This window comes from Pseudorasbora parva, chromosome 15, assembly GCF_024679245.1.
Source record: "Pseudorasbora parva isolate DD20220531a chromosome 15, ASM2467924v1, whole genome shotgun sequence".
NCBI lineage: Eukaryota > Metazoa > Chordata > Actinopteri > Cypriniformes > Gobionidae > Pseudorasbora > Pseudorasbora parva.
Genome location: NC_090186.1, coordinates 21,298,457 through 21,370,545, shown reverse-complemented (window position 1 = coordinate 21,370,545; position 72,089 = coordinate 21,298,457). Strand labels below are relative to the sequence as shown.

The 72,089-nt window shown below is 41.9% G+C and overlaps 1 protein-coding gene and 1 long non-coding RNA gene across 2 annotated transcripts; both read left to right on the top strand.

Annotated features, from left to right (window-relative positions):
- Positions 1–30,427: 30,427 nt before the first annotated feature.
- Positions 30,428–34,385, top strand: LOC137041889 (uncharacterized). Its single transcript, XR_010898171.1, has 6 exons — positions 30,428–30,483; positions 31,349–31,402; positions 31,642–31,720; positions 31,836–31,991; positions 33,628–33,739; positions 33,862–34,385. It is a non-coding gene; the product is annotated as an uncharacterized lncRNA (long non-coding RNA).
- A 27,797-nt stretch (positions 34,386–62,182) lies between these two features.
- On the top strand, positions 62,183–66,521 carry LOC137041888 (zinc finger protein with KRAB and SCAN domains 7-like). Its single transcript, XM_067418562.1, has 2 exons — positions 62,183–63,087; positions 66,342–66,521. Exons 1-2 carry the CDS (start codon positions 62,206–62,208, stop codon positions 66,342–66,344), a joined length of 885 nt encoding a protein of 294 aa, XP_067274663.1. The 5' UTR covers positions 62,183–62,205; the 3' UTR covers positions 66,345–66,521.
- Positions 66,522–72,089: the final 5,568 nt, after the last annotated feature.

Below are 72,089 nucleotides of genomic sequence, written 5' to 3'. Positions count from 1 at the left end.
CTCTATTATGGCCAAAATGGGTGATAGCAAACCCTGATATAGTAAACAACATCCGGCATGATACATTATAAGGTTTATTTTCCAGACAGCACTTCAGCTATCCATCGAAGGTTATTGAATTTCAATTATTTGACAAAAGACAGAATCTCCAATTTGGTTATTTGTTGCCATAGAATGGCGAGATTGTGCTCTTATGAATGTTTTGTTTTAATGCCTAAAATTAGAATTGAATAAATAAAAAATAAATAATTAATTAAATAAATAAATAAATAATATTCTTAAAAGTACATTATTTTGTATACATTTATGGGTCCAAATGTGTGTGTAAAGTAATGCAAGGCATGATGTATGTTACATGTTAAATATTTTTAGAACAATGATGACACACATAAACAGCTGATCTTAGCGGAATGGTTTATGTGCTTGGGGTTAGTAAAAGACCTTCCTCTGTACTCCACCCTCTTCATGTATTCTCTTCCTTGCTTTGATGTGGAACCTCAAAGAGGGACTTCAAAGCCTCTTCAAGAAGGAGAGGGAAGAATGTTTATGTGAAGAAAATGTCAATACATGGAGTCTATCAGGATAATCAAATCACTTATCACAGCTAATAAGCTTATGGAGAAAGCAGCGCCAGCATTTCATCAGCAGGATGATATGATCTTTGTTGCACTTGCTGATCAGGAATGTTGTTTGCCAAGGATCAGATGTAAGCTGTGGGTTGTGCTGGAGTGTTCTAGGTAGGCAAATGAATTAGAAATGGAGAGAGACAGAGATATAGCTCAGAGAGAGTGTGTTGGTTATACTTTTTATTGACCAGCACCTACCCAAGGATGTAATAAATCAAGTTTACCTATACAACTTAACATAATAATAAAATTACTATCCCATTTTTTTACATTTATTTTTTAAATACAGCCATCCACCTGTCATGACTAATTTGCTCTGACTTCCATTCTGCTGATTTATGCTCGCCTGCAATGCACCTGGCTCCAGCACGTTTTTTGCGACCTGTCACCTTCTTGTCACTCAACTGTGAAACCCACAGAAACCAAAATAATGTGGCCCAGAGTCAGGCGGGCTTGGTCTCCCTCCAAAGAACTGGCTCTTCTTTTTCAATCTGTCAGAAAGAGCTTGTTAAGTCTCCTTATGTCCTCCTCTCAGTCAAGTCCATGCCTCAAAAGACTGCACCCTTAATGGGTATTTCTGCACTCTCTTCACCAATGACAGTGGGGGATAAACTGTGAAAAGACCTGTTGCATTTGATCTCAACGCAGGTGGGTTAGTCTGTAGATCAGTTGATTATGGCCAAAATACAGACAGATGCTCTGTTCTAAAAGCAAATGTGTTTTACAATGGGATGTATGGTAATACTATATATGTAATACACAAATGATGGACCACAGATGCAGGACCACTTACTATACACATAAGTACTATGAAAATCTTTTATTACAACAAGTACAAAGTAGAGAGTAAAGAGTTTTAAAGCTTAGAACTCCATGAATTATGGACAATGCTGTCAGCTTTTCTCCATTGTAATGCTGTTGAGTTTATGATTGTACTAGTAGCTATTATAATAGTATTTTCATCTCTCTTTTTTCAGCCTGAAAGCCAAAAAAAGTCAGTGAAATATTATTATTATTATTATTATTATTATTATTATTATTATTATTATTATTATTATTATTGTTACTAGTTGTTACAAATTTAAGAAGAACAATTTGCAAAAGACAAATTACTCAAAATAACTGAAAAAAGGAAAAGACCACAAACCACTCAAACCTTCAATTATTGGTTTCAGTGATTGTATTTGGAGCACTGCTACAACCTGCCCAAGCGAGGGACAATTCACCACATTATTACCTGAGCAGTGATACATGAAAGAGGGTTACAGTATAAAGCAAAATAATAAAGCAAAACCCAGAAATCATACAAATGACCAAAAAAATAATAATTCTGCCCACTCAATCCCCGTAATAATAATCACCTGCACCTCATCACGGACACTACATAAGCACTCACTTCCTTCACCACAGTGTCTGCTCTTGTCATATGTACCTGTTACTCATTACCTGATTCATGATTCGGATCGCCAATGTCACGTGATTTCAGCAGTTTGGCAGTCTGACACGCGATCACAATCATGAATTAATACGCTGATTCATAACCATTTGAATCTTTATTTGAGGATTGAAAACAAACCGGGAAGAGAAGACAATGCTGAATAAAGTTGTAGTTTTTTGGTTTTTTTTGGACCAAAATGTATTTTCAATGCTTCAAGAGATTCTAATTAACTAACTGATGTCACATATGGACTTTTTTTTCCTTTCTGGACATGGACAGTATAGTGTGCATACAATGCACGACAATGGCAAGGCATGTCCAGACGCAGATCCCCCATCTGATCTGGATACGGCCCGGATCCAGCTGGCTGCAGTAAACCTCTGGATAAACAGAGAGACTATAGTGTAGATGCCATTCTCCTTATGATGTAGCGAGTACATTGCTGATTCCGGCTGACCTATTTAATGCAGCCTAACAATCAGTTAATTGATTTAAGTGACTGTTCAGAAGTGCTTGATCTGATACTCACCATTATTACATGTTCAACTATGGAGGACCAACCCTGCAGAAATTAAAAATGAATGAATAAGTAAGAAAGTAAGTAAGTAAGTATTAGAGGTGGGCTTTCAGAATGTGTGTGCTACCCAAATAATAGGTTGGTTTTCATGGAGCACTGTAATCGGTTTAAAAGTCCAGTCTGAATGAAAATGCTCCATATAAGCATCTCAGTCGGAATAAAAATGCCCAAACTGGATGAAATTGTAATCGGTTTGAGAGGGGTGGGATAAACTACTGTATAACGTTCACTTAAGGCATATTCAGACTGTCTGCTTGGATACTCATCATGATGGACATGTTGACATACTTTTTGTGTGAGTTTGTCCGTTGAAGCGCAAGACTTGAAAGAGAACTCAATATCTGCGCGCTGAGACATGTGCACACTCTTAGATGAGTGCACAGAGACAGATCTTCTCACAGCGCGTGCAAATTCTTATTCGTGTCTTCTGGCAATACACTCCCAGGTGATGACGACGGCGAAAATTTCTGCTCATATTCGGACATACGGCAGCACTTGCATGCATTGAACAGTTTACAAAGAGAGGCCGCTCTGCCCACATTTTTCTTTTATTATCGCTGTTGTATTGTATCACTAAGAAGCCAGCACATGTATCCATCAACAGAAACGTACATACAAGCATTATTTTCAAGTTACAACCCATTTTAAAAGATGCTTCATCAGATGTGATTTAAACCGCAGTGCAAGTGCATGCCGGCACGTTTTACACAGCACCACTGCTCACGTCAGACGGCAACCCGGTTGGGAAATTCTGATATAGTCCCAGCTCCCAACCCAACTTTGAGAATAGATTAATGGTGTTATTTTTAGAGTCTCACGTTAAAGCAGGACGTTAACACCTATAATGGCCCAACACTAATAAATATACACATATGTAAATGAATAAACATATAAATAGATACATAAATGTGATAATAGGAAAATACATAATAGAATAAACAACTTATTGCTTATATTTAAAAAAAAACGGCTCGGGTTATGTATATAACCCTTGTTCCCTGAGAGGGAACGAGCACTGCGTCGGAACGACGATTTGGGGATACTCCCTAAGAATGAACGCGTCTGAAGTATGAATGAAACTAGTCCAATCCTTATTGGTACTACGTCATATAGTAGTACCAATCTAGTACCCACTAGGCCACACCAAGGATACGCCTGCCCTATTGTGAGCTGGAGACCAGGCACAATCAGGACTGGAGTACCCTGCCACCGGGGGTCGCAGGGAGGTGTGGGCTGTAAAACCTTATGAATGTGTGCTGAGTAGCCCAGCCAGCCGCTTCACAAATGTCCTGCATAGGGACTCCGGACAGAAGGGCCACCGAAGAGGCCATGCCTCTAGTCGAGTGGGCTCTCAAGGCAATAGGTGAAGGCAGATTGCGCACCTGATATGCCAAGGCTATTGCCTGCACAATCCAATTACTAATAGTAGGGGTTGATGCAGGCAGCCCTTTCTTGGGTGAGCCAAAACACACTAACAGCTGGTCTGATTTCCTCCACTGAGCTGACCTTTCCAGATAGATCCTTAGGGCCCGAACTGGACACAAAAGGAATAATCTCCCTTCTTCCGCCGTCACGTGGGGCGGAGGATGAAATGCCTGAAGAACCAAAGACCTGACCGTACTGGACGGAACCTTCAGCACATACCCTGGCCTAGGGTGCAGTACGGCCTTTACTCCTCCCGGGGCAAACTCCAAGCAGGTTGGCATGATGGCCAAAGCTTGAAGATCTCCCACTCTCCTGAGAGAGGTAATAGCTAGGAGGAACGCCACTTTAAGCGTTAGATTCTTAGGTTCTGCTGCCTCCAGTGGTTCGAAGGGGGCCTCAGCCAGGCCTTCGAGAACCACTGCCAGATCCCAGGTTGGAACTCTGGTACGCACTACAGGTCTTAACCTACGCGCCCCACGAAGGAAGCGTACAACCAAATGATGCCTACCCAAAGGCCCATCACCTAACGGAGCGTGGACGGGGTAAGCCCTGCAGAGAAACGATCTTGGAGGAACTCCAGTACTGAAGCCACTGGGCAGTTAACTGGGTCCACCTCACGTTCTCTACACCAAGTGACGAAGACATTCCACTTGAGGCTGTACAATCTCCTAGTAGACGGGGCCCTAGAGCTAAGCAAGGTCTCTATAACGTCTGCCGGCAAGCCCTCCTCTCGGTACCTGGCCCCCTCAGGGGCCAGACCCAAAGGTTCCAGATTTCGGGGCGGGGGTGAAATATTGTGCCCCCTGCCTGTGATAGGAGGTCCCTCCTCAGAGGGACCTGCCACGGGTGACCCGCCAACAGCGCTATTATGTCTGAGAACCATACTCGAGTTGGCCAACAAGAAGCTACCAGAAGGAGACTGACTCCCTGTTGCCGAACCCTCTCCAGGACCCCTGGGAGCAGAGCGATGGGGGGAAATGCATAGAGACGCCGCCTCGGCCACGTCTGTACCATGGCGTCCAACCCCAGCGGGGCTGGGTGCGTGAGGGAGAACCACAGTGGACAATGGGACGTCTCTCGAGACGCAAACAGATCCACTTCCACTGGGCCGAACCTCCTGACAATCGCCTCCACCACCTCTGGGTGGAGCCGCCATTCCCCGGGCCTCAGCCCCTGCCTCGATAGTATATCTGCCCCCTGATTCTGTATCCCCGGGATATACATTGCCCTGAGGGATAACAGTTTGTCTTGTGACCAGCGAAGGATGAGATGCGCCAGTTTGCATAGCGGGCGCGACCTCAACCCCCCCTGGTGGTTCAAATATGCCACGACAGCCGTATTGTCTGTACGGACTAGAACGTGGTACCCGCGAAGCTCCGGGAGGAAACTCCTGAGAGCCCTGTAAACCGCCATCATTTCCAGGCAGTTTATGTGCCAGGTCGAATGATGGTCCTCCCATGGACCCCTCGCAAAGCGGCCTTCCATGACCGCGCCCCAACCAGTAAGGGAAGCATCTGTTGAAACGGTTTTCCGGCAACATGATGCTCCCAAGACTGGCCCTTGGGACAGAAACCAAGCTTTCTTCCATATACCTAGAGCCCGAAGGCATTTGTGCGTGACTCTGGTCATACGGAATGGGTTCCCTCTGGGGGAAAACCCCTTGGTTTTCAGCCACCACTGTAGAGCTCTCATGTGTAGCAGGCCGAACGGAATAATGTTGGACGCTGCCGCTAGATGCCCTAACACTATCTGAAAGTGTTTCACAGTGATACTCTGGCCTAGCTTTATTCTTGAGACTACCGCCAGAATGGTCTTGATTCGTGCGGGAGAGAGTTGCGCCCGCATCGAAACGAATCCCATAATACCCCCAGAAAACTCGTTTTCTGAGCTGGCGCCAACACGCTCTTTTTTTGTGTTGAGCCTCAACCCCAAGCATTGGATATGTGCTAGAACTACATCTCGATGTTGAACTGCCATCTCGAACGACTGGGCCAGTATAAGCCAGTCGTCGATGTAGTTTAGTACCCGGATGCCCTGAAGTCTCAATGGACCCAGAGCTGCATCCATACATTTGGTAAACGTGCGAGGGGAAAGAGCTAGACCGAAGGGAAGCACTCGATATTGATACGCTTCGCCCCCGAAAGCGAACCTCAGAAACTTCCTGTGGCATGGAAGGATGGAGACATGAAAATAGCCGTCTTTTAAATCTATCGTGACGAACCAGTCCTCGGGCTGGATCTGACTCACGATTGTGGGAATGGTCAACATCTTGAACCTGAATCTCCTCAGAGACCGGTTCAGATACCTCAGATCTAAAATCGGCCGAAGCCCTCCATCCTTTTTTGGAACTATAAAGTACCGGCTGTAGAACCCGGCCTCCCTCTCCGACGGCGGGACCCACTCTATGGCCCCCTTTGCCAGCAAGGATTTTACTTCTTGTTCCATTACCCGAACCCGCTCTGGCACCACTGCAGTCCATGTCACCCCATTGAACTTTGGCGGGGGGTGATCGAACTGCAGTCTGTACCCTATTTCTACAGTACGCAGGACCCATGTGGATATATTCGGAAGGCATTTCCATGCGCCGAGATAATCTACTAAGGGAATCAGCCTCTCGAGGCTGGTCTCGGGTGTTACTTGAGTCTCGTTTTTCTCGTTTTTCTCGGGTGTTACTTGAGCGGATGCCCGGCAGGGGACGAAATACGATTTTCGGTATTTGGACACTCGTCCCGCCCAGTCGCAGGTCTCACTCGAGGCGACTGGAACGAAACGTGTCCGAGGGAAAACGATGTGGCCCGAAGCGTCTGTGACGACGGGATTACCACATTGTTTTCCCCTCGAGAGCGTCACGCGAGAGACAACCTCGGTTGTTCCCGCGCGAAGGGGACCGCTCTCAGAAGCCCTACCGCAGCTAGGACTTCTTCCCAGCAGCCTTCTTAGCGAGAAGGACGTTCCTTAGATCGCCCTTCTGCACGGAAGCCTGCTGGTGAGAGCGCCGCCTCTGTTGCCAGGCTCCCGGAGGAGGGGCTCTAGAGGCGACGCTCTCCTTTTGCACCTGACGATGCGAGGAGCTGGCTGACGGCTGAGGCTGCCCACTAGTGGCAGCCTTCGCTGATTTTGGCTGACGAGGGAGAAACTGTCGGAAGGCCGCTGACTGTTTTCTCGCCTCCTGAAACCTGTCGACGACCGAATTAACGGCGTCGCCGAACAGGCCAGAAGGCGAGATCAGGGAGTCCAGGAGAAACGATTTATCTTTCTCCTTCATCCCCGACAGATTTAGCCACAGGTGTCTCTCCACCGTCACCATTGAGGCCATGGAGCGGCCGATGGCACGGGCCGTCTCCTTGGTGTCGCGGAGAGACAGATCAGTGGCCTTCCTCAGCTCTAAAATATCCTTCGGGGAGGGACCCTATCCCTCGTCCAGCTTTTTTAAAAGGTCGGCCTGGTACGCCTGCAAGATAGACAGCGTGTGCAGAGCGCTACCACCCCGACCCGCTGCCATATATGCCCTTCCCACCAAAGCCGATGTGTCCCTGCATGGCTTGGTGGGCAGTACCGGGGCTTTTAGGGATGATGCCAATTCGGGTGACAGATAGCTCGCGAGAGCATCTTCCACCCGCGGCATCGTCCCGTAGCCGGCCTCGCGCGCACCCATAACATTAGCATAATCTAATACCGGGGGGTTGGAAATGCGCGCGGAGTATGGTCTGTTTCAGGACCTACACAACTAGTTGTGCAGGTCCGGAAAAAACGGCAAGCCCCGGCGAGGCGACTGAGCCCGGCACGAGAGAAACCGATCGTCCAGCCTGCTGGATGGCTGGACTTCCTGTCTCTCTTGTGGCCAATCGATATTTAATTTGGCCACGGCACGAGTCAGCACCTCGATAAGCTCCTCCTGGGCGGGTGGGTGCGGTGGTGACATATATGCGGCCCCACCCGCCTCGATGTTGATATCTTCCGGATCCTCGGATCCGGAGAGAATCAACATCTGGTTCTCCACCCCGGGGGAAGAAGCCGCTTCGCGGGCTTCCACACGAGGTGGGAGAACCTCTGAACTATCAGAGGAAGATTGAGAAAGTGCCTCGGCAGTCTCAATCTCCGCTGATACGTCCAGCTGCGAGCCCCATGATCTGCGACGCCGCGACGCCTCGGCGGACGCAGGCCCAGAACCACGGGGCTCGCATGGTTGGCCGGCCTCATCGAAGACCGCCAACCGAGACCTTAGCACCCTGAGCGTCAGCAGCTTGCAGTGGCTGCAGGCGGCTCCCTCGAGAGCCGCCTGAGCATGCTGAACGCCCAGGCACTGAACACAAAGAGAGTGCGTGTCCGTTCCCGAGATGTAGCGGGGACACGGATGCACGCACCTCTTAAACTCTGTATTAGACATTTGGTCTCTTACTGATAATATATATATATATATATATATATATATATATATATATATTCTTTGGGACAGACAACAATAAACAGACAGACAATGTTCAAACACACACAGAGCGTTATGCTGAAGAGCGATAACTGACGCTTCTATGTGCCGGGCTCCCCTTTATAGCTTCCGGGTATGCCGTCACATCTACGTCATGACGTAGTACCAATAAGGATTGGACTAGTTTAATTCATACTTCAGATGCGTTCATGCTTAGGGAGTATCCCCAAATCGTCATTCCGACGCAGTGCGAAGTTCCCTCGATATAGGGAACTATATTGTTAATAATTTTTTATATTTATTTTAATACTTATTTTAATACTGATTTATTTATGCATTTTTTATTTATTTTACATTTATTTATTCCCACATGTATTTATTTTTACTAGGGCCGGGACTCGATTTAAAAAAAATTAATCTAATTAATTAGAGGCTTTGTAATTAATTAATCGAAATTAATCGCATTTTAATTGCATATAAATATTTGACCTGAGAACAATGAGAAGTAATTTTCCACATGTATTTTTAGTATACCATTGAATAATGACTGAATACATAAGCTTAATCAACAAAATATGGTTTATTTATTTCAGTCCAGCAGACCAGTGCAATGTTTGCCATTAAGTGCAGCAAAAGCATATTTGTGATATTTGAGGCTCGATGTGCTGCGGTGATACGCTAATTCCTTGTTATATAGCTTGCACACAACCATGCTCTTGACGACGCTTCCATTCTTTCGTTTTTTAAAACAAAATTTCCCATCCACGGGGTCAAGCAAAGCGGTCTCATCAGCTTCTTCGTTCATGTTCACTATGGTTTGTTGTTGTCGCGACTCCGGAGCGCTAGTTAGTGTTCCAGTATAATCGGTCCGTCGAAACTCATTTATTGAAAAACGTTCCACGTTGCAAAAATAAGTGCGGTTAAATTTTTTATTTTATTTTTGCGTAATTAATTAACGGGTTAAAGTCACGTAATTAATTAATCTTAATTAACGCGTTAAAGTCTCGGCCCTAATTTTTACATTTATTGATTTATTGATTGATTCATTTATTTTTACTTTTCCGTGTGCAACATGGAAATGAGGAGGCCGGACCTTGTGTAGCTTCGGCACATCATTGATTGAGAGCTCACGCACAGAATCGTCAGACTCATCTGAGCTAAGCGATAGAGGAGAGTTATCAATAAATGACGGCCATATACTGCCGTGCAAAGGCAAAAGACCTTAACTTCAATTTTGGTCAAAAATGAGTTATTGCCATTTTTGGACTAATGGACATCAGTTTTATCATGTGTAAAAATATCTCGAGTCAATTTTGTTCTTTTCAGCTAAAATTAGGATGTTGTTTTTGCCATAACTTCCAAAATCAGAGGGAAAGCAAAGGCAGAAAACCTTAACATCAGTTAGAGTCTTTTAGCTTTGTTCCGCTGCACTCTAGAACGCTGGAATTCAGTTACGCTTGAGTTAAGGCACTCTGCCTTTGTTTTACCAACGTTAAAATTTTGCCGCGCTGAAGTTACGGTGTTACTCTATATGTCATTGAAGCACTTTTGCCACACCCATTAACTTAAATAAAGTGAAAATAAAAAAATTGTTGCAGTGGTTGTTTTCTATCTAGCATAAAGAATGGCATATTCTCGTGGGAAAATGATGTTGGACATGGCTTTGAAACGCAAACACCAAGAAGATCAAGGTAAGGATGAAATGGATGTTGAAGAATTTTTTGTGTGATTTTTCTAATTTAGATTTTGTGAAATTCAGCTAGGACACTGATAGCCTATAGTTAAATAGCTAGCGATGCAAACTTGGGCCAAGCTAGCTATGCTATTTGACACACAAAACACAACTATTCCTACTCCACAAATAGACTATATGATAGATGGTGTGCCAGCTTTAAGACACCATAAATCAAAGCCTGGATACTATCCAGACAATCTGACAGAAAAAAACGCGAGTGGGTTGGGATGGGAACGCCTCACGACACACCTCCCCTGGCGAGGTGAAAACATTACACACAGACCAACCCGGCAGATATAACTTAGATCGCAGCTTACCTTTTTTTAAACATGATCAAAATCCATGGAAAACAACATCCACTGAGAAGACAAATCCATTGTTTAAATCCATCATGTGCTGGCGGGCTAGCATAATGTAATGTTATCAAAGTGCAAAGTTGTCCGGAGGTTGACATTCAATTTTTAGTGTCGCTGTGGGTAGGCTATAGGGTGACCAGACGTCCAACCACTATGAAATTGTCCCAGTTAAACAGTTAAAAAGCTGACAGCTAAACGGTGTAAATTGTGACTGTATTGTAGAGGATTCCAACAGCGGAATGTACAACAGTCTGCCGTTAAAGCTGTATGAGCTAAAAGACACAAACTAGCTAGCAATTGGTCACGGACTGGCACTGCTGTTGTCGATAAAAACAACACGGACGTGAATAAAGGTTGCGTTTACTTAAAACTGTTAAAAGTCGTGGTGCATTTATAATTGTTGTAAAATACCCCTTTTTGTCATTTCACATATTATATATATATATATATATATATATATATATATATATATATATATATATATATATATATATATATATATATATATATATAAATAGTAAGAATTATTGAATATTATTTTGAATAATTATTGTTTTATAAATCAAACTAACATTTTAATGTACAAAGTGCACCGGTATTAAATGTTATTAAAAATAAGACAATGAACAGGAATTACAAATTGTTTCGTTAACTTTACAATAAGGTTCATTAGTTAATGTATTAACTAACATGAAGTAACCATGAGCAATATATTTGTTACTGTATTTGTTAATCTTTGTTAACGTTAGTTAATAATAATAATAATAAAGCTGTTCATTGTTAGTTCAAGTGCATTTACTAATGCTAATAATATTTTATTAAAGTATTAGTAAATGTTGAAATTAACATTAACAAAGATGAATAAATGCTGCATGTGCAGTTCATTGTTCATGATATTGTTTTTATTTATTTATTTTCGAACATGAGAATAAAAAATAAAATAATGTTCTGACGTTTAAAAAAATTGAATAATACAGTAGAAAAACACAGCAAAGTATCTCACTTTCCTGTAAAAACATGCTTCTATCTCATGTACGAAAGAGGAGTAGTAAGAAGTAAAACTTATATACTCCTACCCCTTTAATTTTTATTTTCCTTTAAATAACATATATGCCTATGCATACACATATACACATCTACATATATACATATATACACATGTACACATTTGTATATACACATACATACACCCATACACATATACCCTATATACACACATGCATACCCCCACATATTGTATACATACATAATTCAAAAGTAACCACTAACAAGTATTAAAAATCATAACAAAGGAGCGCTCCCATTTTCCTACAGTACTTCTTAATACTTCTTAAGAATCTTTTCTCTATAATTTTTTTTTTTTACATTTGTTAACTAATGAAGTCAACTAATGTTAACTAACGAACCTTATTGTAAAATGTTACTAATGTAAAGACACCATCTTGTCTATAATGATATTCATTAGCTGCATGAATTAATTTTCTTTTCTACATTTCAGTTTCTTCAGAGTCTATTCCTGGGGTTAATGCACAAAATGCAGAGAACATGCCCCCCGCGAAACTAGAAGCAAAAGAATGGACAATTCTTCATAGTTATCTTGACATCAGTGGATTCAGCGAGGATCTGTTTTATGAAGCAGATGAGCTATTCACCACGAGCACACCAGAACCCACTCCTCTGTCACTAATAACACCAGAGCCTGTGATTGCCCATGTCACGGCCCCAGACCCAGTTCTTCCACCAGTCACACCAACCTCAGCCTCAGCTCCAGAGAACCCACCACTGTCTGTCCTTGTTTCAAACAGTCAAGCTCACTCCCCTGCACCTTCATCAGAGCTCACAAATAGACCACCAATGAGGGCACCATGTGGAGCTAAATGCCGACGGCAGTGCTCTGGAAAGTTTTCAGAAGACAGGCGGCTGGAAATCTGGTCTGAGTATGTTAATATGAGGTATGCACAGAAACGGGCCTTTATCTTTGCCTCAGTCAGCCAGGTTCCTGCAGAAAAGGTCTCTGCCAATCCTGGTCGTCAGCGGAACAGGTCATTTGTATACAGGCTGCAGGATACCCACAAGACCCCGCAGCAGGTGTGCAAGCTATTTTATCTTTCCACGCTAGGCTATCATCCCACCAATAATAGCCTAGTTCTCTCAGTCATGGGCAAAGTAATAACAACTGCTCTTGCTCCACCCAACGACATGAGAGGAAGACACGAGCCTGCCAACAAGCTGGACTTGCAACCACTGCTTGACCACATCGAATCATTCCACCCGTCAGTCAGCCACTACCGGAGGGAGCATGCACCATTCAGGCGTTATCTTCCGAGTGATATCACGGTCAAGCTCATGTTTGCCGACTTCGTTGAAAAAGGGAACCGCTGCTCTTATGAGACCTACCGTAAAACAGTGAAGTCGAAGAACATAAGCTTTACCAAGCTTGGAGAAGAGGAGTGCGAGTGCTGTTTGCTCCAGGACCAGCATGTAAGGGCTGATCACCAGGAGGAGGCTGCAGAAAATTGCCCTCAGTGCGAGAGGTGGCATAAACACCAAACCGAAGCAGCTGAGACCCGCCTGCACTACAGGTCGGATGCAGATAAGGACTGGCCTGGCGACACATCTGTCAGAAGCGTTGACCTGCAGAAAGTCATCATGCTCCCACGTATGCCAGGTGTGAAGTCGGCAGTGTTCACCCGACGAATATCCACATACCATGAGACCTTTGCATCAGTGGGCAAAAAACAAAACAAAAGAAAAACCATCTCTGTTGTCTGGCATGAGGGAATTGCAGGGCGGAATGCCAAAGAAATCACATCGGCATATGCAGCAGCACTAGAAAAAGAGCGGGACATCAGGCATGTTATATACTGGGTGGATAATTGTAGTGCCCAAAATAAAAACTGGTGTCTGTTTTCTTCACTGCTGACATTGGTAAATTCTGAAACAATATCAGCAGAAGATGTCACTTTGAAGTTTTTCGAGCCGGGGCACACCTTTATGAGTGCCGACAGCTTCCATCATGGTGTGGAACAAGAAATGAGGCGCAGACCTGGAGGAGTCGTTTTCGATTTTGATGACTTTTTGTCAGTGGTGGCCAATTCCAACTCTAGGAAAGTGGAGGTGGTGGAGTTGAAGAATGATAACATCAGGGCATGGATGGATGGCCATTCTGCAGTCAAGACAAAAAAAATGCCCAGGCTGGCTGAACTCAAAGTGGTGCAACTGCGACGTGGGTCAAGGTCCATGTTTGTGAAGAAATCCCATGGGGAGGAGGACTTCATAGAGCTGGACTTCCTGCAGAAGAAGTTCAATCCCTGTATACCAACCACCTTGAGGCCGCAAGACTGGGGTGTGGAGGAGGCCAAGAAGACAGAGATCCTAAAGAATCTTGTTCCCCTCATGCCTCCTACCAGGAGGCTTTTCTGGAGCTCCTTTGTGGTCAGAAACCCCAATGAGGGTGAAGAATAGGGATAAATTAAGCTTCTCTGTGGACGGATTTCCAGATACTTGTGATTCTCTACCTGTCTCACACACACGCACACACACATCTGTGCAGGCAGACACACACAACAAAAATACATCAACATTTTTTTATTTTATTCACCTCTTAACATTCTCTTTTCATGTTCTTGTTAATTTAATAAATTTCTTAAAATCAGTTTGTTGTTAGACTCCCTTCTTTGTAAACTGTCATAAACTGACTATATCAAGGCAATCAAGCCTAATCAAATCAAATTTGTGAGCGAGAACTAGTCTGTACATGCATGTTTTACTAAATACGTTTTCCATTCTGTCCAGGCAAATGTATTAATACAGTTTTTTTATTAATTCTGGAAAACATACACACAGTGTCATCAGATATAAGCATATTCCTATACATTTTGTTAGAAAAGGGTGAATGGTATTTGAGAAAGGACATCTACATAATACTGGCATAGCCAAATCAAACCTTTCAAATGTAAGAAATATTTGTGTAAGGTTACTTGATAACCTCTTAAAGTGTTATTTTACTTAAATTAAGTACAATGATAAAGTTTTAAAATTATCCAGTACAGTTGTAGCCTTCTCATTATTTTTTATTTTGTAATATTCTATTGATGTAATATTAAGCTTTAATAGACAGAACTCACTAAATGTTATTTTAAGGCTATCATTGTGATCATATAAATGTTTGTATAGAGTGATAAAGTCAAAATGATCCATAAATTAGAAGTTAAGGTGTTTTGCCTTTGTATGACCCATTATAGTTTTGCAGATAATGCAAAGGCAGAATACAGTAACTTCCAAATAAGGGTCAAAGGTCAAGTTTAAGCTCTTTTTTTATGTAGATAAATATATTAATTATGACAACTACTTGGCAAATTTTCAGTGTCCTACCCGTCATACAATTGGCTGGACAACAAAAAAACTTTAAAGTCATTTTTCTCAGTTTCACACTCGGGTGAGTTAAGGTCTTTTGCCTTTGTAGGGCAGTATAGTTCTTTCACAGACACCAAAAAATGCATTAGTGTTTCCAGAAGTTTGACTCATTGAGAGATAAGTTTCAATGGTACTTAACGGAAGAAAGTATGATGGTCGTCCCACTTTAGTACTATCTGAATCGCAAATATTTCTGTGCTCTGACATATTTTGCACTCTCTATCAATTATTGCGGAAACATTTCAGTCTATACTTTCACATTCATATCGGAATATAACCCTCCTAAAACATCGATAAGCACATCTAATTTTAACAACAGTAATTTGATGCAATGTTTTCAACTTAATTCGCTAGCAGTGCAACTCTCTAACGTTAGCTATTTGTGAAGCGCTCGCCATAGCATACACATGCAAGAGCTGTTACAACCTGTCGAGTACTCTTCTCTCAATGGGTCAAACTGCTGGAAACATTGATAAGATGTTTGCTGTCTGTGAAAGAACTATCCGACCATAATTTACTGATAACTCTCCTCTATCGCTTAGCTCAGACGGTCTGCCATTCTGTGCATGAGCTCTCAACCAATGATGTGCTGAAGCGACACAAGGACCGCCCTCCTCATTTCTATGTTGCACACATAAAAATAAATGAATCAATCGATCAATAAATGTAAAAATAAATACATGTGGGAATAAATAAATAAATAAATTAATTAATAAATAAAAAAAATTAATGTAAAAATACATTTTAAAATGAATTTAAAAATAAATAAAAGTTAAAATATATATATTTTTTTTATAAAAGTAGAAATAATAAATCAAGGGAAAGATAATACAACATTTATTTGATTAAAAATTAATAATATTTATTTTATCAAGTCATTTATTCTGTTATTTATTTTCCTATTATCACATTTATTTATTTATATATCTGTTTATTAATTTACAAATGTGTATATTTGTTTATTTATTTATTCATTTATTTACTCATTCATTAATTCATTCATTTTTAATTTCTGCAGGTTCGGTCCTCCATATTCAACCTGGGTTTGTGTTTCTGTTAAATAAATATCACTTTGAGGTCAATTCATCCTCTGTCTCTGGCCAAATACCTGACACCACCCTGAGTCAGTAGTTCTTAATGGAGCAGAGCCACATCTCACAGTTCACTCAAAAGTATCACTCACAGTAACATAATTACCAGGGCAGTAAAAAAAAAAATACAATTTACCGTAGTTGGATAAAGGAAAATATAATTCAAATACATATGTAAAAAAAAAGAACAAAGAAGAAGAAGGCTGCAACCAAAAATAGCAAAGAAACCAAAACAGGCAAAACACAGTAAAACAAATGAAAAACAATATAAAAACGAAGAAAGCACAAGAAGCAAAGAGCAGTAAACTAAATATTAGTATTGCAAATTCAAACACTATCAATTGCATGCAAACTAATTAAATAAATTAACTAAATAAACTTAAAAGAAAAACATAAAGCTCAAGCATGCACTATTGTAGACACATGCACATAGACATGCTGAGCAAACAACAAAAAACAGATCCCAACATTTAAGTAAGAACAAAATAGCAGCAATGAATATCTTACGCCAGGCAGAACAGTCTACAAATGTTAGACTGATCACCCTAGACTACACTAGACTGTCTACCTATGGCTGTATATTGGAAACTTAGGGTGCTTTCACACCTACCTTGTTTGGTCCGGATTTTCGGACTTTTCAGTTTGGTACGAACCAAAATTACAGGTGTGAAACCTCCCTCGGACCATGGTCCGGACCAAACAGACGAAATTTGGTCCGACGTCAAGAGGTAGTCTCGGTCCGGACCAAACAGAACAAAGGTTCGGTTCGTTTCTTGTGTGAAAGCATTTTCTATATAGTTCGGACTTTCAGACCATTTACAGGAAGTTCTGGTGTAGGATTAGTGAAAAAACACAGATTAAACTCACAGCACATGTGAGCAGCAGTGATGGAGCGCGCAGCATTTTATCCAGAACCGCTTGTGTACTCATGTCAGCTCGCGTGAACAGAGTGCTCGACTATATGAGTTTCGGTTTATTTATGAGACTGCTCCAGTTCATGTGCAACGCAAATGATCACTCCGTCACGGGATTTTATATTATTTATTTAAGCTTATTTATTAAATTCAGGCAAACGATGAAACATTTATTAAAATTAAGATATAAAATAAAGCTTTCTACAAAACAAATCTTAATGAAGTGGTAAAAATTATTTCTGACTCGATGTCTTTGACATATATTGCACATCTGTGCACGTTTCATAATCAATATAGCCTAGATGAAATTTAAAAATAACATTATAATATTTAAACATAACTATAAAATAAAATACATTGTTTGGCTAAAAAGCCTATCTTCTAGGAGCTTCTCCTTTCATGTCGGCGCCGATAAAATGTTTGCACAACGAGGACGTTCATTTGGTGAATTTGCCTCGAGTATAGTTGGTGCTGCAGATAGTAATGCCATAATATTAACAGTATTGGCAACGATGCGTCTGTTCATTCATTCTTGTCAAAGTTAGCCGCTGAATTGACAACACACTGACGTCAGACGCACGTCCGCTAACAAACCAATCAATGTTACGATGCAGCCCACATAGATGATGACGACAGGACGCCAGTGCGTCATGTAAAGTTCTTTGGTGCGCTGAGATAACTGCAATGTGAAAGCAAACCAAAAAGAACCAAATGTCCAAACACAAACTTTGGTTCGGACCTTGGTGCGGACTTTCAGGTGTGAAAACGCCCTTAGTCTGGATGATGCAGAACAGCGGTGATTTCAGAGCTGGAGGATGGGAAGGCCCCAGAGATGACACAGATGGGTCTGTCCAGCTTGGAGCCAATGCGGATCCTCGATCATACCTTGGGCTTCCCTGCAACCAGCTCGGTTTGAGGCCAAGTCCCCGGCTACACCTCAGACCTCCAGGACCATATCTCCACCCCGGCCTGTCAGCCCTTTGCCATTGCTTCAGCTCAATGCTCCCTTAATGCTCAGCTGGGCTCTATCGTCACTCCAGGTCAGCCTCCATCGGCTGAAACACAGCATACGCTACAGACTTAAGGGATTCATGCTGCACCCTCACCCTGCATCCCTACAGCGCCTGTGTGCTCCTCCCTTCCTCTGGTCCTCCCATTGGCCTTGCTCACCACATCGTCATCCGAGTCCCCATTGGCGCCTTAGTCCCATGAGCCAGCAGCTCAGCACCAGGCTTCCAGGCTTGTGATGTCACCCTGGTCCGTCAGCCGCTCAGTTCCACGGGTTACTCCTCTTGTCATGGTTCCGCCTCCACAGATTGGTCCCAGGGTTCCGTACGCCCCTGCAGTCAGGACTCTGCCCTGGATCCTCCCTCAATCAATGACACCATCTCTGCGTCCCAATTAGCATACTATCCATACTAAATAGTACTCGAAAATAGATTTAGTATGTCCCAAATCGTAGTATGTTGAAAATAGTATTCCAAAGATACCCAGATGGTTTACTATTTCCGGTCAGAATTCGAAGTACAGTTCAACGAACACTCTTAATGGCTGATATTGCCCACAACCCATTGAGAGTTGAACGAGGATTCGATTAGGACTACAAACGCAGCTAAAAAGCATAAAAAAACTACAGACTTGACGGATGTGTGAGTCTGATGTTTAAGTAGAGGGGTTTAGATAAAGGGGTTTGAGTGACCACTGACCAAATATCACTATTTAACCTGACAAAAAAATGTATTCAGTGTTAACATTATATTTCACCTGCAGCAGCATTGTGAGCTTTTGTAATGACATGTTTGGACATTAACTTTTAAATGCATCAGTATATTTAAACTGCAAACACAAAAGAAGAGTCTCAGCATTAAAGACCCACGAATGGCAATCAACGTGCTACTACATTTCTCTCAGATATGGTAGGAAATTACACGTAACCAAGCGACAGAGTCCGTTAAAGATGACAAAGTAATGTCCCTAAACTTGCATACTTTTCTGCTACACACTGAAAAGTATGTACTTTTTCTTCACAAAAAGAGTACATACTTTTAGGACGTAGTATAAATAGGCAAATTGGGACGCAACATATGATACTGGTGCCCATCTATCATCAGCTCCACGCCCGCAACGAAGCCTCCATCTCATGGCTACTTCCTGGACATTGTTTGTCATCATTACTCTTCTAAAGTCTGCATCTGTTCTCGTCAGTCCCTGAATAGTAAATCTTTCTCCACCTGTGGCTGTTTAGTTACCTCATTCACTTGAATTCAATGAGCTCCTGAGAGTGACCAATTTTTTCACAAATGTTTGTAGAAGCAGTCTGCCTAGGTGCTTGATTTTGTACATCTGTGGCTATGGAAGTGATTGGAACACCTAAATTGGGGTGTCATTATTTTTGTCAGTGTAGTGTATGTGTTTGTTAAGAAGCTGCATATACATTTCAACTTAAAATCAATGTTTTGTTGTCTTTGATATAAAACAGATGTAAGCAGTGACCATTTTGCTATTATTATGCCCTCCCAGCATATCTGACTAATACAGGTCATTCTAAATAGGTGTGACTTTAGCATGTTAAGATAACAACTAAATTATCAAATAAGCACAACACTCAGGGTGTTTTGCTTTCATAAAGCAAACATCGCTAGTGTTGTGGACATTAGAGTTCATAGTTAGTGATCAAGCACATTACAATAAAAATTATTGCTTTCCATTCTAAAACAAAACTGCATAATCCAGAATTTGAAATGAACTACATCAAGTTTTATTCACACCACTCACGGTAAGATATTTGAATGTAGAAATAGGAACATGCTGTTACAAGCATGCCCGGCTCCAACCTCTCCCAGACACAACGATCAAAGTCAACAGAGTACTGATTGCACGCACCTGCACATCATCACGGCAATCACCTCCTGCACTTAAGCCCCACAGATTCACTCAGTCACTGTACGGTCTCATTTGCACATGCTCACGTTAATGCTTGCTTCCACGGACTCCCCTGAATACTTACCTGCTTCTCCTTGTCTCCCAAGTTTCTCCTTGTCTTGTCTCCTGGTTCCCTGTATCCATCGCTCCAGTGTCCCGATCTTCTGAACTCCTGCAACAGAGACGTACAGTACTGTTCGGCGAGCTCTCCCCACCAGCGCACCTGCACCTTCACCTTCACCAGCGTGCACTTCTGGAAACAAAACTGCTTTTTCTTCACCGACGGAGTGCCCCAGTCACATGGCCAGACCGGCAGCCCTACTCTGGTTCGGCGGAGGATTGCAACAGGTTTCTGCTTCAATGCACGCTGGACTTGCAGATGCAGCCGCACTTGTACCCACATGATCGCGCCAAAGTGGCGTTCATCACTTCACAGCTACCTGGTAGAGTGCTCCGATGGGCGGAACTTTACCACTTAAAACAAGGTTCTCAGTCTGTAAATGAGAATGCTCTACATTTTCAAACACTCGTGGCTGAAATGAACAATCCCTGATAACGACCTACCGACAGGGTCTGGATCCTCGAGTGCAGCTGCATCTCGCTGCATATGAGTATACCATCTGGCTAGAACAGTTCATTCAGCTCTCCATCCGCTTCGCCACTCATGCAGTAGTGTATCGAAGAACACCAGGGCCAGCCGTCATTCTCTCCTTACCTCCGCCGACCAGATGGTGTCAGCTCTCCAAAACCAGCCAACGAGGCAATGCAACTGGACAATTCAAGGCTGAGAGAGGCAGAGGCGGCTGACCCAGGGTCTCTGGTTATACTGTGGTCTCCTGTAATGCCCCAGCCGTCCTCCACGTCCTATGGTGAGTGCGATCAGTCATTCATTCCCTTCAGAAAATGAAACTACTAACCACTACTGTAAACCTTACTGCTGCTGGTATTTCTCTTCAAGTTACTGCCCTCTTCGACTCTGGGTCAGCCGGGAACTTCATCTCAGGTACCCTCTAAACCAGCTCAAGCTCCGCACGAACACTACTCCGACTATCTACCAGATCCAATCGATAACCGGAAAACCCCTCAGTCGGAGGCAGGTCAGTCGCTCTGTGAGCCCTATCAGCATTGAAGTTGGAATCCTCCATATGGAACATTTACATCTGCTGGTTCTGGAGGAATCCACCACTGCACTGATATAATCTTAGGGTGCCCATGGTTAGTAGCCTGACAAGCCAGACCCACATCAAGATGTTTGGTCTGGAAACTCACCATTGACAGGGCTCAATCCAAGGGGTGGGAGGGGCGGGATAAACGGTTGTCTTTCAAACTCCCTCTGCACGGCATGCATGCAATTGGATAGCGCTACAACCAACCAGAGCTAGTTGAAAGATTAAACTTTCACCGCATCCGGTCGGTAAAACTCATAACACATCTTCCCTTCTTAAGAATGACTTCAGTGCCGTTCTTTGTTCTTTTCTCAGAGAAAAGCTTAACTCCAAGTCTTCCAGAGTCGCGGTAAAAGCTGATTCAAAAGACCGCCGTTCGACAGTTTTTGTGTTTACTAGAAGCATGCAAGCGCAACTCTGCCATCATTATGTTAAGCCCCGCCCACCGACTCGTGATTGGCCCGACCAGAGTTTGGCGTTTAAAGCTCAGAACTGTATTGAGAGTTGCTAGACGACACTCGCGGGCAGATTGGATTTGCTGCCGCTAGGGTGCGTCTAAATTTCTAGGCTACATGGTTAGATCAGCATAGCCCAGTCATCTCCTGAAAGACTGAAAGTCCTGAAGTGGGGAGACACCTGTTTCCCGACTGCTTTCCAACCGGTACGTCCCTCTCCTCGTTCCCAAGATCTCCCTGTCTGCACCACGTCCATCAAGAGTCCTTCTTGCTATGCCCCCTTCAGTGACGTCTACTGTCCCGAATGGGATTCCAAGCTGCCTCCCCATCGGCCATAGGACTGTGCCATTGATCTGCTGCCCAGTGAACCAGTACCCAAAGGAAATATCTATCCTCTCTACATCAAGGAAGCACTGGAGCAAGGCTACATTTGTCCATCCACTACCCCTGCTGCTTCGAGTTCCTTCTTTGTGGCAAAAAAGGACGGAGGCTTGCGGGCTCACCGTCAAATTCAGGTACCCCCTTCTTCTTGTCCCAGCTACCCTGGAACATCTCTGTGGTGCCACTGTGTTCACAAAGCTGGACCTCCGCAGTGCGTACAACCTCATCCGGATACGTGAGGGGGACAAGTGCAAGACCGCCATTGTCACACCCACTGGCCACTATGAATACATTTACATTTATGCATTTAGCAGACACATTTATCCAAAGCGACTTACAACTCAGGAGAACAGGAAGCGATCCATCAAGAAGAGGCAAAGTGCCCCAAATACCAAGATTTGTATTCTGCTCAGAGTAGCAAAAACCAGAAAGGGAAGAAGAAAGGAGAAATAGAGGAGAATTTTTTTTTTCTTTTTTTATGTAAGATTAAGTGCTCATGGAAGAGATGAGTTTTTACCTGTCTTTTGAATGAAGCGAATGGAGGACGGAAGATTGTTCCACAAACCAGGAACAATGAAAGAAAACGTTCTAGAGAGGGATTTCATGCCTCTCTGTGATGGTACCACAAGCCTTCGCTCATTAACTGAGGGAAGGCTTCTGGTGGGGGTGTAGACTCGTAGGAGTGAGTCGAAGTATGCAGGTGCTGAGCTTGTGGAAGATCCATAAGCAAGAGTCAGAGCTTTGAATTTGATCCGGGCAGCAAGTGGTAGCCAATGCAGAGAGATGAATAGAGGTGTGACATGTGCCATTTTGGGCTCATTGAATACAAGACGTGCCACAGCGTTCTGGATCATTTGCAGCAGTTTGATTGCACAAGATGGAAGTCCAGCCAGAAGCGCATTGCAATAGTCAAGTCTAGAAATGACCAGGGCTTGGACAAGAAGCTGTGTTGCATGCTCCGTAAGGAACGGTCTGATTTTCCTAATGTTGTGCAATGCAAACCTGCATGACCGAGCTGTCTTTGAGATGTGGTCTTTGAAGGACAGCTGGTCATCAAAGATTACTCCAAGATTTCTGACCGACCTTGAAGGAGTAATCAAAGATTAACCTAGCTGGATGGTAAAATCGTGTTGTATGGTGGGATTAGCAGGGAAAACAAGCAGCTCAGTCTTTGCTAGATTGAGCTGCAGGTGATGTTTTTTCATCCATGCCGAGATGTCTGCCAGACAGCTTGAGATTTGTGCAGCTACTGTGGGATCATCTGGTTGAGAGGTAGAGCTGTGGGTCATCAGCATAGCAATGAATACCTGGTCATGCCATATGGACTTGCCTAAGCCCCCTCCGTATTCAAGAATTTCATCCATGAGGCTTCATCCATGAAATCCTCTCATCGCTACGCCAACGCTTCTGGTGTGTGCCATGTGCCATGGCCAACAGTCCACACCACCTACCAGCTGGAAAACATCCTCTGCCCGTTCCCAACTGACCATGGTCACACCTAGGAGTGGATTTCATCACAGATCTCCCAGTCTCTGAGAACTGCACCTGTGTCCTTGTAGTTGTAGACCGTTTCTCCAAGTCCTGCTGCCTTATCCCACTAAGAGGTCTGCTCACTGCCCTGGAAATGGCTGAGTTAATGTTCAACCACATCTTCCAATTTAATGGCATCCCTGAAGACATTATGTTGGACAAGGGTCCACAGTTTATCTCCAAGGTTTAGAAAGCCTTCTTCTCCCTCCTAGGTGTGACCATCAGCCTGTCATCAGGATACCATCCCCAAACGAGGCAGACAGAACTGAACATTCAGGAGATTGGCCGTTTCCTCCATACCTTCTGTCATGGCCACCAGGACTCCTGGAACCAGTTCTTAGGATGGGCCAAGTACGCACAAAACTCTCTCCACCAGCCTGTCACCGGTCTCACCCCGTTTCATGTGATATTAACCACCACTCTTCCCATGGTCAGTGGAACCCTCCTGTAGCGACTCAGGCGAATCAAACACACAATCGCCAGTTACATTTAACAAATATGTTTTGAATGCTTTGTGCTTAGTACCAGACCTTCCCCCAACACAACAGAGAAAGATTCTTCGTTACCCTGGAAACCATCTGATAAGATGTTTTATGGCCCAAAAGAATTTGGCCACAGAAAAGTGCAGGAAGAGTGTCTTATTCACAAAGAGTTTACGACACGAAGCTTGTAACAAACCCGCTTTTACCTCAAATTATAGACAAACCATCTATAAATGAACATGCACCCCAGGACATTATATGTAAACACATAACTGTCTTGTAAAATGTTTCTTCTGTTTGGTATTTTGCATCTTTTTGTCTTTGTCTTAACAATTTACTAGTTCAGGTAACCTCATATATGCATGCTCCTTGACTCATGCCTACTCAATCATGGGGTAGAAACAATGTAAGTTTATTTTAAATGCTTATATTTCTGTATAAGAATGTATCTCTGCTTTAATATCTCCCAGCCATAAGGTGTTTGATATCTAAATATTCCTATTTCTTCGACTTACCCAACGATGCACCAAATGGGATTATGAAATGTATCATTAATATGTTTAGCAAACTTGGGAGTAAAACCATACAAAATCAACACCCCTTTACGACACCTCAGAAACATGCAAAGCAGGTCGTAAAACAAGACAAAGAGAACTTTTCCAGCACAGAATTCACCCTCTGGATTGGGTAGACTACCCAGAAGGGGGCGTGGATTAATTGTCTTAAAAGACCAGTGGAGATCACAATCGCTCTCTTCTGAAACTCTCTCTTACTTCTCCAACTTCGCTCCTCTTCTCTCCCTGGCGGACCCAACACCCACGGTGGCTGGCCCTTAAGCCAGGCCACCAATGCAGGCCCTCCAAGCAGGCCCCAGCTCCTCCTCTCTTCCCCTCTTCCCTGGTTCTCCTCGCTTCCCTACTGAGTCATCAACTTACTAGCCTCAAGGGCCTTCTTCAGGAGGAGAACACGAAGCACCGCTAGAGAAAAAGCTGCTTCCCTCCCGACCGCGGAAAGAACCACCGGACACGCAGGAACACACGCACACACGCGAGAAGCCAAAACGAAACCAAAACGAAAGCAAGTATTCTTAATTTTCCAAAATTCAAACTGCTGTTAAGAGGGTGTGTTATTTTCCTGTTGGGACAAGTTAACTCCGTGAAGGTTGTATTTGATGAACTAAAGGAAAGCTGCTTCTTATCCCTAATTCTTTGTCCCATCTCTCTCTCTCTTTTATCTCTCTCTAACTTCAGTCTATTCATTATTCTCTTTTCTGAATCTTTCGTTAATATCGATATTTCTACTCTCGTGATGCATATTTAGTGTGTACTTTCTGTGTGAATCGTAGTGTTATTTTTAGTCTGTGTTTATTAAACCTCCAAAAGACATTTAATGAGTTGAGTCTCTTGTTCTCCCACATACACAAAGTCAATGAAACGTACGATCTAACGTTACCTAACTGCTTATGCTACTATGTTAGTAAAGTAAACTGTATGACCATTTGAAATATTGATTTTGTCCTGATCAGTAAAGTTAATGTTTCTTATGTGCTCGTAAAGCAGTAATCCCTTATTGAGAATTGATTTGAAAAGTCTGTAACTAATTTGCAGGACAAACTTAGTAGGATAATTTCAAGCAATTCCGTAAAGGGTTACTTGTATTTAATTAAACAATTTTCCCTATCGGAAAATTTTAATACGTAATGAACGACTAGCAAATTATATTCATAAATTCATGAATATTGAATAGTAAATCCCTTTTGAGTTAATTATTCCCCGAGACATTAAACTCATAAGTCATTGTCGTTACACTCCGATGTCCCTGCTGTCGATTACTGGTTCTGAGAGAGTGAGAGGGTCTAGGACTCTGCACACCACCAACTTCAGAGGGCTCTCCGAAGATGCAGGATGACAGCCGACCTGCTCCGCTCAGAGGCCCCCAAGGCCGAGGCCACTATGGCCATCAGACTGCATCTGACCCCTTCACCATCCTCCAGCAGATCAATCCGGTAACCTAGTCTCCCAGACATAACAATCACAGTCACCAGAGTACTGATTACGTGCACCTGCACATCATCCATCACGGCAATCACCTCATGCACTTAAGCCCCACATATTCACTCAGTCACTGCCCTGAATACTTACTGGCTTCTCCGTGTCTTGTCTCCTGGTTCCCTGTATCCATTGTTCCAGTGTCCCGATCTTCTGAACTCTTGCAACAGAGACGTACACTATCACCCTTGTGTCATTCCCCTTGGATTCAACTCTGCCATCACTCACCTCTTCTGCTAATATCCTGGTTGTGTTCAATAAACTCTGTTTATCACTGTCTCCAGTTATCTGTGTCACCTCTGTTGGTAACACATGCATATTGCACTAACATCAATGTCTTCACATCAAAGACTGCTCATGCAGCACACATATTGTGATTTTCCTACATAATTTTACTCTTGTGATACATCTTCCCAATTAATCCACATGAAACAGACTACTCACGCCAGCAGTCATGTCATCCTGTAGCCCAAGACTGGTTTCCCACTGAAGTTAAGCAGGGCTGAGCCTGGTCAGTACCTGGATGGGAGACCAATTGGGAAAACCAGTTAGCTGTTAGAGGTGTTAGTGAGGCCAGCAGGGGGTTCTCACCCTGTGGTCTGTGTGGGTCCTAACGCCCCAGTATAGTGATGGGGAAACAATACTGTCAATGAGCACCGTCCTTCGGATGAGGCGTTAAACCGAGGTCCTGACTCTCTGTGGTCATTAAAAATCACAGGATTTCCTTCGATAAAGAGTAGGGGTGTAACCCCGGCATCCTAGCCAAATTTGCCCATTGGCCCCTGTCTATCATGGCCTCCTAATAATCCCCATATAATGATTGGCCTAATCACTGGATGCTGCACATTGGTGGTGGTTGAGGAGATTCCCCGCTTCTAAATGTAAAGCGCTTTGGGTGTCTAGAAAAAGCGCTATATAAATGTAATGAATTATTAATATCATTATTACTTGAACAAAACACAAAGAAAGTATAAACAAACTTTTTTTGTATAAGGGATAACAGATAACAGAAACTAAATCATTCTATTCTGAGAAAGAAATATTGTGCATAAGAAATCATTCTTAGAAGCAAAAAAAGGAAAATCGTTCTGTTAGTAAAAGTTTTCTCTCTGCTGCCTCAGGGCACACTATGAATTCTCTACCTCATCACTGCAAAAGAAATAGAGAGGCTACAGTGAGTAAACCTAATCAAGAGCACTCCCTCTTGCCTGTTACCAGAAATACTCCACTAATAAAACTAGAAGCATTAAAGTCAGTTAAGCAGAGATTACAAAGCTGACTCAATATTACTGGCAAATTGAAATGATTTTCCCTTTATATCCTATGAGACTGTAGCTCTGTTCCAAAACCTTGAAATCTGCCATCCTGGCAATATTTTATGTAATATCTGTTCCAAACAGTAGACAAAAAAATGCTGCTTTATTAAAGAAAAAAGAAAAAAACATGCTTACAAATGATTTTGTTTTGGCAAAAATATTAGGCAGAAATGATTGGATCCTTTCGTGAATAGAAGAACAGGATATAGTAGATACATAAAATGATATGTTGATTATACATATATTTGTTCTATATTTCATTCAATGCTTAAAGGATAAGAAAAATGGCTAAGTATAAGGAAACACTTTAGACTACTGTTCCATCATTAATGAATAACTACACAGGTACAAATGAGTAATGCACTATTAACAATGCAGTAACTGCTAACTGCTAAAAGATACTCTGATTAACTAATTTTATTAACGTTCAGCTGAATCTGGTAGTTCAATATTAGCTAATCAATAACTACTGTTTTTCATACCTCTCAGAGGACTACTAAGAGCTACTGTACAGATTCATATGAGTACTATACAGATTCATATGTTTATATTTTAATGTGAATAATGCATAATATTCTAAAGTAAAGATCATGGTAATCCACTAGAATACAAGTCCTTCTCAAAAAAATAGCATATTGTTATAAATTTCATTATTTTCCATAATGTAATGATAAAAATTTAACTTTCATATATTTTAGATTCATTACACACCAACTGAAATTGTTCAGGTCTTTTATTGTTTTAATACTGATGATTTTATTATACAGCTCATGAAAACCCCAAAAATTCAAAAATTCAAATTCAAAAATCTCAAAAAATTAGCATATCATGAAAAGTTTCTCTAAACGAGCTATTAACCTAATCATCTGAATCAACTAATTAACTCTAAACACCTGCAAAAGATTCCTGAGGCTTTTAAAATCTCCCAGCCTGGTTCATTACCCAAAACCACAATCATGGGTAAGACCTGACTGCTGTCCAGAAGGCCATCATTGACACTCTTAAGCAAGGCAAGGCAAGGCAAGTTTATTTATATAGCACATTTCATACACAATGGCAATTCAAAGTGCTTTACATAGAAAGGAATTAAAATAGGGATAAAAATGCATAAGAAAAAGAATACAATGTAAAGAGAATTAAAAATAATAAAATAATGATAACCAAAGAAAAAAAAAAAACAACGGTAAACTAAAACAGTTATAAAAAGAATTTAAAAAAAATTATGCATAGATAAGGTGCAATCATTCTACAGTGGCTCAGTGCTCATTCAGTAAATGCACAGCTAAACCGACGTGTTTTGAGTTTGGATTTGAATGTGGCTACTGTTGGAGCACATCTGATCTGTTTAGGAAGCTGTTTCCAACTACGGCTGGCATAATAGCTAAAAGCAGACTCTCCTTGCTTTGAGTGAACTCTTGGTATTTCTAACTGATTTGATCCTGCTGATCTGAGTGATCTGTTGGGTTTGTGTTTAATCAGCATATCTGCAATGTATTGAGGTCCTGGGTAATTGAGAGATTTATAAACAAATAGTAGTACTTTAAAATCGATCCTAGAAGTAACTGGAAGCCAGTATAAAGACCTGATGACTGGTGTGATGGTCATATTTTCTGGTTCTGCTCAGAATCCTGGCAGCAGCGTTCTGTATAAGCTGAAGCTGTCTAATGGTCTTTTTGGGAAGGCCGGTGAGAAGGCCATTACAATAGTCCACCCTACTGGTGATGAAAGCATGAACAAGTTTCTCTAAGTCTTGCCTGGAAACAAAACATCTAATTCTTGCAATATTTTTCAGATGATAGTATGCTGATTTAATTATTGCTTTGACATGACTACTGAAACTCAGGTCTGACTCCAAAATCACTCCAAGATTCCTGACTTGATTTTTTGTTATTAGACCTTTAGCCTCAAGATATGCGTTCACCTTGAGAATTTCATCTTTGTTTCCAAATGTAGTGATTTCAGTTTTGTCTTTGTTTAACTGAAGATAGTTTTGGCACATCCAGTTGTTAACTTCATCAATGTATTTGCACAGGGAGTCAATGGGGCTGTAGTCATTAGGTGATAGTGCTAAGTAGAGCTGGTTGTCGTCAGCATAGCTGTGGTAAGCAATATTGTTATTTTTCTTTTTTTGGCTCAGTGGCAGCATATACAGGTTAAACAGGAGTGGTGCAAGAATTGACCCTTGTGGAACTCCGCATGTCATGGATGTCCACTCAGACTTATGGTCTCCTATACTCACATAATAACCTCTCCCTTCTAAGTTTGACCTGAACCATTTGAGGACCATCCCAGAAAGCCCGACCCAGTTTCCCCGCCTGTATAGAAGTATGTTGTGGTCAGCAGTATCGAATGCTGCACTGAGGTCGAGTAGAACCAGAATTGATGTTTTGCCTGTATCAGTATTTAAGCGAATATCATTTATATTCTCTGTGCTGTGATGCGGTTGGAAACCAGATTGAAAATTGTCAAAGAATCCATTTGAGTTTAAGAATTTGTTTAGTTGATTGAAAACAACCATTTCAATGATTTTGCCTATGAAGGGGGGATTTGAGATTGGTCTGTAGTTGCTCAATATGGAGCTATCCAGATTTCTCTTTTTCTGAAGAGGCTTAACTATTGCAGTTTTAAGGGCGGTTGGAAAAGTCCCATAGAGAAGTGAGGAGTTCACCACTTCTAGGAGATCTGCTTCCAAACAGTTAAACACACTTTTGAAAAAAGAAGTGGGGAGTGCGTCAAGGGAGTACACTGTAAAAAGTGAACCTGGGTGAAAGTTGGATTACTACAACTATTTGAGTCTATTTACTTGGTATTTCTGCTTTCCTAATTGTAATGGATTATTGTACACTTTTTCAACTTAAACACATAGAAATTCAGATAGATTCAAAATCTCACTTTCACTCAAAGTATAATTGTACACTCTTTCAACTTGAACGCATAGAAATTCAGATAGATTCAAAATCTCACTTTCACCCAAAGTATGATTTCCCTTTAAAATGTCACTTTCACCCAAAGTATGATTTCCCTTTAAAATGTCACTTTCACCCAAAGTAAGATTTCCCTTTAAGGACACCCGCGTCAGACGTTTTTTTCTGACGTCATTACGCACGAGCCTGTCTGAAAATTGGAAAATGTTCTGTTCGGCGGCCATTTTTTTCTCTCTCGGGACTCGGATGAAAAAGGTAGGTTGGAAGTTTGTTTTAATTACTATACTCGAAAATGTACCTTGTGGACGTGTGTTTTAGTTGTTTTTGAGTTAATTGATGTTGTCTGTGAACATAAATTCTAATTAAATCTAAATTAACCGAACTTTTGAACGTACGTTTGCGATATAGCGTTTCTGAGTATGTTCTATGTAACAATATGTTGTAACTTAAGTTACTCGTTTGTCTTATATAAATGTGTTCAGTTTGGATCTTGGGAGTATGTGTATGAAATATATATTTTTTAATTGATGCCTCCTTAACCGTCTGTGCCGTCTGTGTAAGATAAAGTTAACGTTAGTGGAAATGCTGTGGGCAGGAAGTGCTCGCAGAGCGGGACAACATGCTCGAATTTGAATTCCTGCAGTATAATATTGAGTTTGCTTTTAAAGTAATGTTTGTCTGTTCTTTTATCTGTCTTTAAAACGTCACTTTTTCGGGCAAAATTATGATGTGAAGTCGGACATCCGTTTGTGACACCGGCTGTAACTTACACTGGTTATTGCGGTGCAATGTGGAATTAAATGAGTGCACTCAGTCAGTAACGTCCACTATGGTTTCGGACACCACTACAAAGGACTGTCATTTCAAATAATGCCCTATTTGAGGGTATAGGAGGCGATTTCTGATTCAGCCTGTGATGAACGTCATTGTGCCTAACACTAGCGCCGTTCATTTGCCTACCTCATGGTGTTACATCCAGACAAATTTTCAGGGTTTTTTAGTAGAAATATTAGTATTTCCACATCTAATTAATTAACTTCCTTGACCTGTAGCAAACCATTTTTTCACTTACAATCACTTACAAACTACAATTGTTGACAATTACTTTTTCTCCTCTTAGGACCGAAAGTCTTAATGTTTGACAACTGATAAAACTTTGCTATAATATTACATGGTAAGTAATTTATCATTTCTTATATAGTTGATGATATTAATTACTAATGTTGGATATGTATGAGTAAATTCCATCTTGTGTTATCTAACATTATTGACTATTGACAGGTGTGTGTAGAGGTGTCTGTTAACTTGCTGAAAGCTTAAGCAGCCACAGACTTGAACTTTTAACAGAGGCTGAAAAAAAAGGAAAAATTAAAAGGTTGTCATGAACAAAATGTCTCTTTCGTTTGCTCATAGATAGAAGGAGGTAGTGATGCAGGAGGCCAGTGTCAGGGATTTCAAGGCGAGGTGGCCTGTGCTTTTCAGACATTACAAGGTATTGAAAAAATAATTTAAAGTTCTGGTTTTACTGGCTAAATACCTTTTATGAATTGATATAATCAGTTTGACTGTTGTTGACTGGTTTTTTTTTTCTTTCTTTCTGATTTTAGATCAATTCAGAGTTCTATAGGCTTATGGCTGTTCCACTGGAAGACACGTTCCTGGCCCAGTTGGACGTGTACATGAATCAACTAATCAGAGTAATCCATTCAAAAGGAGGAGCAACCCGTGAGAAGACTGCTGCAATTTTTAAAATCTTATAACTGGTACGTCTGTGTGTTACATTAATATAAACTGCACAATCTTATTTTAGTCTCAGTAACATTTAATTGCTAAATACTTGTTTATAGCATAGAAATTTGAAATGTCATCACCACACAAACAAAACGGACAATTTAAAAGGGATAGTTCAGTCATAAAATAAAAAATGCTGTTAATTTACCCACCCTCAGCCTATCCAAAATATGTAGGTGACTTTTTTCTTTCTTTCAGTAGAACAGTAAATATGTTGTTGTTGTTTTTTAGCTGAAACTGTGGTCCATGTTGATATAATGCAAGTCAAAAAGAATTTAAAAAAAAAATGCATACAGGCAAACCAAAAATAATACCTGTGGGTCCTGGCGATTCTTTGAGGTTTTATAAAGCAAAATGATCGGCCTATGGAGGAAACTGAATCTATTATTACCTGTAAGCTTTGAGGAAGCAAACAGCCTCAGCAAACAGTCCTAAGTACGTTCATGGCAATGTTGCATGTTAATAATGCTCAGTTTCTTGCATAGACTGATCGTTTCACTTTATAAGACTCGATGTGATGTCAGTAGCCCCGGGTATTTTTTTTTTTTTTGTCTGCATGTTTTTTTTGTTTTTTTTCACATGTTTTTTTTATTTTGTTTTTACTCTCAAAGTGACGGTAGCCATTGACTTGCATTTATATGAATCACAGAGGAATGCGGTTTCAGCTAAAAAAATCTTTACTGATATACTGAAGAAAAAAGTCACCTTTTATGCATCTTGGATGGCCTGTAAATTTAACAAAACTATCCCTTTAATCAAGAATGATTAAATGTATTAGGGTATAAAGCTAATAAATGATTTGTTGACGCATGTTTTATTATCGGACTAAATTATAAATGCCAGCAATGACTGATTCAGATGCATTTTTAAAGAGTACACTTTAGAATTAATTTCTTGATAATTTACTCACCCCCATGTCGTCCAAGATCTTTATGTCTTTGTAACTTCAGCCGAAAGGAAATTAAAGTTTTTTTTTTAAAAGCATGCCAAATTTTTCTCCATATAGTGGACTTCACTGGGATCAACAGGTTGACGATCCAAACTGCAGTGTCAGTGCAGCTTCAAATGGCTCCCAGACAAGGAATAAGGGTCTTATCTAACGAAACAATCTGTCTTTTAAAGAAATTTGCGATGTTTTACCCTCTTTTTTTAGGTGACAGGGGATTTGACTTAGTCTTTGCACTACCGTTTCGCAAACACTGGATCGGTACTTCCACCTATGTCACGCATGACCTTTACAGTGCTATAACATAATGTGAGAAGACACAGAGTTAGTGCAAAACAAGCATTTGTGGTTAAAACGTATACCGATGGTTTGGCTCAATTAGACCTTTATTCCCCGTCAAGGATCGTGTAGAGCTCTTTGAAGCTGCACTGAAACTGCAATTTTGACCTTTAACCCATTGGTAACCATTGAAGTCCACTATATCGAAAAAAATCCTGGAATGTTTTCCTCAAAAACCTTAATTTCTTTTCGACAAAAAAAAAAAAAAAGACATGAACATCTTGGGGTGACTAAATTATCAGGAAATTGAATTCTGAAGTGAACTAAATGTTTATTTTAATAAAATAATGACTTTATTCAACAGTTTCTTTTCTTCTTTGCAGTCTCCTATGCTGTTCATGTAGTAAACTCAGCACAGAGCTTCCGGATTCCATGTCAGAACGCCGGCTCATCCTTTTCCTGGGGGGAAATCAAGACCTTATCAAGGAATACCTTGTGAGTTGAAAGGCCACATTCTATTTTGATTTATTTTTCAGAAAATTTTACATTTGTGGTAGCAAAATGTTTTTTTTTTTTTTAAATGTTTTTTAAATTTATTTTTATGTGCACTACTTTAGGATAACCTACGAGATGATTGCGAGGGTGAGCTGGGTGAGCTTATATTCACGGCATTCCAGAAAGTGCTCTTACAGCTTCATTAGCACAAGATGTCAAGCAGTCTTTTCAGTAGACTACAGTGAACTTGAAGTAATGTTTGAATGTGCTTATGTCTAGTTTGTGTTTGAAAGAATGTATCTAGTTTAGTTTAATTTGTTTTCTTATGTTTGTAAGATTATCCATTTGTTTCATATGTTTGTCTAGTATCTAGTTGTATGTTTGAATCTGTAGTTGATTGGTGAAAGGGTAATCACCCATTGCTGTTAAAGATTTTCCATGATCTGTTTATTTTTTAATTAGATTTTTTAACATGGTTTATAGCATTGCCTGTAAGCTATTCTAAAGCACTTATCACAATACACTCGGTAGAAATGGTTCCATAGAATATATTAAAGGGATATATTTCATCCAAAAATGGTTCATGTTGTTCCAAACATGTATGAGTTTCTTTCTTCTGCTGAACACAAAAGATGTGTTTAAGAATGTTGGTAACCAGACAGTTGACGGTACCCATTGACTTCCAGAGTATTTTTTTTTCCTGCTATGGAGGTCAATGGGTACCGTCAGCTGTCTGGTTACCAACATTCTTCAACACATCATCCTATGTGTTCAGCAGAAGGAAGAAACAAATACAGGTTTGGAACAACTTGAACCATTTGTTGGTGAACTTTCCCTTTTGTGAAGTATCCCTTTTTATTTATGTGGCTAATTTATTCGCATAACCACTGTTTATATTTATTTTTAAAGATAGATTAGTGGCTCAGTTTTTAGCATAATCCTGAAAGGCAATGACAACTTTTCAAAAAGACTGTTAATGAAATGGATGTTAAGTGTGTCAGGAAGTTTCATTTGCACAACAAATATGAACAGTTTGTAATGATTTCTCAAAGTTTGTAAAAAAGGGAAATTAAATTTAATAAAATGAATTGTTAATAAATATTTCTAAAGCTATTTGAGTCTTGTGTGATTGAAATTAAGTTGATAGAATGTAGTTATTTAAGTTGAGAAAACTTACTTTTTTTAAGGGTTACCAATTGAAGTATTTTTTTTAAGTTGATCCAACTGATCCAAAAACTAAAACATTTAAGTTGGAATGGAATGAAATTCAGTTAGACTAATGTAAATAATAGGGTTGAATGAACTCAATTAATATAAGTGTGATTGATAAAATGGGATAATTTAAGTTGAGAGAACTTAACGTGTTTAGGTGTTACCATTTGGAGTATTTTTTTAAAGTTTATCCAACTGTAGGAAAAACTAAAACATTTAAGTTGAAATTGAATGAAATTCAGTTAAACTACTGTAAAGGATAGGGTTGAATGAACTCAATTAATATAAGTGTGATTGATCAAATGTAGTAATTTAAGTTGAGAGAACTTAACATGTTTAGGTGTTACCAATTGAAGTCATTTTTTAAAGTTTATCCAACTGTAGGAAAAACTAAAACATTTAAGTTGGAATAGAATGAAATTCAGTTAGACTAATGTAAATGATAGGGTTGAATGAACTCAATTAATATAAGTGTGATTGATAAAATTGAATAATTTAAGTTGAGAGAACTTAACATGTTTAGGTGTTACCAATTGAAGTAATTTTTTAAAGTTTATCCAACTGTAGGAAAAACTAAAACATTTAAGTTGGAATGGAATGAAATTCAGTTAGACTAATGTAAATGATAGGGTTGAATGAACTCAATATAAGTGTGATTGATAAAATGGAATAATTTAAGTTGAGAGAACTTAACATGTTTAGGTGTTACCAATTGAAGTAATTTTTTTAAGTTGATCCAACTGTGGGAAAAACTAATACATTTAAGTAGGAATGAAATGAAATTACGTTGAATGAACTCAATTTTCTCAATTAACTCAATGAACTCAATTAATATAAGTGTGATTGACCCATTGAAAGTAAGTTGACAAAACGTAATTATTTAAGTTGAGAGAACTTAACATGTTTAGGTGTTACCAATTGAAGTAATTTTTTTAAGTTGATCCAACTGTTCACTTTTTACAGTGTAGGTTGATGTTTTAAGGTGCTGTACTGTGTCTTCTAAAATTTTACCGTCAATTTATTCGAAATCAGACATAGTAATTTTCTGAGGTTTTGGTCAGATTTTTCTGACCCCAGAGCAACTCAAGGATGTGCTGATTGCCTTTCTTATATTTTTGATTTTCACTGAGAAGAAGGAAGCAAACTCGCTGCATTTGCTGTCTGAGAGCATTTCTCTGGGAATGTGACTCGGGGGGTGTTGTTAGTCTGTCTACAGTAGCAAAAATGAGTGCGCGTGTTGTTTAAGTGTTTGTTTATAATATTTGAGAAGAAGGTCTGTCTAGCTTTGCCTAGTTCAACATTGAAAGCATGAAGGCTGTCTTTATAGATGTTATAATGGACTACATGTTTTGTCTTGCGCCACTTTCGTTCAGATTTTCTGCATTGTCTTTTCATTATTTGAACTGCTGTTGAGTTTCTCCATGGTGCCTTTTGTTTGCCACTTTTTTTCCTGACTTTCAGAGGAGCAATATCATCAATTACACTCTTAACTTTTGAGTTAAAGGAGTCAAGGAGAAAATCTACAGAGTCTGCAGATATGCTTGGTTTTAGAGATAAAGCCTTCATAAACAGCACATTAGTGTTCTCATTTAAGCATCTCTTTTTGACAGAGACAGATCTAGCTTCAATGGCAGGAGAGATTGTACAGAAATGATCAGACAGTGCCACATCCTTAATAACAATCAATGAAATGTTTAGACCCTTACTTATAAGTAAATCTAGAGTGTGTCCACGATTGTGTGTGGGTCCATCTACATGCTGTGTCAAATCAAAAGTGTTAAGAACAGTCACGAGCTCTTTTGATTGTACTGGATTCAATATTGTTTATGTGAATGTTAAAATCCCCAGCAATAGCAAAACATTCAAACTCTGAGGAAATTATTGATAACAGTTCTGTAAATTCCTCAATAAAGGCTGGGGAGTACATTGGAGGCCTGTAAACAATGATAAGCAGGATGCGTGGAGCACCTTTTAACACAATACCCAGATATTCTAGAGACAAATATTCACCAAATGACACTTGCTTACATTGAAAGACATCTTTAAAAAGAACAGCAACACCCCCACCTCTCCTAACTGCTCTGCAAACACTCATAAAAGTAAAGTTAGGAGGGACTGCTTCATTTAGGACTGTTGCAATACAGTTTTCTTCTAACCACGTTTCATTTAGATGCAAAAAATATAGGTTGTTTGTGGTTATTAAGTCGCTGACTAGAAATTATTTTTTGGGCAATTGTTCTTAAGTGAACAGATGTTTAAAAGTGCTAACTTAACAGTATTCATTTTTTCACCCACATTAGTCTTAGTTTTACAAGATTATATTGGTTTGTTAAACGGCCTGACAAGGCCTTAGACTTTCTTTCACGTAACAGAACAGAGATAGAGAAAGAGGCAGGCACACTGGGTTCCCACTTGTTTTGTAAACATTTGATAAAGTTACTGTTATCATAGCGTGGACCCAAAACACATCACTGAGAGCTGGAATCAGATGTTTTTGGTTCACCTACAACACATGGAGGATGGTGTGGGCCCTGGCGTTCTGTAATAAGCAATAAGCGAGAGGGTAAGACACTGAAAGAAATTTCTGAACGAATAGGCTGTTCCCAGAGTGTTGTATCAAGGCACCTCAGTGGGAAGTCTGTGGGAAGTAAAATGTGTGGCAAAAAAAGGTGCGCAACGAGAAGAGGTGACCTGACCCTGAGCAAGATTATGGAGAAAGACCGATTCCAGACCTTGGGGGACCTGCGGAAGCAGTGGACTGAGTCTGGAGTAGAAACATCCAGAGCCACCGTGCACAGGCGTGTGCAGGAAATGGGCTACAGGTGCCGCATTCCCCAGCTCAAGCCACTTTTGGGCTACAGAGAAGCAGCACTGGACTGTTGCTCAGTGGTCTAAAGTACTTTTTTCAGATGAAATCAATTTTTGCATGTCATTTGGAAATCAAGGTGCCAGAGTCTGGAGGAAGAGTGGGGAGAAGGAAATGCCAAAATGCCTGAAGTCCAGTTTCAAGTACCCACAGTCAGTGATGGTCTGGGGTGCCATTTCAGCTGCTAGTGTTGGTCCACTGTGTTTTATCAATGGCAGGGTCAATGCAGCTAGCTATCAGGAGATTTTGGAGCACTTCATGCTTTCATCTGCTGAAAAGCTTTATGGAGATTAAGTTTTCGTTTTTCAGCATGACCTGGCACCTGCTCACAGTGCCAAAACCACTGGTAAATGCTTTATTGACAATGGTAGTACTGTGCTCAATTGGCCTGCCAACTCTCCTGACCTGAACCCCATAGAGAATCTGTGGAATATTGTGAAGAGAAAGTTGAGAGACCAAGACCCAACACTCTGGATGAGCTTAAGGCTTTATCGAAGCATCCTGGGCCTCCATAACACCTCAGCAGTGCCACAGGCTGATTGCCTCCATGCCACGCCGCATTGAAGCAGTCATTTCTGCAAAAGGATCCCCGACCAAGTATTGAGTGCATAACTGAACATAATTATTTGAAGATTGACTTTTTTTGTATTAAAACCACTTTTCTTTTATTGTTCGGATGAAATATGCTATTTTTTTTTAGATTTGAGCTGTATGCCAAAATCATCAGTATTAAAACAAGAAAAGACCTGAAATATTTCAGTTGGTGTGCAATGAATCTAAAATATATGAAAGTTTAATTTTTATCATTTCATTATGGAAAATAATGAGCTTTATCACAATATGGTATTTTTTTGAGAAGGACCTGTAACTCAAGTATTACCAAATCTGACCAATCCTTCAGAAGTAATTACTTGTTATTTTGAACAATATTATGTAGTGAAAAGCATGATAACTGTTGTATTGACTAAAATCATTGTAAACTTTTGAGGGTTTTGAATCCACTGACTTATTCTCGCTCTTTGTGTGTGTCTGCACCGCCAGCTGCCACTTATTTCCTGTCTGTATATGCATTGTCATTCTTCTTGTGTTTGTTTCCACGTGCTTTTGTAAGGTTTTGGATAGTAATTGCTTCTGACAGATTTGGTAACACTTGAGTCATTACTGGTGGGTTACCAAGATCTTAATTTCGGAATTGATTATGCATTGTTCACATGAACTAAACCTCTATAAGTAGTCTGCAGGGGTATGAAAAAAAGGTAACACTTTAGTGTCCAATTCTCGTTATTAACTAGTTGTTTATTACTACATTTAAAGTACATATTAATGCCTTAGTCTGAATTGCCATTGCCTACATATTTCAAGCCTACCCAATACATAAACTTAACAACTACCATACTAACTATTAATAGCAGTTTTTAGGAGTTTACTGAGGCAAAAGTCACAATTAATAGTGATAATCGGAAAAAGGAAAAAACAGCTAATAGTGAACTACCTCATTCAACTGAGCGCTATTGCTTACTAATTTGTTAATCAGGGTTTCTTGCTAGTTAATAGTAATACTGGAATGTAATTATTGCATTACTTATGTGTTCATGTGTAGTCATTCATCAATGACTAAACAGTATTCTAAATTGATACTAGGGCTGAAGGATATTCTGTTTTAACATCGACATCGCAATGTGTGAGTGAGCGATCGCCGGAACATTCGATGTGAAGGGTAGTAGCCCATGGTGTATTAAGAGAACGGTAGCACACATAGATATGTATACATATCTTTGGTAGCACACAGTGAACACAAGTTTGTTGCTGGGGTGACATGCAGGTTCCACATTCCTGCACAGTGTTTGGTTCGCTCACCCCTCACGGCCAAACATTCCCTGCTAAAATGCGCAGCGAAGAGGATCGTGGCGAGAGGTTACCAAATACATTTTAAGCATAGACATTTGCTGTATGGTCCAGCTCTAGTATTATGTTCCAGAGTTAAAAGGCAAAGCAATACCTAAGGTGAATTGCTATCTTAACTGAAAGACATGAGCTGCTTTTTTAGGGAGAGAGGAAAATCATTTCACCATGTACTTTTATTGTTTGCAAATGGTTCAACCTTTGAGTTCAGGTGAGTGTATGATAATATTGACTTACCGTGAGGTGGGAAACTTTTAAGCCAGAAAGATGTCAGCAAACACTGGCCAATACTTAATCGTCACCAGGGCATAAAACAGGATCAGGACAGGATCAACATTGATCTGCAGCTTAAACGCAGTGCTCTGAGAGAAAGAGATTGTGTGTGTGTGTGTGTGTGTGTGTGTGTGTGTGTGTGGGTGCGTGGCCAAATGAATGCCCCATCAAATGTAAGTGGGTCACACACTCTTATTTGTCCTCACAAAACCATATACAACTCCTTGATGTAAACAGAAGCTCCAGTAACCCCCCATTTAAGTCACACATAAAAATAAAAATAAAAACATAGTGGTTTTTACACATGCCATTTCTGAATCACTCTCTGCCCTCTCTTATGTGATCATGTTTGCCTGCCAAACGACTAAAACACATAGGCCCTCATTTATCAACCGTGCGTATATGTTGCGTATATGTTGGCATAAGATTATGCTTATACTCCTCTTATTACCTGATTTATGAAGCTGTGCGTACCTCTGCAATCCAGGTGTACGCAATACTTGCCCTTGATAAATGCCGTGGCTGAAAACGATCGTCATTAGAATAATAATGAATAATAACCCCCCTATATATTCAAGTTTCCACCTCCTCCACACCCTCATTTTACGCCATGGACACACGGAAGACGGCAAAGAAGCGAAACTTCTCCGACGTGGAAATCGGGCGCGTCTCAATCATCTCACTAGTCCACTAGTCAGGGCACTGATTACGACATAAGTCAATGGGCTGACTCCCTGATCAGTGCCCTGACTAGTGGACTAGTAAGATGATTGAGACGAGCCCATCAAGACCATCACCAGGGAAGTAGAAAAAAAAAAAAAAAAAAAACGAAATTGTTTTATTTGGGAGTTTAAAGTGTGGGATTAAAGGCACCTACAAAAACAAACTATGGACCCAAATTACGAGTACTGTTAATAGTGTGGGGGTATTGGGGTACAATAGTGATGATGATGTGATGTGGAGTAGCCTACCACTCATTCACATTAATAATCAGCCTACATGACAATTTGTAAAATTCTTAGTATTATTATTATGATTTTTATTCTTAATGACGCTTGTTATTTAGAAGAAGAATGTCGTTTTTATTGATTTTATTATTATTTAAAAGAAGAAGGTCATTTTTATTTTGTCAGTCTGAATGATTTTAGTCCCAGTCCGTGCGAAGCTGCCAGGCCAGGCAGGCCTGAAAAGTCAGATAAAGCGCACAGGCTCGCGACTGGAGGAATACATATGCCTACAAATCAAACGCTTTGGTAAACTCACACAAATAAAACATTGATGTTCATGTTGCACAAAAATAAACACTGAATGTTGTTGTGGTATTTAACAGTGGGTCATATAGCATATCTTTGTCAGTGCGTTTTCTGGAGTTAGGAATTGTTTTTCTGCGCATTTTCACACTAACTCAAACATGCGTACACCATCTCCTGAGCTGGCGTAGGTTTTGAGCATGCCGTACACCAACATCTATATTGATAAATTTCAAAGTCACCATGGGTTTGGGTGCACGCAAGGTGTACGCTGGAAATTTGGTGTACGCACTTTTGATAAATGAGGGCCATAGTGACCTAAATTAATCATTTTAATTAAAAATTGTTTCAACTATTTATTCATGACATGAATATAGAAAAGATTCAGTCATGATGGAAAATGCATTTGCTCATTGTGGTGAGGTGGATAAGCGAGAGATGTAAGAGGAGCGAGTGAGACCAGTGTGTGATTGAGAATGAGAGTCACCTGCGAGGCACACCAGTCTCGAGTTCTCTCATTCGGGAGGTCGGCGGCATTGAAGCTGTGTTCGAATTCGCCCCCTATACCCTTAAATAGGGCACTATTTGAGGGGACAGCCATTTGTATTGGTGTCCGAAACCATAGTGGACGTTTTAGAGTGCACTCATTCAATCCCACAATGCACTTGCAGTAATGAGTGTACAGCCGATGTAGTACGAGAAAAGGCTGGAGAAGAGGCTTTGATGCACCAGTGCTGTGCAGACCGATAGGCTGATAAATACAGCGAGAGCGTTTCAAAAGCAAACAACTCCTTATGCTTTTGAATCGCTCTCACTCTCAACGCACTGTGAGTCGTGCGCTGAATGAATTACCGCTTGCCAATTCGCCCCATGTACACTCATTCCCCATTACTCCACTAGTTCACTTAATGGACTGAATGAAAACAAGTGAGCAAATTCTGACACAGAAGATGCCGGAGATGCCAACAACATAGACATTTGAAGCAGTTTTACTCACCGCCTGCTTCCAAAGCACGACCGTTTAGTTTTATCGTTGGGACCGCTCCGTCAAAAACACACTTCTTTGTTAAGTGTTGATTTCGTGATGTCCTGACAGCAGTGACCGTGGAGATCCACTTTTGCGACACGACTGAAGCGTGATGTTATGTGCTTCCCGTCATTTCTGCGTTCAAATCGGTTCAAAATGCAGCGCTGGCTTCCCGGAATACTGTGCTGAAGATTTGATGTCACCCATAGGAATAAAGTGGAGCGCGGCGCGACAGAAGTGTAGCACGGATCTGCACCTGAGAGCAGTGTTTAAGGACGTGCATTTGGTCTCTCGCTGTAGTCACACTCGCGCGCACCCTTCCGGGAGAAGAGCTCATATGGCCCATACAGGGACATTCTGCTCTGTTGACGTCAAGCAGACCCATACTCGGAAAAAAACTCTCCTACTCTCTTCTTGTGAGAAACCGGAAGGAGTACTTTTGACACAGAAATACTCCATCATATGTCCAACTTAGTTTTTGAAACTTTGTCTATTTGTCTATGTTTAGGATGGGAATCCAGGTCTTTAACAATGTAAAAAGCTAAGTATGCATGAAACAGCATTTCACCCCCCCCCCCCCAACGATAAGTGTTTGTAAGAAAAATAGCAATATTTTACATTTTTTTAACTGTAGACTATCGCATCCGACCAGCAGTCATCTGCGTGCATGCGAGGGTTGATTTCAAGCTTGACGTAACTTGAAACTCTGGTCATGTGGATGTCTGATGCTGTGTTTTTGTTTTGTTTTGTTTTTTTTTTTTTGGGGGGGGGGGGGTTATGCTCACAACAGTATATAAACAATAACATAATATATGATAATAGCAATTAGAAACAAACAAGAATTGAAGATATGAGGCGCCAGTTCTCGCGTGTGTTTCAGATGAAACGCGAATGAGAACGTCATGAAAGCTTGAAACGTCTCGTGCACGTAACAGCTGGTAACAGCTGATCAGAAACGAAACGATTACTAAATTATGACAGCATTGCTTGGTGTACTACTTTTTCTTTTAATACATAAAAATACAAAATTTCCAAAGACATGGGATTCCTCCTTACACATCAATGTAAATAACGAAAATGAAGAAAAGGAACAAGAAAAGAAAAGAAAGAGAAAGAGAAAGAGAAAGAGAAAGAGAAAGGGACAGTGCCTCTTTCTGTCAGGACGTTATCATTTGAAATGAAAAGTTTATAAATAAATAAAAAGATGAACTGTTATACATCTGTTTTGAATTAAGTTGTTTTTCAAATAAATATTTCTGAGTGATATTAGATTGATTGTGTATGTGTTTTTATTGTACCTACCCTATAACCACATGAACCAAGAGCGGAACAAGAGCCACTTTATTTACAGCCCGCAGATTCATACTTACCCTGTAACTACATGGATAATTACCCCTTAATTAAAAAATACTTACAGTATAATTACCCCTTAATTAAAAAATACTTACAGTATAAATTATTTGTTAATTTTCCTGAAAGTTACCCCTTTATTCTCCCATTATTACATATTGTTCCCATATACCCACATGTACTTACTTTATAGTTACACTATAATTACCGAAAGTTATGCTGTAAATTCACTTTTTATGCAGTTATGCAGTACTTTCCGGGCTGTGATCTAAAGCGTTACCGTCAATTCAACATTGAGCTTGCGTGTATATAATGTGTACGTCCGGGGTGTGATACCTGAGGCCCGGCACTGAGCTTCGTGTATGTTGTGCGTCCCCCTTCCATCAGAAATGTCGACACTGTCCTCTCCAGCAGCTGGAATGCATTCACGGATGCCATAGCAACTCTCAGCGGCCACCAGGACTTATACGGTTTTATAAAAGCTATTTATTTGTTGTAAAGTGTAATAATCATCCCTGAAAAATTAATTCCTCTGTCAGGCGCAGTTGAAGTAAAAAGTGCCTTGGACAAACGCTGTCAAGATAAGTGTAGACAGGCAGTGTGGTTATGGCAACATTACCTTCATAACATGTATAACTTAATAAAAGTTTAACATTACCCCTCAGAAAAATTTACTTTCCTCTCTTGTCAGCATTATAGCCTGGTGTGCATGAGCGTAGCACTTTCTCTTCAGTGATGGAGGTGCACGCTGTATACCACGTCATATAAGGATGCACACTTAAAAGTAATCAGGTCATGTCGTTTACATGGTGAAATTTTTCATTTGATCGGTTCATGAAAAGGTTTATCCCACCCCTCTCAAACCGATTACAATTTAGTTCGGTTTGGGCATTTTTATTCCGACTGAGGTGTCTATATGGAGCATTTTCATTTGGATTGTACTTTTAAACCAATTACAGTGCTCCATGTAAACGCACCTATTGACTAACGTTGATGTGTGTCATGTGAAACCATGTGAAACCGCCATCTTATCTGGATAAGGCCCGGATCAAGCTGACTGCAGTAAATCTTGGGATAAACAGAGGGACTAACATTAAAGTAGATGCAAGTGGCAAGCAGCGAGGCAAGGGACCGTGAGAGTGAGCCGGTGGCAAGTGATAATGAGCACAGCGGAGTGACGGGAGTATAAAAGGAGGAGTGAAGACAGTGGAAGACGAGAGAGGACCAGGCCTGGACTTTACGTTGAGTTATGTTTATGTTTTTTACGTGTGTGCGGGCAGTCGTCCGTGAGGGGCTGCCCGCGGTTTCCTTCCGTTTTGTTTGTTTATTTATTTACTTAATAAAAGTTGTTAAACGTTCGCCGGTTCCCGCCTCCTTCCTTCCTATCTACAAACTTTATTACAATCCATTCTTCTGATGAGGCAATGAGTCCATCAGGTGTTATGGGAAGTGTTCCTGGATCCGGCTAACATAGTTAATACAGCCTAACAATCTTTTAATTGAAAGAAAGTATTTTATGTGTATGCCATAATAGTAAGAATGATGCGTTTTTAGTTTGGATTTAAACTGACAGAGTGTGTCTGCTTCCCAAACAATGCTAGGAAGACTGTTTAGGTACTAAATAGGAAAAGGATCCACCGCCTGCAGTTGATTTCGATATTCTAGGTATTATCAACTGGACAGAATTTTGAGACTGCAATAGACGAAGATGAAGTATGTGTTACGAGCTCGCTCAAGTTCTAGGGAGCAAAACCATTTAGTGCTTTGTAAGTAATTAGTAAGATTTTAAAGGGAACCTGTGCAGTGTTGACAGAACCGGGCTATTCGCCTTATTCACCTGGCGGCCATTTTGAAAACTCTAACGCCGTTGTGGGGTACACAAACCCGGAAGTTGGACTCCAATACAGTACTAATCAGTAGCAGCATTCTGTGTCACTCACTTTCTGCCTGCTGTGTGTAACAAAATCATGTAATGCATCACTGATAATATGTTTATGTATATAGTTTTCATTTGTTAATGTTTTTTAATTTTCCTCCTAATGTAATTTCTAATGTTCTGCCCTTTTCTAGTACGTTTTTCCATACTTACAATATACAAGCAGGCCATTTGTATTCCTCCATACCAATAAATGTACATAGTTACTATTTACAAACCTAGACCAGTATGCCTATCAATGTTTTTGAATGACTTATTTCTTTCTGATGTTCTGACAAGTTGTAAAGTTATGAAAGACATCATCCATGTGTCATAAAATTGTACTTTATTCTTTAGATAAATGGACATTTTATTTTACATATATGAAGATCCAGTAGCTTATACATACACATATCTCCCACATGTAAATTAACTGTATCAACTATAATACTGATCTGCCCACGTTGACACTATATGATAGATTAAATTAAGCTTATAACATCACCGTTTCTCCAGAATGACTGCAACCGAATCAAATTTTGTTGCAATATTGTCCTGTTTACACCGTGAAGCTGCTTTGGAACAATCGGTATTGTAAAAGCGCTAAATAAAGCTGACTTGACATGTCCCAGTCTTGCTATTGCTCGAGTCTTTCGAGCTTCGTCTGTAGTAAAATGCAGAAATTACGACCAGGATCCCTTCTGATATTTTTTTAATCCACTCTCCATGTAATCCCTTATCCTCCGGAAAACGGTGAAAGGTTTGTCCTCTGTAGGATTTTATCCTGAGTGACGAAGTGCAGTGAAACAGCATGCGGCTACTGATTAGTACTGTATCGGAGTCCAGCTTCCGGGTTTGTGTACCCCACAACGGCGTTAGAGTTTTCAAAATGGCCGCCAGGTGAATAAGGCGAATTATGACCATACTTCCTGGTTTTAGTAAGAACTCAAGATGCTGCATTTTGGACCAGCTGGAGTTTGTTTATTAAGCAAGCAGAGCAACAACCCAATAGAGCATTACAGTAATCTAACTAAAGTGTAAACTCTGTAAACTAACTAAATTTAAAGTAACTAGACTGAACTAACTGTTCAGTATTTGTATTAAGCATGTGCTATAATTTAGATATATTTTTAAGATGGTATGCAGTTTTAAGAATGCAGTTTTACAGATGTTAGAAACATGGGTTTCAAATGAAAGATTGGTATGAAAGAGCACACCCAGGTTTATAACTGACGACGAGGAGTAGGTCTCGGTCGTACCCCCCCAGCCTGCGAGGGGCGACAGGGGCATGTGGCGAGGTGGACGAGAGAAGTGGGCCCATATGGAAAAGTTTCGCTAAAAACATGTGTGATTCTTATATGTTCCAACAGAAAACTGTAAGGATCATATATGCTGCAAAAACCACATATACAAATTGTACAATATTCAAGTTTTTTCATATCATATATGTCCTACACTGTAAAAAAATATATATATATGCTGGATTGTGTTAAATAAAAACCCCTGCAAATCAGTTAGATTTTACTTTAGTAAATTAATTAGCAAGTAAAACGAATAAAAATGGGTAACCCTAACGCAAAGAAAATATTTCCTTATATATGTGAATGATAAATATATTAAATGATTTAACTGCATATTAAAAATATTACAATATTTAATAGTGCATGAGGAATTACTTCTTTCAATTAGAAAAATATGTGACAATATATTTACTTGTATATCATAATTTATGTAATTTTATTTGATGTGCATGTGATGATATACCCACAAATATATTGAACAAAATAATATATATATATATATATATATATATATATATATATATATATATATATATATATATATATATATATATATATATATATATATATATATATATTGAACAAAATAATATATATATATATATATATATATATATATATATATATATATTGAACAAAATAATATATATATATATATATATATATATATATATATATATATATATATATATATATATATATATATATATATATATATATTACAAAATAAAAGGAACTGTAATCCTAGTTACTGAGAAAAAAAAGTGCTCACATAGAGTTAACAATAACACAAGTCAAGCACACTGGCATGTTCCTAAATATTTAGCAAAGAGCTATAACTGTACTGAAAAGTGCACAGACATTATTTTTAATAAAAGTAACAAAGTTTTATTGTTTTTTGACCAAACGTCAACCTCACTATCTCCACTATCTCAACCTATCTCCCTCTATTAAATTGAGCAAAAACACATGAAATAGCAACTAATTTTAACATTTAACCTCCTTTAAACCAGAAATAAAGCATAATAGGAAGTAGAAATTTGTTGTAACTCATTCTGTAAAAGTGTTGTGTGTGTACATGTATGCATTCACATTAATATGGGAAATTCAATATACAGTAAGGCTACACAATAAAGGATACAACTTAATGGAGGCTTCCGGCAAGATGGCGCTCTGAGCAGCAGCATTTTCCAGAGCTCTTCAATTTCAAAAAGCAAGCTAAGTCTCATTTGTTTTCTTTAAAATAAATATAGGAGTTTCAGAATAAATATAAACATTTATTTCCGTTTGATGAAAAATTGAGATCATAATTAAGCGACAAGCTTTTAAACATGAACAAACGAAGTGCCCCACCAGCTACGCCGGACAAACTACAAACCGGGGGAAAAAAACAGAGCAGTGGAAGAAAAAGAGCCTCCGGATGATATCGCTACCAATACAAAAATACTGGAAGTTGTTAACAAGCTGGCAGGACAGGTTTGACATTCAAGAGAGAAGGATGGAAGACCTCTCCCGTAAAATGGAGGAAAATCCCAGCCTGATTGCCGTGATGAGAGAACAGGTAACCGATTACAAAAACAAAACAGTGGAATTAGAACGGCAAGTCGGCAAACTGCATGACGAAATGAAGGCGCTGACTGAAAAATGTAAAGAGCAGGAAAGATACAAAAGGAGATGGAATTTACGTATCAAGGGCCTTAAGGAAAAGGAAAACTAAGATGTCAGGGCAACGGTGATTTCTCTCCTTTCAAAAATCACGCCGGGTGTTTTTTTTTTTTAAATTGAGGATAAAACTTTCACTTTAGAATAGAGGGTCAAATTGCCTTTATTAGTACTGTATTAATGGTAGTTAGGCTTAATTATTTAACCATTAACTATTTGTTAATTCTTCATTAATTATGAATGGGTTCCTTATGTTTTCACTTTAGAATACTGTTCCAGGTTCCAAGTAACTCCTTGAGAACTATTTGGAAATTCTTTTTTAATGACTCATAGGTTCCCTGTATTCTCATTTTCCCCTCAGTCATTGCCTTAAATACAGAAATCATTTGGTATCACATAAACATAAAACGCCTGAGCCATGTTGGCAAGGCACTTAGATTGGGGATGGGGTTCCGTCCTGAACTTCTGGTTGTAGACAATACTTACATAAAAAAAAAAAAAAAATCATCAACATCCTCATTAAGTAGTATTAATATTGTACCGCAAGAGCACATCGGTCATAAACACAACAGGGGACACACACAGACAGAAACATTAATCGGCACATTTGCGAGTGAATGTAAATGAATATTTACATATAGTAAACATAACATTAGTACATTTATCTAACAACATTAGTACTAAAGAAGAAGAAAGGGCCTCGATCTGATACTGTGCATCACTGTTAATTAGTAGTTACTTAATAGTTATTCCTTGTGAAGCTGAATTAGTAGTTACTTAATAGTAGTTCTTAAGGAGGCATGAGTGATTTGAATAGTTACTGATTAACTAATTAATACTTAACACAATTAAAAAATGCTATTACATATTGATTAGTTAACACGCATTCCTTAATAGTTAATATTAGTGCCTTGAGTGTTAATGAAGAATTATTCATTAGTACTGCAGTAACTCTTTATTAGTTATGCATTAAGTAAGAAACAGTATTCTAAAGTGTTACCCATTTATCTAACAACATTAGTACTAAAGAAGAAGAAAGGGCCTCTATCTGATACTGTGCATCACTGTTAATTAGTAGTTACTTAATAGTTATTCCTTGTGAAGCTGAATTAGTAGTTACTTAATAGTAGTTCTTAAGGAGGCATAACTTAATTGAATAGTTACTGATTAACTAATTAATACTTAACACAATTAAAAAATGCTATTACATATTGATTATTTAACACTCATTCCTTAGTAGTTAATATTAGTGACTTGAGTGTTAATGAAGAATTATTCATTAGTACTGCAGTAACTCTTTATTAGTTATGCATTAAGTAAGAAACAGTATTCTAAAATGTTACCGATTTTTGTGTTACTATTTCAGTAATACAAATTGTACAAACTTATGAAATATTATTTGTCCTGATCAAACAGATTAATATTTCTTTGAGTTTGTAAGATTGAAACTCGATGAAGAAATCCCATTTTCCACTCGCGAGACGAGAGGAAAATCTGGATGACAGAAATCGACTTTGATAATAACAGGATTAAAAGTCCCGTTATAAAATTAATAACTAATGTACAACCAGCAAGTCACATTATAGACTCATGAACACGAGTCCCATTTAAATAAATTATTCCCCAAGACTCGTTATTGTTACATCGCCCCGCACTTTCACAAAGTGCGTAGATGCTGGCTCCGTTGCGACTCCAGGGCATTTGCGTGCTCAATTACATCGCCGATTGGCTGGTGTTAGCGCAGTCGAAACAGTTGGCGGCTCAGCATCGAGATGCTGTTCTTGCCCACATGAGAGTTCTGGGGCTAAGGTTGAACGGAGGGAAAAGTGAAAAGTATTAATTTTCTGGGGGTAGTGTGGGACACAAAAACAATGTCAGCTCGGCTATCTCCTCCCGGGATAAAAACTATCCTGGATTCCGTGAACCAGATAAAGCTAGGTCAGTCATTCACTGTAAAACACTTCCAGAGAGTGTTAGGGCTGATGGCAGCAGCGTCCAACGTGGTACCTTTTGGCCTGCTGTACATGAGACCCTTACAGTGGTGGCTCAGGACCAAGGGGTTCTCCCCGAGGGGAAATCCCTTTCGCTTGATCAAGTTCACGCAACGCTGCCTACGTGCCTTGGTGAAGTGGAAGGATCCTTGATTCCTGTCCCAAGGTCCAGTTCTGGGGGTTCCTTGTTGTTGCGTAACGCTAACGACGGATGCCTCCCTAATTGTCTGGGGGGCGGTAATGAGTGGCCGCTCGACTCGTTGTCTGTGGAGCAGCCATCAGCTCTCCTGGCACATAAACCAGCTGGAGCTGATGGCCGTGTTCCTGTCACTCAGGCACTTGCTAGTTCGGTCGGACAACGCAGCGGTGATCTTATACATAAATCGCCAGGGGGGGCTAAGATCGCGCCGGTTGTGGAAGTTGGCACATCGAATGTTGATTTGGGCCAAGGGCAAAATGCTGTCATTCAGAGATATTTACATCCCGGGGAGCCTGGATGTAGTGCCAGACTCCCTGTCGAGGCAGGGAGTGGTGTCGGGGGAATGGAGACTCCACCCCGAGGTGGTGGAGGAACTCTGGATTCGCTTCGGCGAGCTCAGGTGGATCTGTTTGCGTCTCAAGAGACAACGCACTGTCCGTTATACTTTTCCCTCACGCATCCAGCCCCACTGGGGCTGGACGCAATGGTACAGACGTGGCTGAGGCTGTGTCTGTACGCCTTTCCCCCTCTGGCATTGCTCCCAGGAGTGCTGGAGAGAGTCCACCGGGATGGGGCCCAGCTTTTATTGATAGCCCCGTTCTGGCCGGGCCGAGTGTGGCTATCCGACATCATATCTCTCCTCGGGGGTCCCCCCCTGGAAATTCCAGTCAGGAGGGACCTTCTTTCGCAAGCGAGGGGTCAGTATTGCACCCCCATCCGGAGCTGTGGAAATCATTGGCTTGGCTTCTGAGGGGGCCCAGCTCATAGAAAGGGGTCTATCTACTGAGGTGATAGAAACCATGTTGCACTCCAGAGCACCATCCACAAGGAGACTTTATGCCCTCAAATGGAGAGTTTTCGTTGCCTGGTGTACAGGCCATGCCGTAGACCCTGTTAACTGCCCAGTTGGTTCAGTACTTGAGTTCTTGCAAGAAAAATTCTCTGCAGGGTTATCCCCTTCGTCTCTGAAGGTGTGTGTGGCGGCTATATCAGCCTACCACACGCCTTTAGACAGTGCATCAGTAGGGAAACATCCGTGGGTCATGCGTTTCCTTCGTGGCACTTTGAGGCTCAGACCTGCGGCACGCTCGAGGTTGCCTACCTGGGACCTGGCCATAGTATTGGAAGGCCTTATGTTAGCGCCGTATTTCTTCTGGCTATTTCATCCCTAAAGAGAGTAGGAGACCTACAGGCTCTATCAGTGGCACCTTCTTGCCTCGAGTTTGCACCTGGAATGGTGAAGGCATTTCTCTTCCCGAGGGAAGGGTTTTTGCCTAAGGTCCCGACTAATGTACCGGGACCAGTAATGCTGCAGGCTTTCTGTCCTCTTCTTTTTCTTGATCAAGACCAAGAGAAGCTGAATCTGCTGTGTCCGGTCAGGGCCTTAGACGCCTATGTCCACAGAGCTGCCCTGTGGCGAAAGTCAGAACAACTGTTTGTGTGTTTTGGGTCCCCGAGTAAGAAAAAACGGCTTCAAAGCAGACACTTAGTAAGTGGATAGTTGAGGCTATCTCACTCGCTTACGAGTCGGCCGGACAGCCTTCACCAATGAGGATCCGTGCTCACTCCACCAGGAGTATGGCTGCCTCTATGGCTCTTATATCAGGAGTTTCACTTTCAGAGGTGTGTGATGCGGCAGGGTGGTCCTCTCCGCATACGTTTGTGAGGTTCTACAATCTAGATGTGGCCTCTACCCCAGGGTCCCGGGTGTTTCTGGGTTGAGCAAAATTCACACATACAGACATTTGGGACTCTGGCGACGTGGGCATTAAGTTCCTCTAGCTTTTTGACGGAGCTCGAGTTCCCTCGATAAAGGGAACGTCTCAGGTTACGTATGTAACCATGGTTCCCTGAGGGGGAACAAGACGCTGCGTCGCTACACCATACTCCCGGAATGCCTGTGATCGATTTGTTCGGCTTTTTCAGAAGCTAGTGACTGTTTGGTCCGGGTATGCTTTATAGCTTCCTGGTCGATGACGTCACGCGCCTATGATGTATCTCCCCGCTATTGGACTGATTTCACGAGTGCTTCATGACGCATCACGCAGAGGCGTTCCCCTAGTGTTTTGACGCAGCATCTCGTTCCCTCTCAGGGAACCATGGTTACATACGTAACCTGAGACTTTATGTATGGTTTCAGTTATATATTTCCAGTTTATGTTTTCCCCCCCTCGTGGATTTTGTTTTGTGTTTGTGTTTTGTTTTATAAATAAATCATTAATTTCTGCACTTGAGTCCTCGCACCATTTCCTCTGTGTGTTCCCGACCATGACAGTCTGTGAGAGGCTCTCCACGTTACTTTTGTTTTGTTTGTTTTATTTGATTAAAGTCTTTACATTTTTGCCGGTTCCCGCTTCCTTCTTCCTTATTACGAATTTTGTTATACTCATCAACTTCATGTCCTTGAAAAACATGAACAACTACACAAAGCTTAAAATATGGTTTTTATACTGGTCAAAATAAATCACAACTTAATCGCATATTTTTATCAGTTACATTTTTTTTTTTTTAGTTTTTAATACTCTAGTCAATATGGGTATATGGCAGAGATAGGGATTCGAGTTTGAGACTCGGACTCGAGTGCGACTTAAGTCGCACACACAGTGACAGTTTTCTACACAGCCTGGATGGGTCACCATACATGATGCAACACTTAAGAGACTTATTATAATAAAGAGACTTGAGACTTAAATTGGACTCGAGCCCAGAGACTTGAGACTTGACTTCGACTCGAGCTCAGAGACTTGTGAGCATCTCTGGTATATGGACAAATATGCATGCTTTATGCAAATGTAAGTTTATTATTAGTGAAACAATACTCAGAGCATGAAAACTAGACATGTATCCAAGGACATAGATCTTTTTTCAAAGAACTTAAAATAAGTCATTTAAGCCTAAGCTTAAAAATGTAGAATATGCAGTGACTCATTTTAAGAATATAAATAAAGAGAGTTTTTACACTGGTAGTTTTTTTTTCAGAACGGGGCACGGTTCATGTAAAAATTAGTCATGTTAAAGCTGTCATGCGGACCGGGGAGCGTACCAGGGTACCAAACCCAAGACTACCTGCAGGAGGTGCTTTGAGTTTGGTTGCACTTGAACTCTGCCACTATTCATGTGAACAGTGTGAGAAAAACTCAGGAGTGAGAAAGACTCAGGAGCGCTCTTGTTAAGCGCATTCGTAACTGAAAGTAACTTGTGCATTCGTTAGCCAATTGTAATGTATAGTTCAATTAAATACATAATGGTGATGGTTTTAATGATTTACCTTGGATATGAGCAAGAGCGAACTTGCAGTGTATTCGTGCATCATGCATGCAATCTCCTCAGATTCACTTTACAAGCATGCCCCCTTCATCCAATATATTGACCCACATTCTTTTTTTCTATCATACCCTGTAGATGTTTGTGATTATGTAAGATGTATGCAAATGCACCAGGGGTTTAACAGAATCAAGTTGACCAGCACTGTGGGGGAAAAGAGAACTTTCACACTCAGACTTGGACTGCAACAAACGTGCTCAGTGTAAAAACACCGTTTCTTTTATTTCGACCTTGAGTCTAATAAAAGTTAAACAAAAAAAAAAAAAAAAAAAAAAAAACAGGGGAAACAAAACAGGGAAAGCTTAAAAAAAACGTCACTTGTTTCCTTAAAAACCTGTTAACCGTCACGAGGACGAGGACGTGCTGAAGCTCTGTTTGCTTAAATTAGCTCAAAATTACTATCAGGTGTAAGTAATTACCTTGACAAACTATACATCATTAAAAAGATCTAAGACTAAAGTTTAATTTTTTTACCTCTGTTTTATTCTCAAAGTCTTATAGTGACCGTAATGTGTTAATATGTGCCAGGAGTTATGAATATGATCTTGGGCGTCGCTACCTTTTGATTGTAATATGCGCGTCATTTGCTCCCATTCATAAAAAACTCCTCAGTGGTTGTCATGAAGACACTCCATAAAACAACTTCCCTCAGGGCTTTTACTTCAAATGTGTGCAGATGTGGAGAAATATTGATAGATTCTCACATGTTTGAGTCAAATTTCTATACAAAGTATTATTTATTCAATCTTTATCCAAAATCCGCGGATGTATCATTATGAGAGCAGTAGACTGTGATATGCTGTGTTTTCAATTCATTCTGGCAGCCGGAGGGCGCTGGAAAGCTGTACTACTGAAAATTCACCCCATATGGAACACATGAAGAACAGACACACCATGTGACATTCAGGAAGTATCTGACATTTCCAAAACAGCTTCCAAAGATCATCAGAAAGATCGCTATTTTATGCAGATAGACACGTTTTAAGGCCATAAACACACAATCGCGGCAATATATGGTTGGTCTGTGTTCTTTATGCCATGTTGGGTGGTTTCATAATAGATGATATTTATAATGCAATGCTATTCCACATAGCTTTTAGCATTGTATATTTTCTGTCAGATTTTTTGAACTGAAGCTATATGAGATCACATATTGTTATATAAAACACTCTACATATAAATTATAAAGTGATATGAAGCAAGTTTGGAATAAAACATGATTTTAATCGTATCAATTGTTGTTTTGCTGGTGTGCTAAGCTAACATGCTAGCTTGCCCTAGATGCATCTGCCACTGAGTAAATACTTATTTTTATGAACATTTTCTAAATGTAAAACTACTGAAATGCTTATTTGGACGAAATGCATTCGATAGAGTCTCAGTGAGGGTAAAGTGAGAGGTTTGATTTAGAAATGAGGTTTGAATAGAACAGTTTGAATAGAGAATCGTTAGTAATTATAATGCAGACAAAAGAATAAAAATTAGAGCCATAACCAGTCCACAGAAGTGTGAATGTGTGCCGGGGAGACAAACTGGACAGTTTGCATTTTCACACACTGTCTGATCAGTCACAATGGAGTCGGAAGAGGAGCAGCAGGAGCTACAGGTAGAGATTTAGCCAGAACAACTGAGCAGAATGCATGTAACTGCGGTTAGATTTTTGTATTATGCAGTTCCGGACTAATTTACACATACAAAACTATATATCTGCTTGTTAGTAATGCTGCTCTGGAAGCTTTTAAATGTTTTGTAATATCTTTAGATATCCATTAATAATGCAGACACCTCAATTTCCGTCAAATATATATATATATGTACTGGAAAATATAAATATAGCTTGCTACAAAGTACCATGTGCAAAATTACAAAGCATTAATGATTAGGCCTAATGATTTTCGACCGGACACGGCGAAAGTTTATTCTACACATGTTTACTAGCTTCAACTAGCTCCGCTTTACTCTGTTGGTTGTAGCGGTTGTAGCGCTATCCTATTGCATCTAGAGGGAGTTTAAAGGCCAACCGTTCATCCCGCCCTCAGATTGAGCCGTCAATGGTGAGTTTCCAGACCAAACATCTTGATGTGGGTCTGGCTTGTCAGGCTAGATCAGGCCTATAATTGTGTCAAAAATAGCAAGGAGACTTTTTCATTATTTATTAAAAAAACTAGTTTTCTGTGTCAGTGTCAAATATGCAAAAATGAAATTGAAGATGCCGAGTCATCATCTCCATGGTAAAAGTGCCAAGAGAGAAATGTACATTTCATACAGATTACAATACAGAATTAGAGAGTTGCCTATTTATTTTTGTTTTTAAAGGTTTAATACATTTAAAGCTTTCTATTAACACATTTCTCATGTCTGTGAGGCAAGTATAGCCTATATAGCCTACGCTGAGTTTCAGTTCATTTCTGGGATGCGCACCAGTAAAGCACAATGCAAGTGATCTCCTCCTGCGCCTCCATATATTGTCCGATATAACCTATTTGCTTATTATTTATCAAATGCAAGAAATTGGTTGATGTAACATTGATTACAATTAAGATACAATTTATATTAAACAACAATGACTTTAAAAAAAGGCTTTAAAAGAAAAACGTAAAAAAAAGTCTCACTCCAGGTCTTCCGACATGACGTGTCCAATCTTCTTCATGCTGTTCACTTTTCATATTCAACATAGTTTAAATAAAAATACATAAAATTCAAACATAAATATGTAACTATATCCCTATAGTTCAGAGAAATTCGGGATTTGAGCAGGTGAGCGTGAGCGGTTCATGGGTGGATTTTACCGTCAATGCAGATGTAAGCCATACCCTTTTTATTTGAAATGTTTTGGTTTACATTTATACATTACTACTAGTACTACATAACTACTAATAGAACTGATCTCTGGGGACTCTAAAAGTGTGTTAGAATCATCCTAACTTAGCACCGCACCTGCCTGTTTAGTATGCAGGATTTGATGGCCGCATTCCTACACTTGAATCAAATTCCTACAAATGCAATTCAATGTGGAAGTAATCCAAGTATTCAGAATACGTTACTCCGATTGAGTAACGGAACGGAATATATTACAAAAAGCATTCTTGTGCATGTATTCTGTATTCTGTAATACAGTTTGAAAGTATCCTTCACAACACTGGTTGTTATTATTATAGAAGCTCGCCTGTCAGTTTCTGAGCAAGACATTTATTCAGTGGGAAATTGGCACAAAGTGATTCCTGAAAAAAATCACTGTCACTAACAGGGACAAAGATTGCTTCTACTGGTTGTCATTTGAAGGTCAGCTCTAATTTGAGCTCTTCTGATGTTGAGTGTGTGATGGACAGACTGAGGTGGAGGGAAAGTGTGAACAGGAGAGCAGAGTGATTGGAAAAGGCATGTAGAGGTACTGATAAAAGGATAGATTGTTTCTCTTCTCTCTGTTGTCTTTCATTAGTCCTGTCCTTTCATCACACCTCAACTCTGTTTTATGATATGCTGAAGATGAGGTATTTGGTTAACCACATGAGCAAACAGCATTTAACAAACCTGAACTCTGACATCAAACAGTATATTGAAGTTTTAACGGTTGGAGATAAGAGATTATTAGAGTACATTTTATGAGAGAATTTCAACTTTTCTGCTTTAAGTATTATTATTTTAAATCATTGTGTCAAATGACATTTGTTTGTAATTATTTGTGAAATTAGTTTAAAAATAAATCCTACCATCCTACAATTTTTTTTTTCAATGTAATACTTATGACGTCATACATTTAAAAATAAATATACTGATGTGAATCAGTGATTTCTACCACAGCGTTTTAGACAAGTTTTTGTTTTCTTAGAAATGGCATTAAAAAAACAAATTTTCTCCATTTAGTCTATAGCACATTTCTGAAGCTGCTCAGAGATCAAACCTTATAAATCCATGAGCTATCAAAGGCTGCTTATAGATATGCTATTTTTATTATGCAATTTAATTTTTAGAACGCATGCAAACCATAGCTTTGTTTATTCATGAACAGTATTAAAGGGTTATTTTACCCCAAAATTAAAATGCTGTCATTAATTGCCCTCATGTTGGTCAACACCCATAAGACCTTTGTTCATCTTCGAAATACAAATTAAGATATTTTTGTTGAACTCTGAAGGCTCAGTAGTTTAAAAGCAGAGGAAGACACGCTGTATCTAAGCTGTTGAATTCTACATCGATTGTGTTTTAGGTCTTGGCGTAGTGCTCAAAAGGATGCTAAAGTGTGCATTTCCTGGATGCAGAACTGCGAGAAAAGAATAAGTCCACGTAAAAGTGCCTTATCAAAGATGTGAAATTAAGGGCTAATGCGTCATGGTGCTTTGTGAACTTGTTGAATTATATTTTTATTTTTAGCACACAAAAACTATTCTCTAAAAAGGTCTTTAGATACTTTTATGGTTCTTGAGAGAGGAAATGTCATTGCTGCCAATGGAAGCCTTTCTGAGCCATCGTATTTTCGAAGATGTTCCGAAGATGAAAAATGGTCTTACAGGTGTCAAATAACATGAGGGTAAGTAATTAATGACAGAATTTTTAATTCTCAGACTTTAAAGGTGCCCTAGAATGAGTTGAAACAATATGTAAAAATGTCTCTGATATCTAAATAGAGGGTATGTGGCTTATTCAAGGGCAAACATTTTCCAGATAGTTTTACAGGTCCATTTACAAGAGAAAGAGTTTGCATGCTTGCGGTTGCCAGATTTCAGTAATTTAAATCCTACAAACAGAGCTTTTCTGTGAAAAAAACATGTATACTATCCGGTGTTTTACCTAAACAAGTCCAATCTGGCAACCATTTGCACACGAGCTAGCTCTCACGCGCGGATGATCTGAAAACACCAATAAACAAGTAAGCTGCATTTTAGCAATCTCCATTTGAGATGTTCTGCTTAAAGTTTCATTCAGTCTACATTTAAGACTTGTCTTTTTTCGTCAACGATATTGCATGTTTATATAAAGTTAGTCACAATGTAATCTATGCAGTGACTGTGATGCACTCTGAAATACAAGCATGCAAAAACACACTCAAAAACGTCAACTAGCCACTTGATTATCAAAATACAAATATGTCTGATTAATATGAATACAACGAGTTTGCTTCTGTTAAAGGATTCATTCTTGTTATTTGAAACTACATGATAAAATAATTCAATCAATTCAATCAATACTTGTTGATTCAATGAGAGTGAGGCGCTTCATATCAACAACTCTCTCTGGCACGCCACTGCACATGCTCAGAAGTGCGGCGGGAAGTTCGGAATCAAACGTTCGGTCCAGTCTCCAGACGGCTGGAGGTGGAGTTTTATGAGCGGTGGAGAGGTCTGCATCCTTGATATTGAGGGGGTAAGTGCTTGATATGTACTTGTTTGTAATTAGTACTGTGGTATTATAGATGAAATAATGGCACTGTGGCGATATTTCTATGCAAGTTTGTATTCCCAGACTCGAAGCACGTTTCACCTTCGTTTGTATATCCGCTACAATTGTATCACATTTCTGTCACAATTCAATGTTAGCTACCAATAACTATCAACTACACAATCTACGTTAAACTGGGGAAAACGGGAGATAGAGCGAATGCAGTCGAAACACACCATGCCCCCGTTTTTTCTGTTTGTATGTTAATGTTACTTTAGCTAGTTTAATGTGCCATTTTTACGATATACCCGGGGTGTTTACATAAATTGGCATATCGATTATATTCGTTTTTATTTTATATGTGGTTATGTTTAGTAACAACTGCCAGTAGTGTTATTTTTCTTCGTTTCAGTTTTTAGTCAGTCTTTGAAACTAGGAGAATGCTGCTTGTTGTGTTTTTTTTTTTTTTTTTTTTTTTTTTGTGTGTAATGGTCTTTGACATACACTAACTTTTTTACACTTACATTAACATTTATGCAATTGGCAGACACTTTTATCCAAAGCGACTTACATTGCATTCAAGGTACATATTTCACATTTTGTCAATTCTTGCATTCCCTGGGAATCAAACCCATGACCTTGGCGTTGCTAGCGCCATGCTCTACTGTTTGAGCTACTGGAAACACTTACACATTTTTTTTCTTCCACAGCAGAAATGTTTCTTTTCTAAGTAAAAACGAAGAAGTGCATCACAATAAAGCTGTCCCCATGCTTTTCTGGTGTGAACCTCACCTTAATGACATATTAAGTTTTTCTTAACACTCACATACAGTAACATAGCCTACATGTATCTATCCTTGATTACTGAACCTTCCTTTTCTTTCTCTTTCAGTGACATGTACATCCTCAAAGAGCCTGTGTTATCAAGTCTCTGTGCACCTAGTTAAATAAAGACCCTGAAAAACTGGTGAGTTGATGAGAAAATAGTTTCAAAAACCCATTGAATCTATACTTGGGCCATGTTTTCATACATGTGACATTAGAGGACTTTATTTGAAACTGATGTTACACCATGACAAAGTTCTTATGTAAATTGGTTGATGCACTAAACCAATTCATATTTTATTAATATCGGTTTGAGCTCTTAGTTGAACCCAAAGATTTAAATTAATGATAATTTAAATTAATGAAATGCCACAAAAAAAAAACTGCATCCGAAAACTATACACGCATGGTTTTGTTTTATTGTAGTGCATTATAGTCTAAGATGGTTTTAATGTTTTAGCCACCTCATTGATTTGAAATATGGGGGCTAAATAAATCAAAAAAATCTTATAATATAATGCAATGCAATAACACTCCAGCACCCACTATTACCTAATAATAATAAACATATAGTATAATAATCACCTCTCTGGCAGTTTCAACTTAAAAATTGAGAAATGATAACCTTGTAAATGTAGAATGCACAGCAGAGCTCCTGTATTAGTTTGAAGTTTACTTTACAGGATACCTATTCAAGTTTGCAATTCTTGTATTTAGGGCTGCAACAACTAACCAATAATAATTTATAATGAAAATCATCAACAATGATCGATTAGTCAGGTCTGCCCTCTGTGCACTTGAAACTTCCACCAGCTATGCCTGATTACAGAACTGAATAACACATTTTTATGAACAAAGCATCTAGAAATAGTGGCAAAAGAAAAATTTGCCCATGCTATACTTACCTTCAAGTCATTCTATGTGTGTATGAAATTCTTCTTCCGAAGGAATAAAATCAGAGTTATATTTAAAAAATGTCCTGGCTAATCCAAACATTATTATGGCTGTGATTGTTGCCCAACTTATGAAGTGCATCTAGCCATCATATAACTGCTCCACAGTTACGTGGGGTTAGTAAAGGCCTTCTGAAGTGAAGTGGTGAGTTTGTGTGAGAAAAATATTCTTATTTAAAACTGTATAGACTAAAATAACTTGTTTCTGGCGGTCAGCTGTGCACAAGTTGACGTGCATCAAAAGAGTGATCCCTGACAATACGTTTTGTTTTGGCTCTATCCTCTGCACTTCTGCATTCATCAATATGGATGCATCAAGGGTTTACAGCAATCCGATGGAAGTTGGTTATTTTAGTCTATAAAGTTTTTCTTACACAAATGTGCTACTTAGTGTGACAAGGGGGGCGTGGTTCAGCGAGGTCTGCAGCGGGAGAGAGAGCCGCGGGACGAGCGGTAAGTGAGTGGGTTGGACGCAGATTAATAACACCTGTCTCTTGTTCCAGTAATGAGCGCGGAGAGGGTATAAAACCTCGGTGGAACCAGAGACCAGGGAGAGAGAGAGACGGACGGTTGATGCACAAACCCCAGAGAGTAACCGGAACCCGGAAGTGCCGACCCGGAAGTGATCGTTGTGACATTGAGAAAGAGAAACTATACACCCCTGAGTGTGTTTTGACAGTAAATGAGAATAAATAAAGAAAGCATCAACCGTCTAGCCGACCCCCGTGTCCTCTTCCTTCCTCCTATTAACGAACTTTGCTACACTGGTGCCGAAACCCGGGAGGAAGTAGGACAGCGCCGCCGCCATGCAGACGCCCTCCGCCACGCCATTTGCGGACATTATCACATCCCTCGCGGTCCTCCATCAGGACCAACATCAAGCCATGCTGGACCTTCGGGCAGACCAGGAGCGCCGCTTCGAGGCCATTGTCCGAGGCCAGCAAGAGGGCCGCGAGAAGTTCCGGAGCTGGATCGACCGGGAGGTTCGCACCGAAGCCGCCGGGCTCGCCAGCGCACCGGTCCACGTGCCCCTGCACAAAATGGGGCCACAGGATGACCCGGAGGCATTTATTGACCTCTTCCAAAAGGCCGCGGAGGCCTGCGGGTGGCCCCGGGCACAGTGGCCGGTGCGCCTGATACCACTACTGACAGGAGAGGCCCAGGCGGCTGCACAACAGCTACCGGTGGCGAACCTCCTGGAGTACGAGGACCTAAAGAAGGCCATCCTCCAGCGGGTCGGCCGCTCCCCGGAGCAACACCGACAGAGATTCCGCTCCCTGGAGTGGGGGGAGGCCGGCCGACCCTTCGCGATGGCCCAACAGCTCCGGGACTCATGCCGCAGATGGCTCCTGGCCGGCGGAAGCGACGTGGACCACATCGTCGATCTGGTGGTACTGGAGCAGTTCATCGCTCGGCTCCCAAGGAAAACTGCCGAGTGGGTCCAGTGCCACCGGCCCACGTCGCTGGAGACGGCCATCCACCTGGCGGAGGACCACCTGGTGGCGTGCCCGGGGGTCGGCGCACCCCTTTTAACCTCTCGCTCTCTCTCTCCCCCCTCTGTGTCTCCCTCTCCTCCTATCCCTCTCCCTAGGTCCCGTCCTCCGGGCCCTCCTCGGATTCCCCCCAGAGGCCGGGGTGGGATGGGCCCTGGACCGCTCGGGAGTTCGCGGGCTCCGCCCAGGGGGGCGGGGCTGCTGGGGATGGGGGGTGATAGTGGCTCTGGTTCCGCGCCCTCCCCGCGCTCATTTTCCAACCCACTCCCCGCCGCAGGGGTGGCGGGTAAGCCTGGGCTGGCCTGCTGGCGGTGCGGTGATCCGGATCATTTTGTGGACCGATGTCCGAGGATGGACATCGGGACAATGATCCGGATCCCGGACGTCCAGCGGACCACCCCCGATCAAGCAGGAGAGTACCAAATTCCTGTAAGTATCAAGGGGGGTACATATCAGGCCTTGGTGGATTCAGGATGTAACCAAACCTCGATCCATCAAAGCCTGATGCAGCCTGGGGCATTGGATACAAGCCGCATGGTTAAGGTGCGGTGTGTGCACGGGGATGTGGTGGAATATCCGGTTGTCCCAGTCACGATACAGTTTAGAGGGAAAAAGCATAGTGTTGAGGTGGCGGTTAGTCCCCACCTCCGGCATCCGCTAATTCTGGGGACGAATTGGCCCGCCTTTTCGGCATTATTGGGGTCGTTATGCGCGGATGCCGCTTGGGAAAACAAGGCTAGGAACGGGGCGGTGCGAGTGCAGGTGGGCGAGACTGATACGGGACCCTTGGGAACAGCTTCAGAGGAACCGAGCGGGGTCGAGAGACTGATTCTCTCAGACCGCGATGACTTCCCTCTGGAGCAGTCTCAAGATGAGACCCTAAAACATGCATTTCAGCAGGTCCGCTCTATCGACGGTCAGTCTCTCCAACCCGCATTGCCCGTCACGTATCCTTATTTTTGCCATAATTAAGGATCGGTTGTATCGAGTGACCCAAGACACTCAGACAAAAGTGGATACAACCCAGTTATTAGTACCAAAGAGCCGCCGGGAAATGCTTTTCCAGGCGGCTCACTCGAACCCGATGGCGGGCCACCTGGGGCAGGCGGCCACACTGAATCGCTTAATGACCCGATTTTTTTGGCCAGGCATTCATGACAATGTGCGCAGGTGGTGCGCGTCTTGCCCTGAATGTCAGTTGGTGAATCCACTGGCCGCCCCAAAAGCGCCATTGCGCCCCCTTCCAATAATGCAGGTCCCCTTCGAGAGAATTGCGATGGACCTCATCGGGCCATTAGAGCGATCCGCACGCGGACATCGTTTTGCGTTAGTCATCGTGGACTACGCAACACGATATCCGGAGGCAGTGGCTCTCCGCAACATCTCCGCGAAGAGTGTTGCGGACGCACTGTTTCGTCTGATCTCCCGAGTGGGGATTCCGAAAGAAATCCTCACTGATCAAGGCACGGCGTTTATGTCACGCACGATGAGCGAACTCTACGGATTATTGGGCATTAAATCCATTCGAACAAGCGTCTATCACCCACAAACGGACGGCTTGGTCGAACGATTTAAAAGCACTCTTAAATCCATGATCCGTAAGTTCGTACAGGAAGACGCCAAAAATTGGGATCGGTGGTTAGAACCCCTCTTATTTGCCGTGCGGGAGGTTCCACAAGATACACACAACACGACAGCCACGGGGGGTGCTGGACGTCCTACGAGAAACTTGGGAGGAGGGACCTTCTTTGGCCAAAAACGAAATTCAGTACGTCATGGACTTGCGAACAAAACTTCACACCTTGGGGCGGCTATCTAGGGAGAATTTGTTGCAAGCCCAGGACTGCCAGAGCCGGTCATACCGGGAGAGAAAGTGCTCGTTCTACTCCCTACGTCGAGCTCAAAATTAATGTCAAAGTGGCAGGGGCCGTTTGAGGTCGCACGACAGATAGGAGAGCTCGATTATGAAGTGATACGATCCGATAGGAACGGGGCACGTCAAATATACCACCTCAACCTGCTAAAAAAATGGAATGAGGTGGAATCAGTGTTGTTGGCAACGGTGATCGGGGGAGAGGATGATCTCGGGCCAGAGGCGAGCATTAAAGCGCAATCAGTCGCGCTGGCCCCTGGGGGAGATCACCTCTCACCGTTACAACTCACTGATTTATCAAAATTGCAGGCGGAGTTCGCGGACGTGTTCTCGCCCCTACCGGGACGTACCGACTTGATTCAGCACCATATCGAGACCGAGCCGGGCGTGGTAGTTCGCAGCCGGCCGTATCGCTTGCCTGAACACAAGAAAAAAGTAGTTCAGGAAGAATTAGGCGCAATGCTCGACATGGGAGTAATCGAGGAGTCCAACAGTGACTGGGCGAGCCCGATAGTTTTGGTCCCCAAAACAGACGGCTCGGTCAGGTTCTGTGTGGACTACCGCAAGGTGAACGCTGTGTCGAAATTCGACGCGTATCCAATGCCGCGGGTTGACGAGTTGCTTGATCGGTTAGGCACGGCTCGATTTTATTCGACACTGGACTTAACCAAGGGCTATTGGTAGATCCCCTTGTCTCCATTGTCCAAAGAAAAAACAGCTTTCACCACGCCGTTTGGATTACACCAATTTGTCACGCTTCCTTTCGGCTTGTTCGGGGCGCCCGCAACCTTCCAGCGACTCATGGATAGGATTTTGCGCCCCCATGCTGCATATGCTGCTGCGTACCTGGATGACATAGTGATTTATAGTCACGATTGGCAGCGGCATATGCAGCATGTGAGGGCGGTCCTGAGGTCGCTGAGGGGAGCGGGGCTCACGGCCAACCCAAAGAAGTGTGCGATTGGGCGGGTGGAAGTAAGGTATCTGGGCTTCCACTTGGGTCATGGTCAGGTGCGTCCCCAAATTGATAAGACTGCCGCAATTGCAACCTGTCCGAGGCCCAAGACCAAAAAGGAGGTAAGACAGTTTTTGGGGCTGGCGGGATATTATAGACGGTTTATACCAAATTATTCGGACCTTACCAGCCCTTTGACTGATCTTACTAGAAAGGGGCTACCAGATACGGTCCAGTGGACGGAGCCGTGTCAACAGGCTTTTACCCAAGTGAAGGCTGCTCTATGTGGCGGGCCGCTTTTACACTCCCCTGACTTTTCTCTCCCTTTCTTGTTGCAGACTGACGCGTCGGACAGGGGGCTGGGCGCAGTCCTGGCCCAGGAGGTGGAGGGGGGAGAGCGGCCGGTGCTGTACATTAGCCGTAAGCTCTCTAAGAGGGAAGCTAAGTACAGCACCATAGAGAAGGAGTGTTTGGCCATCAGATGGGCCGTTCTCACTCTCCGCTATTACCTCCTGGGGCGGGAGTTCACTCTCTGTTCGGACCACGCTCCTCTCCAATGGCTCCACCGCATGAAGGATACCAACGCGCGGATCACCCGTTGGTATCTAGCTCTTCAGCCGTTTAAGTTCAAGGTGGTCCACAGGCCGGGTGCTCAGATGGCTGTGGCCGATTTCCTCTCCAGAAATGGGGGGGGCGGGCTGCAGGCCGGACGGCTCCCCGGCCTGAGTCGGGCGGTGGGGGTATGTGGCAAGGGGGGCGTGGTTCAGCGAGGTCTGCAGCGGGAGAGAGAGCCGCGGGACGAGCGGTAAGTGAGTGGGTTGGACGCAGATTAATAACACCTGTCTCTTGTTCCAGTAATGAGCGCGGAGAGGGTATAAAACCTCGGTGGAACCAGAGACCAGGGAGAGAGAGAGACGGACGGTTGATGCACAAACCCCAGAGACTGAGTAACCGGAACCCGGAAGTGCCGACCCGGAAGTGATCGTTGTGACATTGAGAAAGAGAAACTATACACCCCTGAGTGTGTTTTGACAGTAAATGAGAATAAATAAAGAAAGCATCAACCGTCTAGCCGACCCCCGTGTCCTCTTCCTTCCTCCTATTAACGAACTTTGCTACACTTAGCTTCAGAAGACCTTTATTAACCCCCTGGAGCCGTGTGGAACAGTTATATGATGGATAGATGCACTTTTGTGGACTTCATAAACAAGGCAACAATTCACTGCCATTATAATGTTTGGATTCGCCAGGACATTTTTTATATAACTCTGATTGTGTTTGTCTCATAGAATATATACCTGGCTTGAGGGTGAGTATATCATGGGATAATTTTCATTTTTGGGTGAACAAACTTTAAAGGGTTAGTTCACCCAAAAATGAAATTTCTTTCATCAACGACTCACCCCAATGTCGTTCCACACCTGTAAGACCTCTGTTCATCCTCGGAACACAGTTTAAGATATTTTAGATTTAGTCCGAGGGCTTTCTGTCCTTTGAATGTAAGTGTATGCCCACTTGCTGTCCACGTCCAGAAGGTAATGAAAACATCATCAAAGTAGTCCATATGTGACATCAGTTGGTTAGGGCATATAGCATCTGCAGCCGCGGTGACGCCGCTCGGATTGCTTCATATGAGACCGCTTCAGCACTGGCTACGCGATCGAGTCCCACGATATGCATGGCAGTCTGGCACGCTCCGGGTCCCAGGGACTCGGGCCTGCAGACAGACACTCACCCAGTGGTCGAAACTCAGTTTTCTATGGGCAGGTATCCCCTTAGAACGAGTTTCCAGGCATGTTGTTGTGTCAACAGATGCTTCCACTACGGGTTGGGGTGCCATGTGCAATGGACATGCTGCCGCGGGCTCCTGGACAAAGAGCCAGCGCCGCCTGCATGTCAATTGCCTCGACTTGCTGGCAGTACGGTTCGCCCTGCACTGCTTCCGAGCGTTGCTGAAGTGTCAACACGTACTAGTCAGGCCGGACAACACGGCCGTTTTAGCATACATCAACAACCAGGGCGGTCTACGCTCCCACCGCATGTCCCAACTCGCCCGCCATCTCGTGTTATGGAGTCAGAAGCGCCTGAGGTCCCTTCGTGCTGTCCATATCCCAGGGATCCTGAACCATGCAGCCGACGAGCTCTCACGGATTTAGCCAATCCCCCCAGTGAGCCTTCTTGCACAGGTTCTGTGCAAGGTCAGGGAGGACAAGGAGCAGGTCATGTTGGTCGCCCCGTATTGGCACGGCCAGACCTGGATCCCAGAATTAGTGCACCTTGCGACAGCCCCTCCCTGGCCGATTCCTCGGAGACAGGATCTCCTCTCTCAGAGACGGGGCACCCTGTGGCACCCTCTTCCCGATCTCTGGAACCTCCACGTGTGGCTCCTGGATGGGACACGGCAGGTTTGAGTACCCTACCACCTCCGGGGGTGGCTACCATCACTTCTGCTAGGGCCGAATCCATGAGACAGGCCTATGCGTTGAAGTGGAATCTCTTCGTCAGTTTGTACTCTTCTCGCCAAGAAGACCCATGGAGATGCCCGATCGGGTCGGTGCTGTCATTTCTCCAAGAAGGGTTGGATCGAAGGCTGTCTCCTTCCACCCTGAAGGTTTATGTGGCTGCTATTGCCGCCTACCATGACCTCTTGGACGGTAAACCGGTAAGTAAGCACGACCTGGTCATCAGGTTCCTGAGGGGTGCGAGGAGACTACATCATCCTCGTGCTCCTCTCGTACCCTCTTGGGACCTCTCAGTAGTTCTAAGTGTACTGCAGAGGGCCCCATTTGAGACATTGCGGTCAGTAGATGTTAAGTTCTTGTCTATGAAGACAGCGCTCCTGACCGTACTGGCCTCCATCAAAAGGGTAGAAGACCTGCAGGCATTTTCGGTTGACGAAGCATGCCTGGAATTCGGGCCAGGTGACTCTCACATGATCCTGAGACCCCGGCCTGGATATGTGCCCAAGGTTCCCAACACCCCGTTCAGAGACCAGTTGGTGAACCTGCAAGTGCTGCCCTTGGAGGAGGCAGACCCAGCCTTGGCACTGCTCTGTCCAGTACGTGCCCTCCACACTTACGTAGACAGGACGCAATGTTCAGGACCTCAGACCAGCTCTTTGTCTGTTATGGTGGGAAGCTGTATCCGACAATGTACTCGCCTCTACAAGTGGCCGGTAATGGATTGGCTCAGGTGTCTTTGCTTGCTCGCCATCCCACTCCACGGATGGGATATGTGTGATATTCTTCTCAGGTGAGCTTTTCCGAAAGCCCTGAGCTCCTCCAGCACTGACGATACCGACGCCAGTAAGTCTGCCCTATTCAGCCCAGACACTCGTGTGCGGCCAGGTGCTCCATGTGCATGGTTCCCCCTCCGGGTGATCCCTACTTGTGTATTTGCACTGTAAGCCTCCGGGTGTCTTCCCTTGGCAAGCTTGCCACCTCCTTGGGTTAAAAATCCACCTGCGGCTGGTACCCCAGTGATCTTCCGTATCCAGCCCTTAGTGGGTCATATGCGTATTCTTAAGTCCTCCCCACGGGTAGGCACTATGGCACATATCTCCACCTGGAATATGCCTCCCAGTGTACCTTGGTATCTCCTGTGGTAAGTGGAGGCCTTCGATCATACTAATCTTATGTCAGGGCACACACACTTGCACAGGGCACTGGAAGACAGCCGAGTGGCGTGATTGTAGTGGGACCCCCATTCGTCAGTCACTGACGTTACTCGGAGTGACTGAACGAAAGGGAACATCTCGGTTACGTCTGTAACCCTCGTTTCCTGAGGAAGGAACGGAGACGTAACGTCCCTCTGCCACATCCGCTGTACCGCTGGAACGGCCGAGAGTTCAGTCTTGGCTCCTCAGCAGGTAACATAATGCGATCATGCCAGCTACTTCCTTATATACCCATCTGGGTAGGCGGAGTTACGCATGAAAATCTTGCATGGCCATGGCATTGGCACTGCCATTGGACGCTTTCTAAGATCTCGAAGATGATTGGCTTCTAGGCGAAACCCCCATTCGTCAGTCACTGACGTTACGTCTCCGTTCCCTCCTCAGGGAACGAGGGTTACATACGTAACCGAGACGTTTCCTGTTGTTACTGTACTAGCATCTAGCGTTATCTAGATAATGCGGTCTCTCTAACTTTCAATTAATCTAGAAACTCTAGAAACTTTCAATTTAATCAGAAATTGTTTAAACAGCTAACGTTAGTCAATAAGTGGATAAATCACTATTTACTGCTTGCAGAAATATATTTGACCATTTCTTCAGTTTAAGATGCTGAGTGAAGCTTGCTTGAAATGGAGCCGAACAAACAAACAATTTTGAATTAAATTGTTGTGGTATCCAGTTATAATAAACCTCAACTATGACTGTTGACATATGAAAAGTCCTCAAGTCCCCTCCACAGCCTGGAACATGACATGTGTCAAAAAGAGCTGCCGTTTTTGCTGTCCTCAAGTGTCTCTTGTTTATCTGCAGTCCCAATGATTCGGCTCCATCAGTTTTGCTTGACAATGAACATGTTTGGACATATGCAAATGTTGGGGGCGTGATATAAATGATCCCCAACGCTTGCGTCATAGTTGGCCTTATGTGGAGAATCACTTATTTTTCGTGGTGTTTTTCATGCACAAGATTTACAATAGAAGTAGTAGGGAGGCAATGGTGTTTAAGACTCAAAGTATGTGATGTCCATGTACTGAACTCTTATTATTTCCCTATGGCAAGGTTAATTCAATTTTTCATTCTAGGGCACCTTTAATTCCTGCCTGTTCTAATTAAAGAAGGAAGTGTTCTGTGAAGGCACAGCTCCATGCATGTCCTCCAAAGCACATTAGATCAACTGTATGCTCAAGAAGACTAACATCATTAATACTAAAGTGATTCAGGAACAGTTGCCCATTGGCACAACCACATTAAATTGCACAAATAGATTTCTTACAATACCTGTGGCTGACACTGAGACTCTGTCTTAAAAGCGTCTCAGGTTACGTATGTAACCCTAGTTCCCTGAGGGAACGAGAAGCTGCGTCGAAACGCTGTGAGAACGCCTCTGCGTTAATGCGTCGTGAAGCGCCTGTAGAACCATTCCATCGGAAAAAAGATCGATCGTCGGCGTGATGACGTCATCGACCGGAAGCTATAAAACGTCCGTGAAAACAAACAGGAACTAACTTCTGATAAAGCCTGAAGTAAGTGATCACGGACACGCCGGGAGTATGGCAGAGCGACGCAGCGTCTCGTTCCCTCAGGGAACTAGGGTTACATACGTAACCTGAGACGTTCCCTTTCGGGGAACTCGAGCTGCGTTGAAACGCTGTGAGAACGCTTATACCCACATCGCCATAGGACCAAGTGTCTCGTATGTGTGAAGCCGAAGCGCACACGGTTACGAGAGTACCTGTGCCCCTACTGTAGATGCCAGGTCTAGTTCATAGAACCTGACGAAGGTAGAAGGAGACGACCAACCGGCCGCGTTGCAGATATCGTGGAGGGAAGCCCCCGACAAAAGTGCTTTAGAAGCAGCCATACCCCTGGTTGAGTGCGCCCGGACAGCCAGTGGAGATGGCTGCCCGGTAGCTTCATAAGCAAGTGAGATGGCCTTGGCCACCCACTTGCTCATCCTCTGCTTGGATACTGGGGCCCCCTTCTTAGGGGGTCCAAAGCAAACAAACAATTGTTCAGATTTCCTCCACAGGGCAGCTCTGTGGACATAAGTATCCAGTGCCCTCACAGGACACAGCAGATTTAACCTTTCCTGGTCTGACGTCATAAACGGAGGAGGACAGAAGGCTTGTAGAGTGATGGGGCCCCTTGGGCTCGTAGGAACCTTGGGGACATAACCCGGCCTGGGATGCAGAAATGCTTTCACCATCCCCGGCGCAAACTCTAAACATGAGGGCCCTACTGACAGGGACTGAATATCTCCTATCCTTTTAAGAGATGAAATGGCCAAAAGGAAGATGGTTTTTAAGGTGAGGAACTTATCCGAAACCTCCTCCAGAGGTTCGAACGGAGGTCCGGACAAGCCCCTCAAAACAATGGCCAAGTCCCATGCTGGGACCCTCGAGTGCATAACTGGCCTCAACCTTAAAGTACCACGAAGGAAGCGTGTAATTAGAGGGTGTCTTCCCAAAGACACTCCACTGCAAGGGACGTGGAAGGCACCCAAGGCCGCCACGTACACCTTAAGTGTGGAGGGGGTCAACCCTGCCGAGAACCTTGCCTGCAGGAACTCCAGCACTGTACCGACCGGGCAGTTAACTGGGTCCCACTGGCGTTCTCTGCACCATGCTGAGAAAAGTCTCCATTTCAAAGCGTACAGCTTCCTTGTGGACGGAGCTCTGGAGTGTAGGATGGTCTCTACGACCTCGGCCGAGAGACCTTCCTCTATGAGCCTAGCCCCCTCAGAGGCCAGGCCCACAGTTTCCACATCTCCGGGCGTGGGTGCAGGAATCTCCCGCCCGCCTGAGAGAGTAGATCCCTCCTGGTCGGAATCTCCATCGGAGAGCCTTCCAGGAGAGATATCAGGTCCGAAAACCATACTCGGGTCGGCCAGTTCGGAGCCACTAGAAGTACCTGGGCCCCGTCCCGGC

Excerpts from the sequence above, each read along its gene's own strand:
- LOC137041888 (XM_067418562.1), top strand. The coding sequence starts at position 62,206 with ATGGGGCCACAGGATGACCCGGAGGCATTTATTGACCTCTTCCAAAAG.